Here is a 72,089-nt window from a genome sequence, read left to right as displayed (position 1 = left end):
CTCGCTCATCCGCTCATCCCCTCATCCGCTCATCCCCTCATCCGCTCATCCGCTCATCCCCTCATCCCCTCATCCCCTCATCCGCTCATCCCCTCATCCGCTCATCCCCTCATCCGCTCATCCGCTCATCCCCTCGACCTCTCATCTGCTCATCCGCTCATCCCCTCGACCTCTCATCTGCTCATCCGCTCATCCCCTCGACCTCTCATCTGCTCATCCGCTCATCCCCTCATCCCCTCATCCCCTCATCCGCTCATCCCCTCATCCCCTCATCCGCTCATCCCCTCATCCCCTCATCCGCTCATCCCCTCATCCCCCCTCATCCCCTCATCCCCTCTCATCCCCTCATCCCCCCTCATCCCCTCATCCCCTCATCCGCTCATCCGCTCATCCCCCCTCATCCCCTCATCCGCTCATCCCCTCATCCCCCCTCATCCCCTCATCCCCTCATCCCCTCATCCGCTCATCCCCTCATCCGCTCATCCGCTCATCCCCTCATCCTCTCATCTGCTCATCCCCTCATCCGCTCATCCCCTCATCCGCTCATCCCCTCATCCCCTCATCCGCTCATCCGCTCATCCCCTCGACCTCTCATCTGCTCATCCGCTCATCCCCTCATCCGCTCATCCCCTCATCCCCTCATCCCCCCTCATCCCCTCATCCCCTCATCCCCCCTCATCCGCTCATCCGCTCATCCCCTCATCCCCTCATCCGCTCATCCGCTCATCCCCTCATCCCCTCATCCCCCCTCATCCGCTCATCCGCTCATCCCCTCATCCCCTCATCCCCTCATCCGCTCATCCCCTCATCCCCTCATCCGCTCATCCCCTCATCCGCTCATCCCCTCGACCTCTCATCTGCTCATCCTCTCATCCACTCACCCTCTCACCCGCTCACTCATCCGCTCATGCCTTCATCCCCTCATCCCCTCATCCGCTCATCCCCTCATCCGCTCATCCCCTCATCCGCTCATCCGCTCATCCGCTCATCCCCCCATCCGCTCATCCCCTCATCCCCTCATCCACTCATCCCCTCATCCCCTCATCCGCTCATCCGCTCATTCCCTCATCCCCTCATCCGCTCATCCCCTCATCCGCTTATCCCCTCATCCGCTCATCCCCTCATCCGCTCATCCCCTCATCCGCTCATCCGCTCATCCGCTCATCCCCTCATCCCCTCATCCGCTCATCCCCTCATCCGCTCATCCCCTCATCCGCTCATCCGCTCATCCCCTCATCCTCTCACCCGCTCGCTCATCCCCTCATCCGCTCATCCCCCCATCCGCTCATCCCCTCATCCCCTCATCCACTCATCCCCTCATCCCCTCATCCGCTCATCCCCTCATCCGCTCATCCGCTCATCCCCTCATCCGCTCATCCCCTCATCCGCTCATCCCCTCATCCCCTCATCCGCTCATCCCCTCATCCGCTCATCCCCTCATCCGCTCATCCGCTCATCCCCTCATCCTCTCACCCGCTCGCTCATCCCCTCATCCGCTCATCCCCCCATCCGCTCATCCCCTCATCCCCTCATCCACTCATCCCCTCATCCCCTCATCCGCTCATCCCCTCATCCGCTCATCCGCTCATCCCCTCATCCGCTCATCCCCTCATCCGCTCATCCCCTCATCCGCTCATCCGCTCATCCCCTCATCCACTCATCCCCTCATCCGCTCATCCGCTCATCCCCTCGACCTCTCATCTGCTCATCCTGTCATCCACTCACCCTCTCACCCGCTCGCTCATCCGCTCATCCCCTCATTCGCTCATCCCCTCATTCGCTCATCCCCTCATCCTCTCATCCACTCACCCTCTCACCCGCTCGCTCATCCGCTCATCCCCTCATCCGCTCATCCCCTCATTCGCTCATCCCCTCATCCGCTCATCCCCTCATCCACTCATCCCCTCATCCGCTCATCCGCTCATCCCCTCGACCTCTCATCTGCTCATCCTGTCATCCACTCACCCTCTCACCCGCTCGCTCATCCGCTCATCCCCTCATTCGCTCATCCCCTCATCCGCTCATCCCCTCATCCTCTCATCCACTCACCCTCTCATCCGCTCATCCGCTCATCCCCTCATCCGCTCATCCTCTCATCCTCTCATCCACTCACCCTCTCATCCGCTCGCTCATCCGCTCATCCGCTCGCTCATCCCCTCATCTGCTCATCCGCTCATCCTCTCATCCGCTCGCTCATCCTCTCATCCCCTCATCCGCTCATCCCCTCATCCACTCATCCGCTCATCCACACATCCGCTCATCCCCTCATCCTCTCATCCCCTCATCCTCTCACCCGCTCGCTCATCCGATCATCCCCTCATCCTCTCATCCCCTCATCCTCTCACCCGCTCGCTCATCCACTCATCCCCTCATCCTCTCACCCGCTTGCTCATACCCTCATCCTCTCACCCGCTCGCTCATCCGCTCATACCCTCATCCTCTCATCCTCTCATCCCCTCATTCCCTCACCCGCTCGCTCATCCGCTCATCCTCTCACCCGCTCGCTCATCCGCTCATCCGCTCATCCACTCATCCCCTCATCCTCTCATCCTCTCACCCTCTCACCCGCTCGCTCATACCCTCATCCGCTCATCCTCTCACCCGCTCGCTCATCCGCTCATCCCCTCATCCTCTTATCCTCTCACCCTCTCACCCGCTTGCTCATACCCTCATCCCCTCATCCTCTCACCCGCTCGCTCATACCCTCATCCTCTCATCCTCTCACCCGCTCGCTCATCCACTCATCCCCTCATCCTCTCACCCTCTCACCCGCTCGCTCATACCCTAATCCTCTCATCCTCTCACCCTCTCACCCGCTCGCTCATACCCTAATCCTCTCATCCTCTCACCCTCTCACCCGCTCGCTCATACCCTAATCCTCTCATCCTCTCACCCGCTCACTTATACCCTCATCCTCTCATCCTCTCACCCGCTCGCTCATACCCTCATCCTCTCATCCTCTCACCCGCTCACTCATACCCTAATCCTCTCATCCTCTCACCCGCTCGCTCATACCCTCATCCTCTCATCCTCTCACCCTCTCACCCGCTCGCTCATACCCTCATCCTCTCACCCGCTCGCTCATACCCTCATACCCTCATCCTCTCACCCTCTCACCCGCTCGCTCATACCCTCATCCCCTCATCCTCTCACCCGCTCGCTCATAACCTCATCCTCTCACCCTCTCACCCTCTCACCCGCTCGCTCATCCATTCATCCCCTCATCCTCTCATCCTCTCACCCTCTCACCCGCTCGCTCATCCCTCATACACTCATCCGCTCATCCCCTCATCTGCTCATCCCCTCATCCGCTCATCCTCTCATCCCCTCATCCGCTCATCCCCTCATGCGCTCATCCCCTCATCCGCTCATCCTCTCATCCCCTCATCCGCTCATCCCCTCATCCCTTCATCCGCTCATCCGCTCATCCCCTCATCCGCTCATCCTCTCATCCCCTCATCCGCTCATCCCCTCATCCCCTCATCCCCTCATCCGCTCATCCCCTCATCCGGTCATCCCCTTATTCGCTCATCCGCTCATCCGCTCATCCCCTCATCCGCTCATCCCCTCATCCGCTCATCTGCTCATCCCCTTATCCGATCATCCCCTTATTCGCTCATCCGCTCATCCCCTCATCCGCTCATCCTCTCATCCGCTCATCCGCTCATCCCCTCATCCCCTCATTCCCCTCATTCCCCATTCGCTCATCCCCTCATCCGCTCATCCCCTCATCCCCCTCATCCTCATCCGCTCATCCTCATCCGCTCATCCGCTCATCCCCTCATTCCCCTCATCCTCATCCGCTCATCCTCATCCGCTCATCCGCTCATCCCCTCATCCCCTCATCCGCTCATCCCCTCATCCGCTCATACCCTCATCCGCTCATCCGCTCATCCGCTCATCCGCTCATCCTCATCCGCTCATCCGCTCATCCCCTCATCCCCTCATCCGCTCATCCCCTCATCCGCTCATACCCTCATCCGCTCATCCCCTCATCCGCTCATCCTCAAGCCGCTCATCCGCTCATCCGCTCATCCTCAAGCCGCTCATCCTCAAGCCGCTAATCCGCTCATCCCCTCATCCGCTCTTCCGCTCATCCGCTCATCCCTCATCCGCTCATCCGCTCATCCCCTCATTCCCCTCATCCTCATCCGCTCATCCTCATCCGCTCATCCGCTCATCCCCTCATCCCCTCATCCGCTCATCCCCTCATCCGCTCATCCCCTCATCCGCTCTTCCCCTCATCCGCTCTTCTGCTCATCCCCTCATCCGCTCATCCGCTCATCCGCTCATCCCCTCATCCGCTCATTCGCTCATCCACCCATCCCCTCATCCACTCATCCTCAAGCCGCTCATCCACTCCACTCATCCCCTTATCCGCTCATCCTCAAGCCGCTCATCCGCTCATCCCCTTATCTACTCATCCTCAAGCCGCTTAGGGTTAGGGTAACCTAACCCTAACCCTCACCCTAACCCTTCAGTCGCATAGACATTCTGAACATTTTAAAGCAGGTCTTTTCAATACAATGACTAAGAAAAACCAGCATACACTTTTTAAAATAAAGGTTTCAAAAGGGGGTTTCACAGCAATACCATAGAATAACTATTTTCAGTTCCCCAAAGAACCTTTCAGTGATCAGTTCTTAAAATAACAATTTTGTAGCATGAAGAACATTTTAATAATCTAAATAATCTTTTAGCACATTCTATGAAGTCCATGCTTATAATGAATTATAGCTCTATTTATACTTATTTATAAGTATAAATATATGTATAAAGACTCATTAAGACCTATACTACATTAAAAGAGCAGTTATAGTTACATTTATAATATTTTTATAATTACTTATGTCATGCATTTGCTTTTTCAATGTGAATGCTCATAGTCCATTATAAACTGATTCATAAGTATTAATTAGTCAGTTGTATGGTTCCATGAATGTAAAGATGAAACCTGCATTGCTATAATGTTATTATATTAAATACAATGACTTATTAGTAACTCTATTATTTATATCAAATGAGTGAGTATATTGTTATTAATAGCCATATTGTTTTCTCATTAATACGTATTGTGAGTGATAATAGTTACTAACCTCTATAAATGCATCTCTGATGGTTGTGAAATGATTGGATTCCTGTGCTAAAGTGTTTTGAAGCTTGTGCGAGGAACAGAAGAATATAAAAGTCTCTTTAGATGCATAACATCAGGTTTGAGGACTTGATCATCAGACACAAACGCCCTTGACATCTGATTACATCCAACCTGGCTTTCTTTATGCCCTATCTCCCAACTTGGCTTATTCAGTGACACTGTCAGGGATTCTGCACCACAGTTCTCGGTGTTAAAATGCTGACGGAGGCGATTAGGCTCATCCTGCCTCAACCCGGGTCTCTACACCCCTCTGCACCCCCAAGCCTGCTTGCCCCAGGTTTGGGGTTGAGCCTCCCTGGGTCTCTCTCACACATGGTTTGTTGCTATGATGGCCAGGCATCGAACCGGGTCAGACGAGACCTCCTCGTGTTCTAGTACACCAGGTCTGTCGTCAGGATCAGGCAGGTGTGGTGAGATACGATGAGCTCCAGCTTCCTCGCCCGTAACCGGCCTCTTCCACAGCAGACCTAAGGAACGAGGTAAGTGCAATGCACCCTTCACCATGCATTACAAAAGACACATGGTCTCCTGGCACAGAGAACCTTGATCCATAACGCCGCAGGAATCCCACCCCAGTACACCGGATGTGCTTCCATTGAGGCAGCTGCTACGAAGTCTGGGTGCATGGGGTTAATGCTTCCCAGCACGTCACGCTGACTTCTCAGAACAATTCGGATCGACTATGCGACCAAGTTCACCAGGCACACGCCCCTTACTTCACTGTTCTTCATTCACAGCCCTTACTTCATCATAGCCAAGAAGGGTGGGAGGCTCCGACCAATCCTGGATTTACAAGTACTGAATCAGGCCCTTCACAAGCTCCCGTTCAGGATGCTCACCCGGAAACACGTGATAACGTATCGGGTATAAGTATTGATTTGCAGCGATAGACCTGAAGGAGGAGTACTTTCATGTCTCAATCCTTCTTCGGCACAGATCATTTCTATGTTTCGTCTTCGAAGGGCAGGCATATCTGTACATAGGCATATAGGCATATCCTCCCTTTCGGGTTCTCCCTGTCTCCTCGCATCTTTACCAAAGTCACATAGGCTCCACTTGCCCCCTTGAGGGACGTGGAGCAAGCAAGCTCTCCCCCCTCTTTTCTCAGTGTGGAGTTGGACCCGGTCGCAATGACAGCACATCTCTCTGAAGACCGCACTCTTTCAGTGCTGAACTGTTTGAATATACGTGAATATGAATAAACTGTTGAGTATACAACAGCGGCCCCTCTCAAATACTTTCAGAGGGTCCTGGGCAGTGTTGGGGAAATTACTTTTAAAAAGTAGTGTAATACGTTACTCGTTACTTCTTTAAAAAAGTAATCCGTTACTTTACTTAGTTACCCCATATGGAAAGTAACTTTTTACGTTACTCGTTACTTTTACGTTACTTTTATGTTGCTTGACTTTGGGCAGAACCCAATATCTGTTCCTAAATGTGTAGGCCTACATAAAGTTATACTATGCATAATGCCATATATAATGCCATAAATGCATAATGCATTTATCAAAAAAATTAATATTTATGAAGAAATGCCGGTTAATGGATAGGCATATGCATGGGCGGCGCTAGGGAGGGGCTAGAAAGAAAGCCCCCAAGAAAGACCAAAGCACCCCGTTAGCAAACCAAAAATCATTTCTGGAAGTAATTATATTCAGGCTGTATTCTATGGAAGTCCTGAACCGCATGGTGAAGAAGAAAAAAAAGAACATTTATCTTGTTATTTAGACATAATAAGGGGACATTCTAACCTGCATTAAGCCAAATTAAACGTTCTTATAATGGTTTACTATGGGAGGAAAATGCTTAACGTGTAATTAAACACGTTGCGTTCATATTCTGGGCTCATCTGATTTTTTGTACATAGTATAGCCTACTTTATTATGATTTTAGTATCATAATGATTAATAAATGCACACACAATTATCCGTGAACTTGATAAATGTTGCAGATATGTTTTACTATGCACGTAAACAAATGCCTTTCAACTTATGTGTGCAAAATTCAGAATTAAATGAATGTGCTTGTGCAGCAATATACAAATAGAGAGTCTGTAGGCCTACTATAGCCTACGTGTTGTAGCCATTAAATAAGCGCATTTAGTTTCATATCTGTTAAAATATTATAATGTTATTTTTTTTCCATCTATGCTGATTATGAAAAGTTAACAGCGCGAGTAAGATGGATGCGCAATATATCGGGAGACATTGAGTCAATCAGACATGATTTTGACCACTTCATTAAGTTTTGTTTTGAAGAAAGCCTTTCTTTAAAGCGAATTTCGTTTTGTATAAATTGTATCTTAATTTTAATCATTTTTTAAATCAACCTAATGCCTGGATTTAATAAGCAAATAAAGGGGACAATATAATCATGGAAGCGCCGGCGTGGTCACTTGCATTGCACGTGAACTGGAGCATCTCATCATAAATTAACCGAAACTCAACGTATAGAATTTAAGCTTGAAATGTCTTTAAACGAAACAATTCAAAACGAAAAGAAATAGGCTAGCCTACTCTCTGATTATGTAATCCATTATGTGCATTTCTCTCTGGGGCGTTCACTATGGAGATGGCGATTGCGGTCAAATCTATGAAATGACGGAGATCGCTGTCAAATCCCAGGGACAGATAATCTGTCCCTGGGGAAAGTAACGTTGCGCCGAATTGAAAAAGGAACTACGTTTCGTTACCAAATTTTCAGTAGTAGCGCGTTACACTACTTTTTACCCGAAAAAGTAGTTGCGTTACTGTAACGCGTTACTTTGTAACGCGTTACACACAACACTGGTCCTGGGGCATATGGCATCCTTGGCCGTGGTAACGCTGCTTGGGTTGATACATATGAGACCGCTTCAGCACCCGAGATGGGCATGGCGCAGCTGCACACATCGCGTGGCCATCATGCTAGGGTGTTATCACACATTCAGTCCTTGGACAGACCGTGCTATTCTAAGGGTAGGAGTTCCTCTAGAACAAGTGTCCAGATACATTATTGTAACAACAGATGCTTCCAAAACAAGCTGGGGTGCTTGTATGCAACGGGCATGGGGCTTTGGGTTCCTGGGTTGTTGGCTGTGCTTCTAGACTCGAAGAGGTTTTCGACCCTTGATCCAAGTCAAGCATGTGCAGGTCCGGATGGACAACACAGCGACAATGGCTTATATCAACCACCAGGGTGGTATTTGCTCTTGTTGCATGTCAGAACTCGCCCACCATGTCCTACTTTTGGAGTCAGCAGCAACTGAAGTCTCTGCAAGCCACTCACATTACGGGCGACCTTAGTCGCACAGCGGATTAGCTCTCACAACAGGCTATGCTCAGAGGACTCATTCCACAGACAGTCCAGCTGATTTGGAGTCGATTCGGCGAAGCGCAGGTTGACCCGTTTGCCTCTCAAGAATCCTCCCACTGTCCCCTGTGGTACTCCCTGACTGAGGCCCCCCTTGACACTGGCACACTGCTGGCCCAGGGACCTACACAAATATGTGCTCCCCCAGTGAGCCTCTTTGTACACACGTTGTGCAAGATCAATGAGAATGAGGAACAGGTCCTTATGGTTGCGCCGTATTGACACTGCCAGACTTGGTTTTCTGGCTCACACTGATGTGTCAGTCCCTCTTTGGCGAATCCCTCGAGGAAGGGCCTTCTTTCTCAGGGTCAGGGCACAATCTGGCACCCGCACCCAGATCTCAGGAACCTCTATGTGTGGTCTCTGGACAGGATGCGAGGGCTCAGAGGGAATTCAGAGGGTTATCACCAGCAGTGATAGACACAATTACTCAGGCTAGATCCCTTTATATGCCCAGTGGCACTTGTCTTTTTGTTACTTGGTGCTCGTTCTAGGGGGAAGACCCTCGGAGATGTGGTATTGGATCAGCGCTTTCTTTCCTCCAAGAGGGCCTGGAAAGGCATCTATCTGCATCTACATTGAAAGTACAAGTGGTTGCAATAGCAGAAAATCATAACACTGTGGATGGTAGATCGGTGGCAAAACAAAGCACAATCTCATTTTTAGATTCTGTCATTATTAGAGGTGTCGCAGAGGTTAAATCCTCAAAGACAGCACCTTATCCCCTCTTTGGGTCTTCAGTGGTCCTACAGGCCCTACAGGGAGATCAGTTTGAGCCTTTACAGTCAGTTGAGCTTAGTGCCCTCTCCATTAAAGACGGCCCTCCTGACTGCACTCACCTCTGTCGAGAGGGTGGGGGATCTACAAGCCCTCTCCACTAATGAGACGTGCCTAGAGTTCGGACCGGCAGACTCATGTGGTCCAGAGACCCTGGCTCGGATATGTGCCTAAGGTTCCCACTACCCCTTTCAAGGATCAAGTGGTAACCTTGAAAGCGATCCCTCCTGATGAGGGAGACCCAGCCTGGTCTCTGTTGTGCCCAGTGCGTACTGTGGACATATGTCTTGATCGCACACAGAGTTTCAGGTTATTGGAACAGCTCTTTTTATTTTTTGGAGGACAGCAGAAGGGGAAAGCCATCTCCAAAAAGAGAATGTCCCACTGTATTGTGGATGCAATTCTCCTGGCATATCAAGCTCAGGGTTTACTGTGCCACTTGGGAGTGAGGGCGCACTCAACCAGGGGTGAACTCAACCTTTAGCGAACCGTGCCTCGCTAGCAGACATTTGCAGAGCTGCGGGCCAGGCTACACCCAATACCTTTGCCAGATTTTATAATCTGCGCATGGAACCAGTTTTATCTCGAGTTCTGGGTACCAAGAGATTAATTCAGATGACTGGTAGGGCGTAGAGCTTGCATTCTGCACATTTCCCCTTCCAGTTAGTTTCCCTTGAGTGGTAAACCCTGGACCACCATACTCCATCACTAAGCACATTACAGTAGAGGAACTCATTAACCCTCTGGGGTCGGCGGTCGCACCGGCGATACCAGCTTGTTTTTTTTCTTATCAATGCAAAAGAGACTCAAAATACTCTGTTGATTTTGATATTACAGTTACACATCATTCAAAACTGTTAAATGTCTTCTTTTATTTGTGTACACTCATAATAAAAACAAAATGTTGGGTTTCTCCTAAAATAGAGAAAATAAACATGATGCGCGTTCTGCCGTCTCTCTAAATGTGAAGTTCATTCTGAAACGCGACAGAAATGACCTGTAACTCAGCGAATGTTTGTCACACAGACTTGAAACGTATGTTTTTACAACGCTTGGAGACTTTTTTTTTTAATGATGTAAATTATATAAAAAACAAATATACACTGTTTAAGTAATCCATATGAAAGCAACGACATGTACAGTTTCTCAAACGCGTCCTAATTAACTCTATGACCACACCCACGCTCGCTCGAGCGATTCACATGCAAATGATCCATGTGGAGGAACGCGAAACTGTTAACACCATCTTCACCTCAAAACAAAGAATAAGAGACTTCAGTAACTTTTAAAAAAACCAAAACCCAAAAACCACGCATAAACGTCATTATCTTAAACCTACAAACTTTTACATACATGCTGCTGACATATTATTGTAGCAGAGTTTGTGCTGCATACAGTGTAATAAGACTTTATCAATGAAAATGTCACAATTATCAGAAAAAGCATAAATGTCAGAGCATGTCAGAACACCTCCAGGGCCCAGAAAACACCCCAGACCCCAGAGGGTTAAGAGCCAGAGAGTGCACAGTGAGTCCAGTTTTACTGTCTAGTCTTTCTAGGTGGCGACCCTCAGTTTTCATCATTCAAAAGTTCAGGAGTGAACCAGGGTGAGGCACGAGTAGATGGAACCAGTCTAGTTTTAACAGGAGCATGCCTCTCAAGTGTTTGAGACAGAGCATTATAGTAGATACAACAGATTTCTGATGGACAGTTAGATAGTAGACATTCTGACAAGGTAGAAGCCCTTATTAAAACAGAGAAAGAAGTTGGATTCACAGAATTGATTTTACGATAAGTCAGCATTTTCTTCAGAGGTGATATAGATATTGGAAAACTACAACTGAAGTTTATGAGTTTGTGATCTGAAAATGCAAAATCAGAGCCACTAACAAGAATATTGTTCAAGCCAGATGTCAACAAGTTTCCCATTCGGACTTTACATGTCAGATACAGCTTTTCACTCCTCAGATGTAATTCCCCCTCAAGCTCAAAAACATGACAACAAAAAGTACTATGGCTCTTTCTTGAACACCTGGAACAGATTTGCATCGTTTGCAAGGAATGGATTTGTTGTGATTGATGTGCAAAGTACTACCATGGAGGAGCTCTCAACAATTACTGTTGAAATACTAACAAAATGCTAAAAAGAAATACTGAAAGCTCTATACCTCGATATTCATTATTAATATTACAGAATAAGTTCTTGTAACACATGTGTGAAATTATGATATAGCAAATATATCCGTTAGGGAGTCACTACATATGGAGCTCTAACCCAATACGAGGGCTCACCTGAAAGGGCATCCCACAGGGAATGGGTCTGTTAAAGAACATTTGCTGCCAGGTCCTCTTATGTCTCCTCGACCATGAGGAACTCCACGTGCAGGCCCAAATCACTCTTCGATATGGTTAACAAACTCACTAATGCACCTCAACATGTTATGTCGAGCTCTGGGGTGCTTGTGAATAGTTGAAAAGGTTGTTGCTTTGCAATTGCGATCTTATTTGGATGTTAATAGTCTTTTTGACCCTTTTCAGTCAGGATTTGACCATCGCACAGCACTGAAATTGCTCTTCTGCGGGTGATTAACGACATCCTTTTGTACATCGATTCAGGGTTAATAAACATCTTTATTGTTGGTTGTCTACAAACCGGAAGGTTGGTGGTTCAATCCTCGGTTCCACCTGACCAAGTGTCGAGGTGTCCATGAGCAAGACACCTAACCCCAGCTGCTCCCGACGAGCTGGATGGCGCCTTGCATGGCTGCCGTCGCCCGTCGGTGTATGAATGAGTGAGTGAATGGGTGAATGTGAGGCAAATTGTAAAGCGCTTTGGTGGCCATTGGGTCTGTGAAAGCGCTATATAAATGCAGTCCATTTACCATTTACCATCTTGATGCTCCTCGATCTAAGCGCTGCTTTTGACACAGTCTGCCATGAAATACTGATCTCTCGGCTTTCTGATATCGGCATCACTGGTTCCGCTCTTTCCTGGCTCATTTCCTACATCAGCGACAGAAAGCACTATATCAGCATACAGGGGTATAGATCAGCATACAGGGGTATAGATCAGCATACAGGAGTAGTATAGATCAGCATACAGGGGTATAGATCTGCATACAGGGGTATAGATCTGCATACAGGGGTATAGATCAGCATACAGGAGTAGTATAGATCAGCATACAGGAGTAGTATAGATCAGCATACAGGGTTATAGATCAGCATACAGGGGTATAGATCAGCATACAGGGGTATAGATCTGCATACAGGGGTATAGATCAGCATACAGGGGTATAGATCAGCATACAGGAGTATAGATCAGCATACAGGGGTATAGATCAGCATACAGGGGTATAGATCTGCATACAGGGGTATAGATCAGCATACAGGAGTATAGATCAGCATACAGGAGTAGTATAGATCAGCATACAGGGGTATAGATCAGCATACAGGAGTAGTATAGATCAGCATACAGGGGTATAGATCAGCATACAGGGGTATAGATCAGCATACAGGGGTATAGATCAGCATACAGGGGTATAGATCAGCATACAGGAGTATAGATCAGCATACAGGAGTATAGATCAGCATACAGGGGTATAGATCAGCATACAGGGGTATAGATCTGCATACAGGAGTATAGATCAGCATACAGGAGTAGTATAGATCAGCATACAGGGGTATAGATCAGCATACAGGGGTATAGATCAGCATACAGGGGTATAGATCAGCATACAGGGGTATAGATCAGCATACAGGAGTATAGATCAGCATACAGGGGTATAGATCAGCATACAGGAGTATAGATCAGCATACAGGGGTATAGATCAGCATACAGGGGTATAGATCAGCATACAGGAGTATAGATCAGCATACAGGGGTATAGATCAGCATACAGGAGTATAGATCAGCATACAGGGGTATAGATCAGCATACAGGGGTATAGATTAGCATACAGGGGTATAGATCAGCATACAGGGGTATAGATCAGCATACAGGGGTATAGATCAGCATACAGGGGTATAGATCAGCATACAGGGGTATAGATCAGCATACAGGGGTATAGATCAGCATACAGGGGACAGGGGTATAGATCTGCATACAGGGGTATAGATCAGCATACAGGGGTATAGATCTGCATACAGGGGTATAGATCAGCATACAGGGGTATAGATCAGCATACAGGGGTATAGATCTGCATACAGGGGTATAGATCAGCATACAGGGGTATAGATCAGCATACAGGGGTATAGATCAGCATACAGGGGTATAGATCAGCATACAGGGGTATAGAACAGCATACAGGGGTATAGATCTGCCACTGCTCCGCTTAGACAGGGTGTTCCTCAAGGCTCGGTTCTTGGCCCACTGTTGTTCATCATCTACATCTATCCACTTGGTGACATCATTCGCAGGCATGGACTTCAGTTCCATTGCTATGCTGACGACATTCAAATTTATCTCACCACAGCTCTGATAGGCCATCCCTGCCCGACTCCCTCACTGCATCCGTCAGGGACATCAAGCACTGGATGTCCCTTAATTTCCTCAAATTAAATGATAAAAAAACTGAGATATTAGTGATCGGCTCTGCTGCCTCAGTCAAAAGGTCTTATTCGACTCATCTTTTGGCTCTCATATTTCTTCTCTTGTCAAAAACTCTTTTTTTCATCTTCGCAATATTGCCCGTCTACGATCTTCTCTCAGTTTAGCTGACGCTGAAACCTTAATTCATGCACTAATCACATCACGGCTAGATTATTGCAATGCTTTATTTCTTGGTCTGCCCAAAAAACTTAGTTTACTTTTTATAAAAGGAACTGTACAAAAACATAGATAATTTGCTATTGCGTGTTTTTGTTCTTGACAATTCTTTGACAATGTTCTTGACAATGTCGCAAAGCCTGGTTTCAAAACTGATGGTGGTATTTATAGCATTTTTTTTTTTTTTACCGAATATAGGCCATAAATGACCCGCAGACAATAGAAGCGTTAAATTATGATTTGCAAAAGTACTGGAAAAATACAGTGTAGTTTTCAGCTGGTCAACAGCAGATGTTGTCGTGCAGCGTGTCACGTGTGCAGGTCTGGGGATTTCCGTTTGACCAGTCTCAGAAGAGTCGACTTCCTCTTCTGCCGCTTTAAAGAGAACACATCCGGCAGAGTCCTAAAACTGAACTGAGAAGGCATCAATAATGAAATATTCAGTCATCACGAACGGCTCAGTTACTGGAGGTCACATGACGCACTGTCAAAGTTACTGCAAAAAAGAGGTGAAATTCCCTTTCATGGACTTCAAAAGAAATAGTGTTTTATTCCCGGTGAATAACAACTGACCCCACGGTTCTCATATATATATAGAATGAACAAGTCAACAGTTGTTTCAGTTATGTCATTTGCAAGGTTTCATTTCCTCACAGTCTTGTCTTTTGTCTGCTTTTCCAATACTTTTCATGCTGAAAATCAAAGGTTTTGAAAAATGATTGAAACTGGGATCTGCTTGGATCGGCTGCTTTCAGAGAATGAGCCCTAGAAGCATCTGAGGTTATTTCGCCAATGAATCCCAAACATTAGGATGTTGCACGATGGAGATGCACGTATAAACATCTAGAGAGCGTGAAAGTCTGACACAGATGACAACACAAACAACACACTGTTTTCATAAGGTATAAGGTGTGTGGTTTAAAGGGTCAGTTCACAGAAAACTGCTCATTCTGTCATTCTGCTCATTACTGAATAATTGCTTATATAGCGTGATTTCAGAGAGATTTGACACATCTTATTGAAGATAACGCGTTAGTGGTAAGAAATTAAACGTTAGTGGTAAGAAGTAAATGTAATGTTATCAGTTAGTCACATTATTGTTATTAATTTTTTAATGTCTGTGAATAAAATTAATGCCGCTTATATGGGATGCGGTAGAATATGTGAAATAAATATGATGAAAAGAGTTTAATATAACGTTAAGTGAACGCTCAGGGAATGTTAAGGAAAGGTTAAGGGGATCGTTCTGCAAACCTAAAAAACATTCAACAAACAAATCAAACGTTACAAACATTGTTTGTACATTTAAGGAAAATTGTTTGTACATTGTAATTTTAGGGAAGAAATAAAATAATACAGACATAGGCCTAATTGAAATGCAGGACACTGAGCAATTGAGCTGGTGGTCACCCTAATGTGCACCAATAAATAATTTATAATAATTGCTGCAATATTCCATAAAAGAAATAAAAGAAAAGAATGGTCCATTTTGATTTCATGGTGACTTTAAGGATGTTTGGTGTTTCTACGTGGCTTTTAAAACTGACTTTCCTCAGATAACGTCGGTCAGGTGTAGAACATCACTGAGTGGATCATGTCAAGAACGCTGTCAATCATCTGAGCTCGCACGTCAGGAGCGGGATCTGGAATGTGCGGCGGAGGGATCTGTGTTGCGCGCAGGCCGCGTCCGCTCTTCCGCCCAGTTTTCCTATGTGATTCGCCTGCGCTGAAAATGGAGTTCGCGTAAAGCAGATCCTCAAAGTTCCCATGAAGAATCGCAGTCATTCTGCACGTTCCGGTGACACTTTCTGTTCCGAGCCGAGACTGTCGTCCAGCTCCAGCCTCCCCCTGTGCGTCGAGGAAGCGTACATTACACAGGGGTTCGTTTCATTGCTGAAATACTGCCGTGTGAACTTGTCTATGATCGGGTCCTGTGGATTTTCCAAACTCGCTTTCGCTGGGATTTTAGGATTTTTGTCCGACCAGGATGAGGAAGACTCCGATGGTTTCGCCTCAGAATGTGATTTATAGTGCAGATGGATCGAAGTGTTGCTTTCATTGCTTTCACACACCATTCCCGATCTGAATCCGCTGTTTTGGCGTCTCGTGCAGCATATCGACTGCAGATCGGGTCGCTTTCTGTCAATAATGGCCTTTCGTGGCGGTTTCACGGAGAAAATGGAGATATTTGCACTTTATTTCCCCGCCTTGAGTGCGAACTCGATGATATTTCCAGGATTTGAATCCCCGTGAGAAAAAATGAGCGAAGAATCAAATCCAAACAACGAGTAAGTGTGTGTACACACACACACACACACACACACACACACACGTACATTACACTGAATATGGAGCTGAATATGTCTGTTATTGCTGAGTATGTCTCGTCTAAATAGACACATATTATAAAGACATCTGATTGTTTATTTCTAAACTCAAGATGTTTGATCATATATCGAGCACTACACAATCGTAACACATGTATTACCATTGGAACAATACACAGCTTTGATGTGGCTGTTTATGACCAACATGAGCTATTGGCAAGGTGTCAATCAGCGTTATTCAATCTCAAATGAAAACACTTGGGCCTATTTGGAAATAAATATGATGTGAAAGTTATATAATGGATTCGTAGATAAACTCAGCACAGGTTCCGGGGTCTTTGAGAGCTGCTCGTTTGAGCTGTGTTGATCTCGAACGCTTTATATGTTAGTGATGTGTTTAATGTTATTTACTGCAGTGTCAGGCCGCGTCTCAAACCCTAGTGAGTGCCCTATCTAGGCAGCAGGCTCGCGCATGACAGGCGCGTGGCGCGCGCGCACAGTGCAGGGCGCGCGAGCGGGATTGACACGCGGCCTCAGAGAGCAGGGCGCCATGTTTTCTCAATCATCGCAGACCTCATTCATAAAAATGTCCAAGACACGAGAGCTGTCAACGGACGCATTGCGACTAATTTGCTGTACATTGTTCGCCGTTTCCGCGTTCATGAGCAATGTTCGTGATGTTCCCTTCTGAAGCTCTGCGCGCGAGAGAGACTGAGCTGCCCTGGTCACGTGACCCGCCTCCATTCATAAAGAACCCGCGTGCCCATTCACACACACACACACACACACACACACACACACACACACACACACACACACACACATGTCTGATGGCAGTTTTTAGAACGTATTAAAAGTAATGCCACCAAACGCAAGTGGAAATATCAAATCTAGTTTTCTTACTTTTTTGATTGTAGACGCATTTTCTATTAATCATATTTAAGAAATTAATGTTTACGAAACACATTTTTTTTGTCATATCTTCAGTCCACTTTGTCAGTATTCACGCTGTCACATGACCTGTCACATGATTGTAGAGGAATGCTGGTTTCCTTTTGTGTATAATCTATTTTATACATATTTTTTCCCCCAATGTGACACATCGCACATGTTCTGCTTTTCGTCACTGCACTAATTTAGCCATTTCATCTTCCATGTTCATGATCAGCATATAATCAGCCCTGATCATTAGTCGGTTTGAAATAATTGGCGAAATGACTATTATTATCGGCCCACTCTGATTAACCAGTGTTGAACATATTTAGCCTAAAATTGTGTGATGCACATTCAGCGAACTTAATTTATTACATTACAACAATTGATCCGAGGTGAATCATAAACATCAACCAAAATATAAAAAGCATCTGTTAACATAGTTAATGCATTAGGTAATATGAGCTAACAATGAGCAACATATAGAAACTTTTATGTTAATAAAAATGTTCTTCATTGCTTGTTCATATTAGTGCAATAACTAATATTATACAACTTTAGATTTCAAATATTGTATTAGTAAATGTATTTACATTAAGATGAATAAATGCTGTAGAAGAGTTGTCTTGTTTGTTAGTTTAACTTAACTTTAAATACATATATAATAAGAATACAATGATAATTGGTTCAAACTTAGTTTTAAAAGCAAGTAATCGTGTGGTTTTATAGAACAACACTGTTACAATTAGTGAAGTCAATCGATTAAAAAAATAATCTTGATTAATCACACATTTGTTCTGTGATTAATCACGATTAATCCTAATTAAGACACACACGTCTTTATACGTTTAAAAAAAATATATATTTAATGTCATAATTTCACAATTAATTTCCAAATTAATGTAGAGACATTTATGAATAAAGGTCAGTATCACTGACAGCTATTGATGTCTGGATGAACAATATTCCTAATGAGACATAGAAAACTACAAATTTGACTTGCTTTACGTCAAGCATTACAATAGTCATTATTTTGTTTTTCTTCGTTTCTGATGTCGCAATACATCATACTTTCATGAAATCCTGCAACATACTCTAGCTTGTCTGTGGACATCGTTCATTCCAAAGCCGGCGAGTGTGCGACAGTAGGCTGCGCTAGGCTAACTTATTTACCACAGCGGTAATGGACAATTCCACTTCCAACCTGTAGGGCGACCGCAGAGGAAAAGTTACTTAGTGTTGCTTTAAGAGCATCCGCTGCTGAACACGACGCGCATCACAAGCATTATTGTGTGTGTTATTGTTTCTTCGAGCGAGAACTGTATTCCGGAGCGCTGTCTGTGCACACGAGACTGGCGTGTTTGTGTGTGTGTGTGTGTGTCACATAAACAGGACATTCACAGACAGCGCGTTCTCTTTTGTCTTGAATGGTTTAAAAGCATTCGCATGAATAAGAGCGGGATCATAATGTAAAGCTAGCCAAAGCATGACAGCAAAAACGGATAATGCGTTAATTCGTTAAACTTAAAGGGTAACTAAACCCTAAACCAACTTTTTTTAGTTAATGATCTGTAAGAATGGGGCTTTATTAGTGCTGATCATTGATTCGAGTAACTTTTTTGACATTTGGGTATAAAATGTTTTAATTCTACAATATATGGTGTAAAAACGCCTGAGTGCTGCCCTCTTCAGGTTGAACGGTGGCTACTGCAGTTGAATTTTCCGATTGGATGTTAGCGGTGGTACTTGACGGTGACGTAAGCAGATTCCAGCTCACCACGAGCTACCACACCATCTTGTTTGGTCAAAACCACTGTGAGTCAAGAGTTGGAATTACGAGTATTGAAAACGATCAGGATAAAGTATTTTAGCATCTATTTAGCATAGCATTTATATAGTTATTTAGATTATTTTGTGTAGCCTAGTTAGTTAGTTAGTTAGTTAGTAGCATAGTACAGTTAGGATAGCTTCAAGTTAGCGTAGATGTATCTGTATTTAGTACAGTGGTCAGGATGGTAACGTTAACGGAATAGAGGTGGACATGGGCTTCTCCACACAGCTGGCGCTGAAAAGCGACGCAGTGCCAAACGCTGCTCCTCCTGCACGGACTCCACCACCGCAGTCGCGTCTTGATGTGAGTGATCATGTATATTTTAATCACAATTTATGGATAGGCTAAAGTTAATCCTCTGGGGTCGACAAACGCGCCGGCGCATTATGCTGGATTTTTTCACATAGCGACAGAATATGAATATGCCTACAGAGAGCGCGCGCTATTGACATCAACTCGACAAAACTCATCAGATGCCGCTCGCGACGTGGGAGTTAAGACCGCAGTTTGAGCCAGCGGCTCGAATTGATATGGCCCTGTGTCCACAGACAATTCACCCTCCTCCACTTCAGGTGAAGCTGGGGGAGAAAAGTCCTCGACTTCAAATGACCGCTCTGTTGCAAAGCTACTTGCGTCACTCCAGTCACTCTCCATTTTAGAGTCTGACAGCAGCTGTCAATCAATCCGTCACTGCGGGTCTCAGGTGCACGCCCCCCGCTCAGCCCCGCCCTCAGATCGCCCCCTCCATCTCCGCTGGGGTCTGCCCACTTTTTCAGCATTTTTCAAATATTGCCAGTGGGTGGAGTCAGACTCTGAGCAGGGGTTTAGTTACCCTTTAAGCACTAAAGCCGCCTTTCCACTGCACACGACATTCGCATACGATTGTCGCATTGCGCCCCCTAGTGGCAGTCGCACGGAACTTTGAAATTGGTCATGAAGCAACCGTTACTCTCGGCTATTCACAATGGTAAAATGAATGATGAATGTAATGGATGCATGAATATATCCAAATGACCCTCAATACATCTACAATAAAAACAATAGATTTTACAGAGCTAATCAATATAAATATTGATTTAATAATTATAAAATATTTTTTTCTGCCATAATTATTAATAACCGACATTTTACAGAAATAGCGTTTACAGAATAACATTAAAGAGTTGAAATATTGGTAATTCTAGCCTCGCGCTCATAGTTTTGATTAGAATACATCACATCCGGTCGGCCGGTCGCATACGGCCTAGCCGCAAAAGTTCAGATATTTCAACTAGAGGTCGACCGATTCATCGGTTTTGCCGATTAATCGGCGCCGATAGTTGTTTGGTGGAACTATCGTTATCGGCAAAAATCCACACCGATAGTTTTTCCGGGTTGCGTCCGTTGCTGGAGCGGCTGAGAAGTGCGCGCGGTCATTACACAGCACGAGAGCGCTCAGAACAGAAGAGACTGCTGGCATTATACAGAGTGAGAGCGGCCTCTAGAGGACAAATAACAAACTATCACTGGCTGAGTTGTTTACGTTAACACGTGAGGCAGCGCGCAGCACAGAGAGAACACGCAGCACAGAGAGCGCTGACATTTAAAACACCGACAACGAAACGGTATGAATCCATAACACTAAAGTAGCTACACATTGCCATATCATTACAAATTAATTCATTTGTTGACTAGATGCTGCATCAGCAGAGAAAGAACAGTAGTTTGCCGTCGAGGCTGTGAGGACTCTAACATTACCTCAGTCAACCGTTAATGCAATGTGACAAAAACACACGCAGACCTGACCCAAATGTTTTATGGCGCAATTGTTACAATCTATTTGCATTATTTTTATCCGGCTGGTCACTTTTATGCGTTCATTAGCCGACGAAGTTGCATATTTAAAACTAGTGACGTGATTGCTTTCTCAACATTGATATGTTCATGCAGCCGACAGAAACGTAAACTAATCAGAAACGCGTTCGATTTAAGATCTTTTTAATCACTACAATAGATCTTGTTATTTTTGATTAGATAATCATCAAGTGTTCTAAAATATAGAAGCAAATAAAGTGAGAGACTATAGGCTATATTACGTATACATAATACAGGTCTTTATTACATTTTAATGGCCATCTTTAAGCACGACTCTTTGGAATCATATGAAAAGGTAACACTTTACAATAACATTCCATTTTTAGCATTAAATAAGGTTAATACAAGTTGTAGAAGAATTATTCATTGTTACGGTAGTTTGTTAATTTCAAAATTTACTAATGCATTTGAAATTGAGTTTTAATTCTTATTTTATCTTTTATTACCTTAGTTAATGTACTGTGAATGAACTAACATGAATGATAAAGGTACAATTGTATTGCTCATATTAATACATGCAGTAAAAAGGTATATTACATTATGCATATAGTTCATGAAAGCTAGTTAATACATCCTTGTTTACAAATGGGACTTGCAAAGTGTTACCTATGAAATGTACATATGTTTCTAGGTTATAGCTAACGAAACCTGTAATATTTTAATGTTTAAATTATTTTCTGTATAAAGTTAATATATTCATATTCATTTATTTATTTAATTGAGCACATTTCAGTTCAGCACTGTTTTATTGTGAGTATGATGTTTGTTTTTAATCCAGTATCCATTAAAAAAAATATCGGTTGAATTATCGGTTATCGGCATGTACGGTCAAACCTAGATATCGGTATCGGTAAAATCCACTATCGGTCGACCTCTAATTTCAACGGATCCAAAGCTCAAATCGGATACGAATTTTCCGCATACGCATATGATCGGAACTCCCCGCAGCACCCGTACGACTCTCCATTGGAAATGAATGACTTCCGGTCCAACGGCGGCTTTAAACTATATAGCCTAATATACACAGTATAAGCAGTCGTCTCCTGCAGATGATGTGTTCTGACCGGAGCCTGCAGGGGGCGCCAGCGGCTGGTGTCGCTACACTACAGCACATCAAGGCCTGGTTATGGACAAACATATCATTCAAATGTCTAATCTTTAATATTGGGCCATTAGAGATGCTGCAGCCACTGTCATTTCCTGAACATGTGCACATCAAAACATGAGCAAGGGTTTAAACTTTAATTTTGAAATCTCGATGAGCAATTTGTTCAAATGCAAAAATTCAAATGCATTTTGAGCGGCAAAATTTCAGGGCATCCCTAATTTTGGGGCAAGAAAGAGTTGGATAGTCTCTGAGCGAGAGTGTGTGTTGTAGGAGCGTGAGCAACACACGTGCGGCCTGAAGTGTGTGTGTGTGTGTGTGTGTGAGAGCTGACAAACTGGATGACAGCAGGAAGGGTCGAGGCGGTGTGTGTGTGTGTGTGTGTGTGTGTACTGTACGGAAGTCTCCGAGTCGGTTCAATGCTAGTTTGACTGCAGTTACTGTAAGCTAGCAGTCATTGGTGTTATGTAATCTAGGCTGAATAAAACATGAATAGTTCTGATCAGAGTGTTTTGCATGTTCTCCTCATTGCGGTTTATAATGCTGAGGATGACTAATGCACTTTTACAAGTTGATTGTACTGAAATGTGTGTTGGCAGTGCCTGTACACAACCATCATATAATGATAAAAATCCATCCAGTGTTTTTGTTTTAATCTCCTTATATGTTTTCCCCTGCCTCAAATCGAGCCGTTCGACCGTGTGACGTCACACGCTCGGAAGCCCCTCCCACGATTGTTGAATGACAGCCGCGTTTCAACACAGACCCGCCCTCGCTCGTGAGAGCTGTCAATCATAGTCTGCGCGGACCGGCGCGGTCATTGTTGATATGCTGGAGCACTGTCTATGAGCAGAATGGCGTCTAAGCGATTGTGGTGTTCTGTTCTTGGGTGTAATAACGAACACAGTCATTTTAATGTTCCTAAATCCGAACCGCTGAAGACGCAGTGGCTGAGTTTGTTTCCGAAGGGAATATTCCCCACGAGCAACGTCAATGCTCTCATGTTTGCGCGAATCATTTCTCACCAGACTGCTTTATAAACTAGGGTCAGTATAAAGCTGGATTTGCTAAGAAGCTGCTCCTGAATAAAGGATCGGTACCAGATATTCGTGTTCCTGCTGAACCTCTAGAACAACTGAAGTGAGTGTAACGTTTTATTAAACTTTATATTAATATCTAATCTTTGCAAATCGCTAGCTGCACGCTTCACGATGAATGCGTCTAAGGTTTACACTCAGGGTACATTACGGCATGTTTTCTATGTACGACGTTCTCAATATAATTCATAATCCCACGTCTATAATGAACAACGCGTTATGGTTATTGTGTTACAAACGGTGTATGCGCAGAACAGAGGGGCGGAGTGAGCAAAGCTCATTATCATTTAAAGTCATATGCACTGAAACGGCGTGCTGAAAACAGAGCTGTTTTTGACCAGATAAAATAAGTGTTTTCTTACAATACTAATGAGAATTTTTAATTAAAGTATATTACAAACTTTTAATTTAGACCCTAAAGAATCATATTAGCTTGTACAAAAATGGCATTATATGACCCCTTTAACATAATTAACTGTGTATTTGACCGTTTAAGCGCAGTAAGCTACTCGATTTAGTAGTTGTGACTCACAAGCTGTTTGACACAAGCCTTTCCACTATGTCTGACATTCGCATATGATTTTCGTATTTCAATCGTGAAGCAACCGTTACCCTCAGATTATTCACCATGGTAAAATGAATGATTTTAATCTAATTAAAATGTAATTTCACAAACCGGATGCTTCAGATGTTTGCCATTAGCGTTCGGCACGCATAAGATTCGCGGATTAACTGCAAACTTTAACCATCATAGAGTGAACGTGTTTTATAGTCCGTATTTTATTACGGACTGTTCACTTGTTGTTAATAATGTGTGAACTTTATCAGTTATGCTTGTAGTTTTTGATGTGGTATCGAAGAACTTCAAGTGAGCTTTAAGTAATAAATGAAAAGCAAATCTACCCCCCCCCCCCCCATATATACTGGTGAAACTCGAAAAATTAGAATATGGTGCTAAAGTTCATTTATTTCAGTAATTCAACTTAAAATGTGAAACTAATATATTATATAGACCCATTACATGCAAAGTGAGATATTTCAAGCCTTTATTTGTTATAATTTTGATGATTATGGCTCACAGCTTATGAAAACCTGACTTTGTGTGTGTGTGTGTGTGTGTGTGCGCTCTTGTGCCGCAGTGAGAGTTTTGCGCGTGTGAGAGCGGTGGTCATGACTCGAGATGACTCCAGTGGCGGATGGCTTCCTCAGGGCGCCGGCGGCCTCAGCCTCGTCTCCGTACTCAAGATCAGCCGAGCCGAGGCCGAAGACCAGTTCCTCATCCACGGGGAGCGGCTCAAGGACAAATCGGTAACGGTGACATCATCACACTCACAGGAAGTGCATGTTCGGCGCTGCTGATGTCATCAGTGAACAGCCTGACACGCCGCTTGTTTCCACTCCACCAAACTGCAATAGCAAACATTTTAAATGCAGTTATGTCGAGCATAAATAAATAAAATAAAAAGAACGCTCGAGCTGGACCGTCTAAAGCTCAGCGATTCCCTCGGCGTCACTCAGACATGCTGCAGTATTCCCTTTCAGGCCGACTGCAACTTCACAGTACTATATCATTTTTATTCATATTTTGAAGTAGTTTTATTTTCATGTTTTCTGTTTATTTTAGTAAAACTAAAAATATATATTTTAAATATTTATATTATATTTTATATTAAGATTATTTTAGTACATCAAGTTAAACAAAAACAAAAAACACATGTTGCCCTGGCAAAAAGATCTAATCTTTTCTTTTCTCTCCTTTAACGTTTATTTAATTGTCAATGTTTATTATAGGTTTAGTTTTAATTAAAATAATCCTGACTTAAGTGTTATTTAATATCGCCTTTATTAATATTTCGAAGTTGTTTTTTGTATATTTACTGTTTTACATTTTTTTTTATTTTAGTTGAAGTTTTAGTCGTTTTGTGTAAGAATTTTGACATTTTTTGTTTGTTTATATAGTTTTATATAGTTTGTACATCAAACTAAATGAGAAATGCTGGCTTGTATGGAAGCTTGTTTCCGCCACTGAATAAAAAAGAAAATTGTCTCTTTGAAACTTACAATTCAGACTTTTTTTTTTCTCAGAATTGGACTTAATAACAAAATTGCGACTTTAAATCATGCAATTCTGAGAAATAAATTGTCAGATAAAAAGTCGCAATTATCTCTTAAAATGTTTTATTCTGTGGCGGAAACAAGCTTCCATCGCCTTGGTCTTGTTTTTAAAAATATTTGACTTCAATATAGCTTATATATTTTAGTATAAGTTGTAGTTCTTCAGTGTTTGAGTGCCTCAGCGAGCTGCTGTCTGTGCAGACACGGGTCTGATCCCGTGTAATGGAGAGCTTCATCTGGTCCTCAGGTGCTGCTGGACTGCTGCATCCGGAGGGATCTGGTGTATAATAAAGTCAATCCCATCTTCCACCACTGGAGGATCGGCAACATGAAGTTTGGACTGACCTTCCAGAGCCCAGCGGACGCCAGGGCCTTCGACCGAGGGATACGGCGGGCCATGGAGGACATTAAACAAGGTGAGCGTTTAGTGCCGTTACTGTGTGCTAATAAAGCAAGAATCTTCTGTGTCAATCAGCAGTGTGACGTCTGTGTTCACTCTCATTGCTCAGAGGCCCCGCTCACCTTCTAAAAACATGAACGGAAATGTTTTACAACAATGTTAAATGTGTTTGATATAGTATCTCATTTCTGAAATGCGTTTTCATCATGGACTGTAAAAAAATATGGGCATAGTGTCCTTGACATCACCCGTAGTGTTTCTGAAGAGCATTTTTAAAGCCCTAAAGTGGGCGGAGCCGGCCGTTGCCATCTTGGCAGCGTCACTCTCAAATAAACGAAAATGGGCAAAGAGGCGGATTAGCTGAGGTGACGTGAAGCTAACAGACAGCAGACAAACGGCTAAAAATTAGCTATATAGACCAAAACCACTTTTTGTACCAGGCTGTAAACATGTTTTTTTCTGCTGTTAAGTTGTGCATTTTAAGGGTCTCTGGGATTGACTTTCTTCTGCAGCCTCTAGTGGCCAGTCGATGAATTGCAGTTTAAATCACTTCCGTGTTGCTCATGAAGTCAGAGGCTCGTTCCTGCGGGTGGAATTTTACCAGTGTGTGTTGTGTAACGCAGGTCTCCAGTGTTCCCCCCCGCTTGTGTAACGCAGGTCTTCAGTGTTCCTCCCGCTTGTGTAACGCAGGTCTCCAGTGTTCCTCCCGCTTGTGTAACGCAGGTCTCCAGTGTTCCTCCCGCTTGTGTAACGCAGGTCTCCAGTGTTCCTCCCGCTTGTGTAATGCAGGTCTCCAGTGTTCCTCCCGCTTGTGTAACGCAGGTCTCCAGTGTTCCTCCCGCTTGTGTAACGCAGGTCTTCAGTGTTACTCCCGCTTGTGTAACGCAGGTCTCCAGTGTTCCTCCCGCTTGTGTAACGCAGGTCTTCAGTGTTACTCCCGCTTGTGTAATGCAGGTCTCCAGTGTTCCTCCCGCTTGTGTAACGCAGGTCTCCAGTGTTCCCCCCGCTTGTGTAACGCAGGTCTCCAGTGTTCCTCCCGCTTGTGTAACGCAGGTCTCCAGTGTTCCCCCCGCTTGTGTAACGCAGGTCTCCAGTGTTCCCCCCGCTTGTGTAACGCAGGTCTCCAGTGTTCCTCCCGCTTGTGTAACGCAGGTCTCCAGTGTTCCCCCCGCTTGTGTAACGCAGGTCTCCAGTGTTCCTCCCGCTTGTGTAACGCAGGTCTCCAGTGTTCCCCCCCCGGTTGTGTAACGCAGGTCTCCAGTGTTCCTCCCGCTTGTGTAATGCAGGTCTCCAGTGTTCCCCCCGCTTGTGTAACGCAGGTCTCCAGTGTTCCCCCCCGGTTGTGTAACGCAGGTCTCCAGTGTTCCCCCCGCTTGTGTAACGCAGGTCTCCAGTGTTCCCCCCCCGCTTGTGTAACGCAGGTCTCCAGTGTTCCCCCCCGGTTGTGTAATGCAGGTCTCCAGTGTTCCTCCCGCTTGTATAACGCAGGTCTCCAGTGTTCCCCCCGCTTGTGTAACGCAGGTCTCCAGTGTTCCCCCCGCTTGTGTAACGCAGGTCTCCAGTGTTCCCCCCCGCTTGTGTAACGCAGGTCTCCAGTGTTCCCCCCCGGTTGTGTAACGCAGGTCTCCAGTGTTCCCCCCCGGTTGTGTAACGCAGGTCTCCAGTGTTCCCCCCGCTTGTGTAACGCAGGTCTCCAGTGTTCCCCCCGCTTGTGTAACGCAGGTCTCCAGTGTTCCTCCCGCTTGTGTAACGCAGGTCTCCAGTGTTCCTCCCGCTTGTGTAACGCAGGTCTCCAGTGTTCCTCCCGCTTGTGTAACGCAGGTCTCCAGTGTTCCCCCCCGCTTGTGTAATGCAGGTCTCCAGTGTTCCTCCCGCTTGTGTAACGCAGGTCTCCAGTGTTCCCCCCGCTTGTGTAACGCAGGTCTCCAGTGTTCCTCCCGCTTGTGTAACGCAGGTCTCCAGTGTTCCCCCCCGCTTGTGTAATGCAGGTCTCCAGTGTTCCTCCCGCTTGTGTAACGCAGGTCTCCAGTGTTCCCCCCCGCTTGTGTAACGCAGGTCTCCAGTGTTCCTCCCGCTTGTGTAACGCAGGTCTCCAGTGTTCCCCCCCGCTTGTGTAATGCAGGTCTCCAGTGTTCCTCCCGCTTGTGTAACGCAGGTCTCCAGTGTTCCCCCCGCTTGTGTAACGCAGGTCTCCAGTGTTCCCCCCCGCTTGTGTAACGCAGGTCTCCAGTGTTCCTCCCGCTTGTGTAACGCAGGTCTCCAGTGTTCCCCCCCGCTTGTGTAACGAAGGTCTCCAGTGTTCCTCCCGCTTGTGTAACGCAGGTCTCCAGTGTTCCCCCCCGCTTGTGTAACGAAGGTCTCCAGTGTTCCCCCCGCTTGTGTAACGCAGGTCTCCAGTGTTCCTCCCGCTTGTGTAACGCAGGTCTCCAGTGTTCCCCCCCGCTTGTGTAACGAAGGTCTCCAGTGTTCCCCCCGCTTGTGTAACGCAGGTCTCCAGTGTTCCTCCCGCTTGTGTAACGCAGGTCTCCAGTGTTCCCCCCCGCTTGTGTAACGAAGGTCTCCAGTGTTCCCCCCCGCTTGTGTAACGCAGGTCTCCAGTGTTCCCCCCCGGTTGTGTAACGCAGGTCTCCAGTGTTCCTCTCGCTTGTGTAACGCAGGTCTCCAGTGTTCCCCCCGCTTGTGTAACGCAGGTCTCCAGTGTTCCTCCCGCTTGTGTAACGCAGGTCTCCAGTGTTCCCCCCCGCTTGTGTAACGAAGGTCTCCAGTGTTCCCCCCCGCTTGTGTAACGCAGGTCTCCAGTGTTCCCCCCCCGGTTGTGTAACGCAGGTCTCCAGTGTTCCTCTCGCTTGTGTAACGCAGGTCTCCAGTGTTCCCCCCGCTTGTGTAACGCAGGTCTCCAGTGTTCCTCCCGCTTGTGTAACGCAGGTCTCCAGTGTTCCCCCCGCTTGTGTAACGCAGGTCTCCAGTGTTCCTCCCGCTTGTGTAACGCAGGTCTCCAGTGTTCCCCCCCGCTTGTGTAACGCAGGTCTCCAGTGTTCCCCCCCGCTTGTGTAACGCAGGTCTCCAGTGTTCCCCCCCGGTTGTGTAACGCAGGTCTCCAGTGTTCCTCTCGCTTGTGTAACGCAGGTCTCCAGTGTTCCTCTCGCTTGTGTAACGCAGGTCTCCAGTGTTCCTCTCGCTTGTGTAACGCAGGTCTCCAGTGTTCCCCCCCGGTTGTGTAACGCAGGTCTCCAGTGTTCTCCCCCGGTCGGTTGTGTAACGCAGGTCTCCAGTGTTCCCCCCCGGTTGTGTAACGCAGGTCTCCAGTGTTCCCCCCCGGTTGTGTAACGCAGGTCTCCAGTGTTCCTCTCGCTTGTGTAACGCAGGTCTCCAGTGTTCCCCCCCGGTTGTGTAACGCAGGTCTCCAGTGTTCCTCCCGCTTGTGTAACGCAGGTCTCCAGTGTTCCTCTCGCTTGTGTAACGCAGGTCTCCAGTGTTCCTCTCGCTTGTGTAACGCAGGTCTCCAGTGTTCCCCCCCGCTTGTGTAACGCAGGTCTTCAGTGTTACTCCCGCTTGTGTAACGCAGGTCTCCAGTGTTCCTCTCGCTTGTGTAACGCAGGTCTCCAGTGTTCCTCTCGCTTGTGTAACGCAGGTCTCCAGTGTTCCTCTCGCTTGTGTAACGCAGGTCTCCAGTGTTCCTCTCGCTTGTGTAACGCAGGTCTCCAGTGTTCCTCTCGCTTGTGTAACGCAGGTCTCCAGTGTTCCTCTCGCTTGTGTAACGCAGGTCTCCAGTGTTCCCCCCCGGTTGTGTAACACAGGTCTCCAGTGTTCCTCCCGCTTGTGTAACGCAGGTCTCCAGTGTTCCTCTCGCTTGTGTAACGCAGGTCTCCAGTGTTCCTCTCGCTTGTGTAACGCAGGTCTCCAGTGTTCCCCCCCGCTTGTGTAACGCAGGTCTCCAGTGTTCCTCCCGCTTGTGTAACGCAGGTCTCCAGTGTTCCCCCCGCTTGTGTAACGCAGGTCTCCAGTGTTCCCCCCCGGTTGTGTAACGCAGGTCTCCAGTGTTCCTCCCGCTTGTGTAACGCAGGTCTCCAGTGTTCCCCCCGCTTGTGTAACGCAGGTCTCCAGTGTTCCTCCCGCTTGTGTAACGAAGGTCTCCAGTGTTCCCCCCCGGTTGTGTAACGCAGGTCTCCAGTGTTCCTCTCGCTTGTGTAACGCAGGTCTCCAGTGTTCCTCTCGCTTGTGTAACGCAGGTCTCCAGTGTTCCCCCCCGGTTGTGTAACGCAGGTCTCCAGTGTTCCTCCCGCTTGTGTAACGCAGGTCTCCAGTGTTCCTCTCGCTTGTGTAACGAAGGTCTCCAGTGTTCCCCCCCGCTTGTGTAACGCAGGTCTCCAGTGTTCCTCCCGCTTGTGTAACGCAGGTCTCCAGTGTTCCTCTCGCTTGTGTAACGCAGGTCTCCAGTGTTCCTCTCGCTTGTGTAACGCAGGTCTCCAGTGTTCCTCCCGCTTGTGTAACGAAGGTCTCCAGTGTTCCCCCCCGGTTGTGTAACGCAGGTCTCCAGTGTTCCTCTCGCTTGTGTAACGCAGGTCTCCAGTGTTCCTCTCGCTTGTGTAACGCAGGTCTCCAGTGTTCCCCCCCGCTTGTGTAACGCAGGTCTCCAGTGTTCCTCCCGCTTGTGTAACGCAGGTCTCCAGTGTTCCCCCCGCTTGTGTAACGCAGGTCTCCAGTGTTCCCCCCCGGTTGTGTAACGCAGGTCTCCAGTGTTCCTCCCGCTTGTGTAACGCAGGTCTCCAGTGTTCCTCTCGCTTGTGTAACGCAGGTCTCCAGTGTTCCCCCCGCTTGTGTAACGCAGGTCTCCAGTGTTCCTCCCGCTTGTGTAACGAAGGTCTCCAGTGTTCCCCCCCGGTTGTGTAACGCAGGTCTCCAGTGTTCCTCTCGCTTGTGTAACGCAGGTCTCCAGTGTTCCCCCCCGCTTGTGTAACGCAGGTCTTCAGTGTTACTCCCGCTTGTGTAACGCAGGTCTCCAGTGTTCCTCTCGCTTGTGTAACGCAGGTCTCCAGTGTTCCTCTCGCTTGTGTAACGCAGGTCTCCAGTGTTCCTCTCGCTTGTGTAACGCAGGTCTCCAGTGTTCCTCTCGCTTGTGTAACGCAGGTCTCCAGTGTTCCTCTCGCTTGTGTAACGCAGGTCTCCAGTGTTCCTCTCGCTTGTGTAACGCAGGTCTCCAGTGTTCCCCCCCGGTTGTGTAACACAGGTCTCCAGTGTTCCTCCCGCTTGTGTAACGCAGGTCTCCAGTGTTCCTCTCGCTTGTGTAACGCAGGTCTCCAGTGTTCCTCTCGCTTGTGTAACGCAGGTCTCCAGTGTTCCCCCCCGCTTGTGTAACGCAGGTCTCCAGTGTTCCTCCCGCTTGTGTAACGCAGGTCTCCAGTGTTCCCCCCGCTTGTGTAACGCAGGTCTCCAGTGTTCCCCCCCGGTTGTGTAACGCAGGTCTCCAGTGTTCCTCCCGCTTGTGTAACGCAGGTCTCCAGTGTTCCTCTCGCTTGTGTAACGCAGGTCTCCAGTGTTCCCCCCGCTTGTGTAACGCAGGTCTCCAGTGTTCCTCCCGCTTGTGTAACGAAGGTCTCCAGTGTTCCCCCCCGGTTGTGTAACGCAGGTCTCCAGTGTTCCTCTCGCTTGTGTAACGCAGGTCTCCAGTGTTCCTCTCGCTTGTGTAACGCAGGTCTCCAGTGTTCCCCCCCGGTTGTGTAACGCAGGTCTCCAGTGTTCCTCCCGCTTGTGTAACGCAGGTCTCCAGTGTTCCTCTCGCTTGTGTAACGAAGGTCTCCAGTGTTCCCCCCCGCTTGTGTAACGCAGGTCTCCAGTGTTCCTCCCGCTTGTGTAACGCAGGTCTCCAGTGTTCCTCTCGCTTGTGTAACGCAGGTCTCCAGTGTTCCTCTCGCTTGTGTAACGCAGGTCTCCAGTGTTCCTCCCGCTTGTGTAACGAAGGTCTCCAGTGTTCCCCCCCGGTTGTGTAACGCAGGTCTCCAGTGTTCCTCTCGCTTGTGTAACGCAGGTCTCCAGTGTTCCTCTCGCTTGTGTAACGCAGGTCTCCAGTGTTCCCCCCCGCTTGTGTAACGCAGGTCTCCAGTGTTCCTCCCGCTTGTGTAACGCAGGTCTCCAGTGTTCCCCCCGCTTGTGTAACGCAGGTCTCCAGTGTTCCCCCCCGGTTGTGTAACGCAGGTCTCCAGTGTTCCTCCCGCTTGTGTAACGCAGGTCTCCAGTGTTCCTCTCGCTTGTGTAACGCAGGTCTCCAGTGTTCCCCCCGCTTGTGTAACGCAGGTCTCCAGTGTTCCTCCCGCTTGTGTAACGAAGGTCTCCAGTGTTCCCCCCCGGTTGTGTAACGCAGGTCTCCAGTGTTCCTCTCGCTTGTGTAACGCAGGTCTCCAGTGTTCCTCTCGCTTGTGTAACGCAGGTCTCCAGTGTTCCTCCCGCTTGTGTAACGCAGGTCTCCAGTGTTCCTCCCGCTTGTGTAACGAAGGTCTCCAGTGTTCCCCCCCGGTTGTGTAACGCAGGTCTCCAGTGTTCCTCTCGCTTGTGTAACGCAGGTCTCCAGTGTTCCCCCCCGGTTGTGTAACGCAGGTCTCCAGTGTTCCTCCCGCTTGTGTAACGCAGGTCTCCAGTGTTCCTCCCGCTTGTGTAACGCAGGTCTTCAGTTTTCCTCCCGCTTGTGTAACGCAGGTCTCCAGTGTTCCTCCCGCTTTTGTAACGCAGGTCTTCAGTGTTCCTCCCGCTTGTGTAACGCAGGTCTCCAGTGTTCCTCCCGCTTGTGTAACGCAGGTCTCCAGTGTTCCTCCCGCTTGTGTAACGCAGGTCTTCAGTGTTCCTCCCGCTTGTGTAACGCAGGTCTTCAGTGTTCCTCCCGCTTGTGTAACGCAGGTCTCCGGTGTTCCTCCCGCTTTTGTAACGCAGGTCTTCAGTGTTCCTCCCGCTTGTGTAACGCAGGTCTCCAGTGTTCCTCCCGCTTGTGTAACGCAGGTCTCCAGTGTTCCTCTCGCTTGTGTAACGCAGGTCTCCAGTGTTCCTCTCGCTTGTGTAACGCAGGTCTCCAGTGTTCCCCCCCGCTTGTGTAACGCAGGTCTCCAGTGTTCCTCCCGCTTGTGTAACGCAGGTCTCCAGTGTTCCCCCCGCTTGTGTAACGCAGGTCTCCAGTGTTCCCCCCCGGTTGTGTAACGCAGGTCTCCAGTGTTCCTCCCGCTTGTGTAACGCAGGTCTCCAGTGTTCCTCTCGCTTGTGTAACGCAGGTCTCCAGTGTTCCCCCCGCTTGTGTAACGCAGGTCTCCAGTGTTCCTCCCGCTTGTGTAACGAAGGTCTCCAGTGTTCCCCCCCGGTTGTGTAACGCAGGTCTCCAGTGTTCCTCTCGCTTGTGTAACGCAGGTCTCCAGTGTTCCTCTCGCTTGTGTAACGCAGGTCTCCAGTGTTCCCCCCCGGTTGTGTAACGCAGGTCTCCAGTGTTCCTCCCGCTTGTGTAACGCAGGTCTCCAGTGTTCCTCTCGCTTGTGTAACGAAGGTCTCCAGTGTTCCCCCCCGCTTGTGTAACGCAGGTCTCCAGTGTTCCTCCCGCTTGTGTAACGCAGGTCTCCAGTGTTCCTCTCGCTTGTGTAACGCAGGTCTCCAGTGTTCCTCTCGCTTGTGTAACGCAGGTCTCCAGTGTTCCTCCCGCTTGTGTAACGAAGGTCTCCAGTGTTCCCCCCCGGTTGTGTAACGCAGGTCTCCAGTGTTCCTCTCGCTTGTGTAACGCAGGTCTCCAGTGTTCCTCTCGCTTGTGTAACGCAGGTCTCCAGTGTTCCCCCCCGCTTGTGTAACGCAGGTCTCCAGTGTTCCTCCCGCTTGTGTAACGCAGGTCTCCAGTGTTCCCCCCGCTTGTGTAACGCAGGTCTCCAGTGTTCCCCCCCGGTTGTGTAACGCAGGTCTCCAGTGTTCCTCCCGCTTGTGTAACGCAGGTCTCCAGTGTTCCTCTCGCTTGTGTAACGCAGGTCTCCAGTGTTCCCCCCGCTTGTGTAACGCAGGTCTCCAGTGTTCCTCCCGCTTGTGTAACGAAGGTCTCCAGTGTTCCCCCCCGGTTGTGTAACGCAGGTCTCCAGTGTTCCTCTCGCTTGTGTAACGCAGGTCTCCAGTGTTCCTCTCGCTTGTGTAACGCAGGTCTCCAGTGTTCCTCCCGCTTGTGTAACGCAGGTCTCCAGTGTTCCTCCCGCTTGTGTAACGAAGGTCTCCAGTGTTCCCCCCCGGTTGTGTAACGCAGGTCTCCAGTGTTCCTCTCGCTTGTGTAACGCAGGTCTCCAGTGTTCCCCCCCGGTTGTGTAACGCAGGTCTCCAGTGTTCCTCCCGCTTGTGTAACGCAGGTCTCCAGTGTTCCTCCCGCTTGTGTAACGCAGGTCTTCAGTTTTCCTCCCGCTTGTGTAACGCAGGTCTCCAGTGTTCCTCCCGCTTTTGTAACGCAGGTCTTCAGTGTTCCTCCCGCTTGTGTAACGCAGGTCTCCAGTGTTCCTCCCGCTTGTGTAACGCAGGTCTCCAGTGTTCCTCCCGCTTGTGTAACGCAGGTCTTCAGTGTTCCTCCCGCTTGTGTAACGCAGGTCTTCAGTGTTCCTCCCGCTTGTGTAACGCAGGTCTCCGGTGTTCCTCCCGCTTTTGTAACGCAGGTCTTCAGTGTTCCTCCCGCTTGTGTAACGCAGGTCTCCAGTGTTCCTCCCGCTTGTGTAACGCGGGTCTCCAGTGTTCCTCCCGCTTGTGTAACGCATGTCTTCAGTGTTCCCCCCCGCTTGTGTAACGAAGGTCTCCAGTGTTCCCCCCCGGTTGTGTAACGCAAGTCTCCAGTGTTCCCCCCCGCTTGTGTAACGCAGGTCTCCAGTGTTCCTCCCGCTTGTGTAACGCGGGTCTCCAGTGTTCCTCCCGCTTGTGTAACGCATGTCTTCAGTGTTCCCCCCCGCTTGTGTAACGAAGGTCTCCAGTGTTCCCCCCCGGTTGTGTAACGCAAGTCTCCAGTGTTCCCCCCCGCTTGTGTAACGAAGGTCTCCAGTGTTCCTCCCGCTTGTGTAACGCAGGTCTCCAGTGTTCCCCCCCGCTTGTGTAACGAAGGTCTCCAGTGTTCCTCCCGCTTGTGTAATGCAGGTCTCCAGTGTTCCCCCCCGGTTGTGTAACGCAGGTCTCCAGTGTTACTCCCGCTTGTGTAACGCAGGTCTCCAGTGTTCCCCCCCGCTTGTGTAACGAAGGTCTCCAGTGTTCCTCCCGCTTGTGTAACGCAGGTCTCCAGTGTTCCCCCCGCTTGTGTAACGCAGGTCTCCAGTGTTCCTCCCGCTTGTGTAATGCAGGTCTCCAGTGTTCCCCCCCGGTTGTGTAACGCAGGTCTCCAGTGTTACTCCCGCTTGTGTAACGCAGGTCTCCAGTGTTCCCCCCCGCTTGTGTAACGAAGGTCTCCAGTGTTCCTCCCGCTTGTGTAACGCAGGTCTCCAGTGTTCCCCCCCGCTTGTGTAACGCAGGTCTCCAGTGTTCCTCCCGCTTGTGTAACGCAGGTCTCCAGTGTTCCCCCCGGTTGTGTAACGCAGGTCTCCAGTGTTCTCCCCCGGTTGTGTAACGCAAGTCTCCAGTGTTCCTCCCGCTTCTGTAACGCAGGTCTCCAGTGTTCCCCCCGCTTGTGTAACGCAGGTCTCCAGTGTTCCTCCCGCTTGTGTAACGCAGGTCTCCAGTGTTCCCCCCGCTTGTGTAACGCAGGTCTCCAGTGTTCCTCCCGCTTGTGTAACGCAGGTCTCCAGTGTTCCCCCCCGCTTGTGTAACGCAGGTCTCCAGTGTTCCCCCCCGGTTGTGTAACGCAGGTCTCCAGTGTTCTCCCCCGGTTGTGTAACGCAAGTCTCCAGTGTTCCTCTCGCTTGTGCAGATGCCCATAATTTAAAAATACCAAATATTGACAGTTAATATCTTCTTCGTGCTGAAGGGCCTTATGGAGCCGCTGTTGTGTGTGTGTGTCTCAGTGATGTTCAGTGCTAGAGATGCTTAGGTAACTAACGCTGGTCCTGTGTGATCTGATTGTGTGTGTTCACCTGCAGGCGGCCCGCAGAACAGCGACACGGACACACCCGAGGACGCTTCATCACTGGTGAGGCTCACACACACAGGGCATTATCATTCAACAAAGAGCACAAATAATAAACATTTGATGAAAGTGTGAGTGTGTGGGAAGTACTGACAGGAGACTGTATTCACAGGAAGTGTCTCTTAGCAACCACAGGATGTTCATTACTGGAGCAGATATAAACAGACCTGTACACACACTCCTCACTCATGTGACTCACACACACACACAGCATTATCAGTGTGACATTTCCTCTTTCTGTTTCTTCTGATGCGTCGGCCGTCTGAGCTGCTGCTTTCACACGCGTGGGTCACATGACCTCCGTGTTCTGATGCGTGACGCAGGAATGCTTCACCGGTGTGAATGTCAGACGTGTGTAATGAACATGTTTTTTAAAGATGATGTTTATGAAACGAAAGGATGTCACGCAAATGCGCATGTACAAAATGAAAGAACTCAATATTCCAGAGTCATTTAAAAGATTAATTAAAATGAACGAATCATTCATGATTGGCCCTCTTTACTTTAAAGTGAAGTTGAGAAAACATGACTCTGGGAATTTGCCTGTCAAAGTGTTTTAAAAAGTGTTCATTATTCTAAGGTAACAATCATTATAAATCTGTGTTAAATAGGGTACATCTGGATGGGCCATGTGGCATTAAAGTTGTATAATATTTCATGTAAAATATGCAGTATTCATTCATGGGGACATAAAATCCACCAAACTGTAGGAATGACCCAGATATTCCATGTGTCTGTCAATTAACATGAGCTCATCAAAGCTGCAGGTGTAAGAGCTTCTGTAGTCTGTGACGTCACGCTGAGTTTTACTGAGTGTGTTGAAGTGTGTGTGTGCTGTGATTGACAGGAGAGTGTGTGTGTGGAGACGCCCGTGAGAGACGTCTTCTGTCCTCGAGCCGTCGGATCCACTGAACACTTCCGCGGCTCTTATGTGCGAGTGCAGCCCTTCGACCAGACGCTCACTGCTAACCAGCGGTTCCTGCCTCCACAGGTACACACACACACACAACAATCTCACATACACACACACACACACACACACACTCTCTCACACACACTCACACACACAACACTCCCGCGGCTCTTATGTGCGACTGCAGCCCTTCGACCAGACGCTCGCTGCTAACCAGTGGTTCCTGCCTCCACAGGTACACACACACACACACACACACACACACACACACACTCACACACACTCACACACACACACTCACTCACAAAAACACATCAGAAGTGTAGAAATACGAACTGTGTGTGTGTGTGTCTCTCTCAGGTCTCCTTCAACCCCAGACGTCACGTGAGCTTCCACATGGACGAGGAGGAGATTGTGCGCATCAACCCGCGCAAGGACGTGCTGATCCGCGGCTACGAGGACTACCGGCACCCGGATCTGTGGAAGCGTGACCCTGAGCGCGAGGCCCCCGACGAGAAGAGCCCGTACGCCGATGCCCCGGAGCGGCTCAAGCTCACGGTGAAGACACAGCAGCCCGCGGCTAAAGCGTCCCAGCGGCGGCGCGAGGACGGAGAGCGCTCGCGCTGCATCTACTGCCGCGAGGTGTTCAACCGCGAGGACAACCGGCGCGGGCAGTGCCAGGACGCGCCGGACCCCATACGCCAGTGCATACACAGGGTGAGCTGCATGCTGTGTGCCGAGAGCATGCTGTACCACTGCATGTCCGACGCCGAGGGCGACTTCTCCGACCCCTGCTCCTGCGACGCCAGCGACCCGCACTTCTGCCTGCGCTGGCTAGCGCTGCTGGGGCTGGCGGTGCTAGCGCCCTGCATGTGCTGCTACCCGCCGCTGCTAGCCTGCCACCGCTGCGGAGAAGCCTGTCGATGCTGCGGCGGGAAGCACAAGGCTGCCGGCTGAGCGGGACGAGCCCGCGGATTTACACCGGCCCTCGACGGGCGTAGCGCGACTCAGTCCTGTGGAGAGCGTCGACCGCAGGCGTTAGCGGCGGCAGGAGCGTCCTCGCCGCACGGACACGGAGAACACGCTAACACATCGCGTGCAACTATGAAGAAATGATATTGTGTACTTGTACAGTGGTTCTAACACTTGGCTTTTCCGTGAGTTATTAACCGTGCGCTAATGCGCAGATGCGCTAAACATGTTGTTAGCATTAACGACAGCGGTCGCTAAGACTCTTGTTTCACGCGGCTGTAGAATATATTCCAGATGTTTTCTTTTGATTCTGTCAATCATTAATCCAACAGGCACTTATAATCCTGCTCTTGTCCGAGACTTTTAACCGCTGACGGTTTAAAACCCTGGAGAGCCACAGAAAATGGACGTTTATTCTTACTGTGGAATACAAGTGTTTATATTTTACATGCATGTTTAAAAAGTGTTTTCTGTTTTTAAAATCGACCTTGTTTTGACTAATAACCAGATGTTTTTTTGTGCAAAGATGATGTGTTAGTTGACACATGTATTTGAAACGTGTTGTGGGTAAAATCCCGTCACGGTTAACTTTCTATGCAAGTATTTCCATGAGACTCTCTGACCTCCGCACACACAGTCCCGTTCCTCACGTTAGCCGTCGTTCAGGGAAACTTCGCGCGGAAGAACTGTCTATTGTCACTAGCGTATGAAGCACCGCTCACACAGAAGTCACTTTAAAATCAGCTTTCTGTTGGTCTGACAACTTTTGGTGCGTTCAAGTCCTCTTGGGAAGTTCGTATTTACGAGGTGGGAAGTCGTGTTTATGACAGCGTTCAAGTCATTTTCGTCGGAGTCAGATGGCGGTGTACCTTCTCTTGATTAATTACACAAAAATACAGCAAGGTTCTAGTTCTAGAAAATGAAGAACAAAGAAATGTGCATCAGATGTGCTTTGCTTTTTTATATATTTAATTTATGAAGCCACTGCAAATTTTATCATTACATATTATATTGTTATTGTAATGCCATCATAATCTGTGCAGGGAGTTAGCTTACTTCGCTGTAAATAGAAAAGCCTGACAATATGACTGCTAAATACCTTTATTGTGGTATTCGCCATGTTTTCGCTAACTGACACGCCCACACCTCGTAAAGATCGGGTCTTAAAGAAAAGCCCACAGGTGTTCACGAGTCACGACATTGTGGTGGCGTTCATAAATAAATACGATCTTTATGACATGACTTGAACGCACATTTGTTGTCCCTCACGCCGCACGCGGGATTCTGATTGGACTGACAGGATTTCGCCCGCGAAGTTTCCCCTAGCAACGGTAACGCGAGCGCGCGTTTCCATGACGACCCGCTGTAAATACCGAACACTATTCCTGCATTCGTGATCGCTGCTGACGGTACGTGTCGTGGTTTGATTTGACAGCATTATGTACATAGATCACCTGTTAATACTGTTTCACATTGAAAAGTAGTGGAGATGATGATAAATGACGTCCGAGATTTTAATCGAGATTCTCTCTAGTTTTGTATCGCCGAAAGATGGAAGGTTTGTGAAGCTCGTCTTATGAAGCTGCTAGAAACAATCACTAACTGCGTCGCGAGAGTCTCGTTCCTCTGCGGATGACTGTTAAACACGATCTAGTTGTAGTATTTACCCTGAGGCGTCGGGCGGTCTCCACGATCCCGCGGATATGCAACGCTTTCCTCGTGTGACGTCGCGCAACCGTCGCGTTTATGTGACTACCAGTTTAATCACGTGCTGCTATTGTTTTTATTCGTGTTGTTGTTCTCTCTTCATGGAAATATAACTCTGGAATGCATAACCCGCCGTAGGCTCCTGGCGAGATGGTGTCGTTCTCTTGAACTCTTCAGTGTTTCAGTGGTTTATTCTGTGAACTGTAGTTTTCTTCCCCTCCGCAGAAGTGCCTCATCCCCCTCTCCTAACGCTCGGTTCGGTTCGGCTAGCTCCACCTATTGCTATTTCTATTATGGTTTGAAAATACTAAATATATTATGTAATATTTATAGTTCAGTAACTCATGTCATAGTTGTATTTTCTGTATACAGGTGTAGCTTGTTACTTTCATAAATATACTATGTAAATATGCATACAAATGTTTGTAACTGTTTTTATGTTACACCGTACACTTATTACATCAGTTAACATTACTATACACAAATAAAAGGTGAATATAAATAGAACTTTGCGTGTGTGTAGTGTGTGTGTGTGTGTGTGTGTGTAGTGTCTCTTTGTGTGTGTGTGTGTGTTAGAGAGAGAGAGAGAGTCTGACTCTGTGTGAGTGTGTCTGTGTGAATGTTCGAGAGTGTGTGTGTATGTGTGTGTGTGTGTGTGTAGTGTCTCTTTGTGTGTGTGTGTGAGAGAGAGAGAGAGAGAGAGAGAGAGTCTGACTCTGTGTGAGTGTGTCTGTCTGTGTGAATGTTCGAGAGTGTGTGTGTATGTGTGTGTGTAGTGTCTCTTTTTGTGTGTGTGTGTGTGTGTGAGAGAGAGAGTCTGACTCTGTGTGAGTGTGTCTGTCTGTGTGAAATGTTCGAGAGTGTGTGTGTGTATAGTGTCTCTTTGTGTGTGTGTGTGAGAGAGAGTCTGACTCTGTGAGTGTGTCTGTCTGTGATAGTGTGTGTCTGTGTGAATGTTCGAGTGTGTGTGTGTTGAGCTAAAGGATGTCTTCATGTGAGAATGATGTTTAAGTAAAGGAACTGTTTACTGTGTTTCATCATTTCTTCAAACACGTGTTCTGGTGGTTAGCTCACGCCACAGCCGCTTTCGCTTCTTTTAGACACTGCTCTACATTTAGGGCCGTTTAATGTCACGATCCCTTTACAACTGACACGGAAAACTTTCATTTATACGACAACAGCATTGAAGACTCGAACTTTTGAACGAGGCTGACTCCAGCTCCTTTTTCGCCAGCTCCTTATTCGTCGAACTATTCGTTCCACCTTAAAAATGTTGGACGGTTGTTAACCCCTCCCTCTCGGTGCTTTTTGCACAAACAGTTGTATGTGAATTACAAGCCTGTGTGGATCGGGCAGCATTTTTCATTTAACAGTGATTTTCATTTAACAGTGAAAATAAATAGCCTATTCCTGAAAAGATCATCTTGTCTGCCTCTATAAATGGTGTAAGCTATGTGGTAAATTATTATTTTGTAATTACTAAATGTTTTTTTTTAAGTATGGAGAAACGTGACAGTATGTTTCCAACTGAGATTTAATGTAATGTAATTTCTGTTCTTTATTAGAAGTTATCCATTACTCCAGTCTAATATATTGTATGTATGTATGTATATATATGTATGTATAGGCCTATATATATATATATATATATACATACATACCAGAGTTTCCGCTAGAAAAAAATGGTGCCGGTCAAAGTGACCGGCAGAGTTTTCGTTTAACGGACATTTTGATGATATGCCGGTCAAATATCGCCTCTTAATTAGTCAAGTTGAGGAAAACTGGAGGCAGGCTATGTAACTTGAAAAAATGACATAATCAGGCCGTATAGAATGCAATATGTTATTATTAGCCTAACTTTCAAATAGACGGAAAAAACATGAACGTCCGATTGGCGTCAATCAACACCAATTGTTTTTTACACACACATTCACTTTTTGAAACATTGAGGCACGGATGTACCTAATACAAATAAATAACTAGCTAACTAGTTAACATCTCCATTTAACTAGCAGATCATTCATTTAGTTCGCTATGAAATAAAAGATCTAGCGCTAAAATCAGTTGTTTTTTAAATCAAGCTGAGCGCTCGTGTCCGCTGCTATCAGTTGCATGGACGACGCGCTGCGCGAGTTGCGCAATCTTCACTCGGACGCGCGTTTCAATCTATCGCCGTTGCGGAGACTCTACACAGGCGAAGCACTGCTACTTGGGCGCAGAGATATCACGCAACACCTGAAATAAAACTTGCCACAAAGAACCGGCGAAAGTAATGATTATGCATGAAACATTTAAATTGTTGTTAAATTGATAAAGTTGACGATGCATGCTCGCCATCTTCGCAGTAGTGAACGCGCCAGAAATGCACACTTCATATGAATAAATTCTTATTTTATAATCCAGGCAAATTTGTTGATGAAACATTGATTAAAATGAAGATACAATTTATACAAAACGAAATAAACTTAAAAGAAAGGCTTTCTACAAAACAAAACTAAATAAGTGGTCAAAATCATGTCTGACCAATTCCAAATGTTTTCCGATATATAGGCCTATTGGTCATCTTATGATCCTATCTTACTGATCTCATGCGGTTCCCTTTTCATATAGCCTAATCAACAGATGAAATAAAAAAATAATAACATTATATTATTTATAAAAATGAAACGTATATTTAAGTTTTTTAACTTATAATAAGCGTCACACCGCTCCGCTCACATGCTCTGGTGTGTAGTCTAAGGGCCCGTTCACATATCGCGTCTTTTGCGCGCTCAAGTTCATTATTTCAAATGGAGGCGCGCGGTTTGCGTGTGTGCGCATGTGTGCGTGCATGTGGTGGAGGGGTGCGATTTTCAAATAATAATCAACCCAGCGATCTTCGAATATTATTTTTGCTTGAAATTTCGTTTTGTATAAATTGTTTATTAATTTTAATCAATGTTTCATCAACAAATTTGCCTGGATTATTAAATAAGAAGCAAATATAGTGGACAATATAGGCTAATCAGGACACGGAGGCGTCGGCGCGCGCACACTTCTCTCTATAGGCGCGCGCGTTCACTACTGCGAAGATGGCGAGTCTGCATGGTCAACTTTATCAATAATATCAATGGACCTGGCCATATTTGAAACGTCTCACTCAATCGTTCGTTGTTTAGGTCTATATTACAGCCGTTCTAGGCGTGCGCTTTATTTGAAATGCAGCATGCGATGTTGTTTAATAACTTTCAAACGAACGGTAGAGCCTGTTCCTTTAAGCCAAAGGTCGGTGTATTTTTGCTTTATACATTTTAGGCTTATTCTCAAATTCATATTGTGTTAGGGGGGCGGGATTATTACGAAATTTTAATCGGACAATTTGACCGGAGAGATTTAATTTTGTCGGACATTTCATTTTTTTCCCGGCCAATGTCCGGTAATTACCGGACAACGGAAACCCTGATACATACATACATACATACATACATACATACATATATATATATATGTATGTATATAGGTATGTATGTATGTATCTATATATATATCTATATCTATATATATATATATATATATATATATATATATATATATATATATATATATATATATATATACGTGTGTGTGTTTGTGTGTGTGTGTGTGTGTGTGTGTGTGTGTGTGTGTGTGTGTGTGTGTGTGTGTGTGTGTGTGTGTATACTGGACAAAGCATACTGGAGGTGTCATTACTTTATTATTTCACAAGTTCTCAAAAAAACGGGAACGCAGAGGCCTAGATTAATTCATTCTTAACTGAAATCTTGCGTTACAACATTTTCTGATGTGTTGTTATTGAAATATGGTTCCCAGTATATGCCACTCAATGCAGCTTTGTGTGCCGACAAAGCATACTGGAGGTGTCATTACTTTATTATTTCACAAGTTCTCAAAAAAACGGAAACGTAGAGGCATAGATTAATTCATTTTTAAAAGAAATCTTGCATTACAACATTTTCTGATGTTTTATTGTTGAAATATGGTACCCAGAATATGCCCCACCATTGCAACTTTATGTGCCGACATAGCATACTGGAGGTGTCATTACTTTATTATTTCACAGGTTCTCAAAAAAAAAAAACGGAACGTAGAGGTATAGATTAATTCGTTTTTAAATGAAATCTTGCATTACAACGTTTTCTGATGTGTTATTATTGAAATATGGTTCCCAGAATATGCCACTCAATGCAGCGTTGAGTGCCGACAGCATACTGTAGGTGTCATTACTTTATTATTTCACAAGTTCTCAAGAAAACGAGCACGTAGAGGCATAGATTAATTCACTCTTAAACGATATCCTGCATTACAACATTTTCTGATGTGTTATTGTTGAAATATGGTACCCAGAACATGCCCCACCATTGCAACTTTATGTGCCGACATAGCATACTAGAGGTGTCATTACATTATTATTTCACAAGTTCTCAAAAAAACAGGAACGTAGAGGCATAGATTAATTCATTCTTAACTGAAATCTTGCATTACAACATTTTCTGATGTGTTGTTATTGAAATATGGTTCCCAGTGTATGCCACTCAATGCAGCTTTGTGTGCCGACAAAGCATACTGGAGGTGTCATTACTTTATTATTTCACAAGTTCTCAAGAAAACAGGAACGTAGAGGCATAGATTAATTCATTCTTAAACGATATCCTGCATTACAATATTTTCTGATGTGTTATTGTTGAAATATGGTACCCAGAACATGCAAGATAATGTGAAATAATCTGCCGACGAAGCATACTGGAGGTGTCATTACTTTATTATTTCACAAATTCTCAAGACAACGAGCACGTAGAGGTATAGATAAATTAATTCTTAAAGGATATCCTGCATTACAACATTTTCTGATGTGTTATTGTTGTAATATGATACCCGGAAGATGCAACTGTGCGTGCCGACGAAGCAAACTGGAGGTGTCATTACTTTATTTCAAAAGTTCTCAAAAAACCGAGCACGTAGAGGTATAGATGTATCCATTCTTAAACGAAATCTCACATTACAACATTTTCTGATGTTATTGTTGAAATATGGTACCCAGAACATGCAACTGTGTGTGCCGACGAAGCATACTGGAGGTGTCATTACAAATAACACATCAGAAAATGTAATGCAGGATTTCATTTAGGAGTGAATTTATCTATACATCTACGTGCTCGTTTTTATGAGAACTTATGAAATAATAAAGTAATGACACCTCCAGTATGCTTCGTCGGCACATACAGCTGCATGTTCTGGGTACCATATTTCAAACATAACACATCAGAAAATGTTGTAATGCAAGATTTCATTTAGGAATGAATTAATCTATGCCTCTACGTTCCTGTTTTTTTTGAGACCTTGTGAAATAATAAAGTAATGACACCTCTAGTATGCTTTGTCCAGTATACACACACACACACACACACACACACACACACACACACACACACTGTAGTGGCTTTCCTATAAGCCCAGGACAGGTGGTAAGGTGTTCTTCACACATGAAACACTGAACACAGCGATATCCGTTTGAACAGTTGTTTTTGTCCATTTAATGAGATCTTCGAGATATTACATTGCACTGGTTCTATGGTAAGAACCATATCATCATCATTCTTTATTCAGGACATACATATAAAATGGTCCATAGCACTATACAAGATAAAGTACACACAAAAAAATAATTTGTAAACAATGACTACACAGTCAAAATTCCACAATACACACAAAAAAGTGTTCAAATATTGGCATATAGACTAAAGCGCCAGTGATTCCACAAACCCGAAGCGAACCTACCTAACTAACTCGATGCAGGGTTCACTAGTGTTGCGATGATGCTGTTCTGGGACTCTGCTAGTCTACACACACACACACACACACACACACACATCTGTGCATGAGATTCCTGAGTACAGCAGGACACGTAAATACATTAACACTTACACACATATATTCCCGCCACCTGTGGATCATGTGTGTGGATTTCACCTGCACCACTGATGCACACCGCCATCTGGTGGTGGAAAATTACATTTGGCTCCTACACACACACACACACACACACACACACTGGCCCGGCCGCAGAACACCGCTTTTACAGTCGTTTTCGGGGATCCGTGTCGGGATCATTTTGATAACGTAAACCCAAAGGCATCTTTTGCGTTTTTAGCACATCAGTGTCGTGTAAACGTGCCTTACACTGATGTCATCAATCATCATCATCATCATCATCACATTGACCGTCTCCAGACCAGCTCAAAGCCGAAGATCATCTCTGGTCAAACCAGGCATCCAGCGATCACGAGCCCGATTGCAGAAACTTGTGTTTTATTACGAATATTTCACGCCAATTTCACAGGAAGAGACGGTTGTGTTATCTTGAGCATTTACACCAGTTTACATTACTATAGCTAGACATCACATGTTGGCATAAAATAGCCAACACACTAAATGCGAATTTTATGTATCCCCCCAAAATACATTAATCATTTTTTATGCATTTTAATAATTTGATTTAAATAAAACATAAACCTCACTTGTTTCTTTTTCTTTTTTTGCACATTACTTCTATTTCAACTCATTGTAGTTTGAACAGCACAATGCATTTGAACAGTAGCAAAAAGAAACATGTTTTAAATGTTTGGGGGCAATAATGACGAAGATGCTGTGCGTATTGCCACCTAGTGGACACCTCTGCCTCGACATCTGCGCATGCGCTGTTGTGCGCGGAACTTCCTGGTGACGGAGATTAGGCGCGTCCACGGACAGTGCACGCGCAGGCGCCTGAAGTACTTCTTTACAGAACCCACTTTACACTCTAGTTTAGGGTTAAAGTTAGTGAAAGCGAACACACACTCACACACGTGCCTCACATGACTCCTCTTTTGTTTTCCACTGAAAAAATAACATCAAGAGCTCTTGGATGTCTTAAATAATGGCTACATTTCCGTTTTAGCTGAATTATTTCTTATTTAAGGGCTTATCAGTTATGACGTTCAATAATGCCGTTATATTCACTCTTCTGTCTGTGTGATTATATGCTCGAAAACTGAATGCTGGATGTTTATGACAGATTCTGATGAACTGGATTACAACCACGATTACACGGCAGTGGAAACTATAGCCTAGTAACTACGGTATTGTTAGGGATCTCTCAAGCGAGCAAAGTCCAAAGATTACATCCACAAGCCCGTGTGCCGACAGGAACTGTAGTTCTGCTGTGGTTTCTGCCCGGTCCCGGTTCAGTGCCGCACTGCTGCAGGCGCGCGCGTGGGGGATTTAAATGAAACACTAATGCACATTATTGTGATTTATGGTTTTCGTTTAATCAAATGTGAATGTATTTAAGATGGAAAGCGATATTCTCGACATCCTGGATCAGCTCGGGTAAGCAGGAGAGCAATCACACGAGAAATGGGGTTTGTTTTTATGACAATGATCAGAAACTATGATCAAATGATGATGTTTAATGGTCGGATGTATTTATTTGTTGCACGCTGATGAGCAGTTAACGTGTTTTCCTCTGGTATCGTCATAAGTGGTTATAAGTGTTGTGTTTATTGCGAAAAGCAAATTAAAATAAGTAATTAAAGTATAGTTTAAATGTTGCTAATCAATAGAAATAGGGTAGAAATACAAAAAAAGTAGCAATTACCTTTTAATTTGTTTATTAACCCAAAACCATTAGTAATTATCTATGGAAGTATGCATAAACCTGTGATGATTGGCAGGTACGAGGGGCCGCTGTCGGAGGAGGCGGGGCTTCTGGCGGCGTGTGGGCGGGGCTTCAGCTCATCTGAATATGTCAGTCTGGTGACGTGGCTCTCCTGCAGACTCTCACGCGTCACTGATTCACACACACAGGAGTCGCTCATCACAGGTGACACACACACACACACACACACACAGGAGTCGCTCATCACAGGTGACACACACACACACACACACACACAGGAGGCGCTTATCACAGGTGACACACACACACACACACACAGGAGTCGCTCATCACAGGTGACACACACACACACACACACACAGGAGTCGCTTATCACAGGTGACACACACACACACACACAGGAGTCGCTTATCACAGGTGACACACACACACACACACAGGAGTCGCTTATCACAGGTGACACACACACACACACACACAGGAGTCGCTTATCACAGGTGACACACACACACACACACAGGAGTCGCTCATCACAGGTGACACACACACACACACACACAGGAGTCGCTTATCACAGGTGACACACACACACACACACAGGAGTCGCTCATCACAGGTGACACACACACACACACACACAGGAGTCGCTTATCACAGGTGACACACACACACACACACACAGGAGTCGCTTATCACAGGTGACACACACACACACACACAGGAGTCGCTCATCACAGGTGACACACACACACACACACACAGGAGTCGCTCATCACAGGTGACACACACACACACACACAGGAGTCGCTTATCACAGGTGACACACACACACACAGGAGTCGCTCATCACAGGTGACACACACACACACAGGAGTCGCTTATCACAGGTGACACACACACACACACACAGGAGTCGCTTATCACAGGTGACACACACACACACACACACACACACACACACAGGAGTCGCTTATCACAGGTGACACTAGGGTTGCCAACTTTCTGAAATGGAAATAAGGAACGGGGGTGGGGGGGGGGGGGTATGTGGTAGTGACATGCCCCCTGAAATTCATACATTTTATATCATATTATAATGCAACTTATTAGGCCTATATATTTATAGAATAGCACAGTAGGCTTAATCAATATACAAGACTTAACCACACAGATATATAAAGGCTATCATGATCATTTTGCCAAAAATGAACCATGTATTTGTTTAGATTATAATACGTTTTATTTTTAACTTAAACAAATACAACATATAACATTCAAAACTCATCGGCTTAGACTGCATTTGAAGAAAAAGAAACACAACAGTTTTCTGTAGCCTTGTGCGAACTTATTCAATAGAAATAGACTTCTAGAATGTTCTTTCCGGTGCAAATTTTTTATTTATTTTTTTTATAAAAAAAAAAAAAAATGTAGTTGTTTTTCTTATCATAGCCTACAAATGTCTTCGGAAACACATTTTACTCGATTTACTGAAGCCTGTAAAATGCATTTGCAGCTGCACAGCTTGCACATTGAGCGTCTGGCTCGCTCAGGCTGCGGCAACTGCACGTATCCAATGGCGCGGGCGCCTCTGACGTGCGACCAATGCGCCAACTCTACGTCATTACACCGTAGTACGGAGCCCGGGAAGTCACCTGTTGGAAGAAAAAAACAATTTGTGGCGACGGTTTTGCAATCCGTCCGCTCAGTTTATAAACCGTACTCACGAATTCTCAATCTGTTCCCTCGGTTTAACAAATCGTGCTCACGGATTAATAAACCGTACCCACGAGTTCCTAATCCGTGCTCTCAGATTTGTAAACCGTGCCTTCAGTTTCTGCAATCTGTACCCACAAATTCATAAACCGTGCCCACGCTTTCGCAATCCGTTCCCACGGGTTTGTAAACTGTATTCACGGATTTGTGGCCTCTCCCCCAGTCTGTGCCAACCAGGCCTTCTGCGGGATGCATTTATTATGTTTAAACTTAATTCTTTTAATGGATGATTTCTTGAATTTTCTAAAAAACGACATTTACTTGTATCTTTAAAGTCCATTTGTTTAGGAGGAAAAAGCTCAGTATAATAGAATAAGCAAAAAAAGACTTCATATATAAAAATAAATATAACACAAGGTTAGGTTACATAAAAATAAAACATTCATAAATTTTTTTATGATTAAAATATTACTGTCTTCAGTGAACTCATTTATAAACGCAAATGATAATAATATTATTAGCCTGCATAGGCCTACATATTTAGAAGGCGCTTTTATCCAAAAAGGAACACAGCAATTAATCAAATGTCAGTCATAATACAGGTTTGACAATAATAATACAGGGCTAAGATTATCACAAATAAACACAAGATTTTGAGCATGTCCAAGTGTGTGTGGGAGTGTGAGCGCGCACTGCATGGCACGGGGGCGCCAGCGCGAACACTTGCATTTTCTTATCAACAGTGGAAACAACTTTTACTCTATCATTTCTGGTCATACAGAAAAGAATAATACATAATTCGCAACTACTTTTATTTGTCCAAACTCACATTACAAGAAAATGTAATACCCCTTTATTAAACATTTAAAATATTCACAAATTAATATGGGGGAAAAAAATCGATTTTACTGGTTTTCTAAGGCCAAATTAGAACCTGGAAATAAAAATTTTCCCGCAGTGCTGAATGAGAAGAGCCATGTCTCTGGAACCATACAGAGAGATGGTTTATAGGCTAATGCTAATAAATGTGTCTGAAAAAATAACAAGGCATTTTAATTGTTCGTTTAAAAGTGAACATTTCAAGCTTTATATAGGTAGGCTATGCCATATTTTGTTTCAGTTCATTTAGTTCATTCTTATGAGACGCGCTCCAGTTCACGGAGATCATGAAAGCGCGCCTGATTGTTTTATTTTACAAAAGCACAACGTTTTCTTGTGAGTTTGGACAAATAAAAGTAGTTGCAAATGATGTATTATTCTTTTCTGTATGACCAGAAATGATAGATTTCCACTGTTGATAGGAAAATGCAAGTGTTCGCGCTGGCGCCTCCGTGCATATAGTGCGCGCTCCACACTCCCACACACACTTGGATATGCGTCAAAATCTTGTGTTTATTTTTGATAATCTTAGCCCTGTATTATTATTATTGTCAAACCTGTATTTTGACTGACATTTGACGAATTGCTTTGTTCCTTTTTTGGTAAAGCGCCTTCTAAATATGTAGCCTAAATGTAATAGTAATAATATTATTATCATTTGCGTTTATAACTATAAATGAGTTCACTGAAGACAGTAAAATTTTAATCATAAAATAATTTATGAATGTTTTATTTTTATATAACCTAACCTTGTGTTATATTTCTTTTTTATATGTGAAGTATTTGTTTGCTTATTCTATTATACTGAGCTTTTTCCTCCTAAACAAATGGACTTAAAAGATACAAGTAGGCTAACCTAAATTCAAGAAATCATCCATTAAAAGAATTAAGTTTAAACATAATAAATGCATCCCGCAGAAGGCCTGGTTGGCACAGACTGGGGGAGAGGACACAAATCCGTGAATACAGTTTACAAACCCGTGGGAACGGATTGCGAAAGCGTGGGCACGGTTTTTGAATTTGTGGGTACAGATTGCAGAAACTGAAGGCACGGTTTACAAATCTGAGAGCACGGATTAGGAACTCGTGGGTACGGTTTATTAATCCGTGAGCACGATTTGTTAAACCGAGGGAACAGATTGAGAATTGGTGAGTACGGTTTATAAACTGAGCGGACGGATTGCAAAACCGTCGCCACGGATTGTTTTTTTTTTCCAACAGGTGACTTCCCGGGCTCCGTACGTCAGAGCCCGTCAAGGGGGCGCCAAGTCCCCGAATTTGCCATTATAGCAGCGGGTCTTCGTTCATTCATCATAGTCTGTCTGACATATATATTAGAAGCTATGCGTCTGTCATGGATTTGCACTGAATTGATTCTCAAAAATACGGAACAAAGTGCGTTCCGTATCAGTTCAATACGGAACAAGTCTTTTATGTGTCAAATACGGAACGATTCCGTATTATACGGAACGGTTGGCAACCCTAGGTGACACACACACACGAGTCGCTCATCACAGGTGACACACACACACACGAGTCACTCATCACAGGTGACACACACACACACGAGTCACTCATCACAGGTGACACACACACACACGAGTCACTCATCACAGGTGACACACACACACACGAGTCGCTCATCACAGGTGACACACACACACACGAGTCGCTCATCACAGGTGACACACACACACACGAGTCGCTCATCACAGGTGACACACACACACACGAGTCGCTCATCACAGGTGACACACACACACACGGCATAACCCTGTATTACTGAACTGATAAACTGAATCGCAGAATAAATGAGCAGTGTGTGTGTGTGTGTGTGTGTAGAGGACCCCCACAGGTGTGTGAGTGCTCTGCTGAAGGACTGCTGTTGTCCGTATGAGGGACTGGCGTCACGGATCGCGAACGGAGACATCAGAGAGACGAGCGATTACCTGAAGATCCTCTGTGAGTGTTTCACGAGTGTTTCTGTGTGAGAGTGTTTCACGAGTGTGTGTGTGTGAGTGTTTCACAAGTGTGTGTGTGTGGTCTCAGTGTTCGTGGCGTCGGAGCTGCAGGCGGCTGAGATGGAGGCCTGTAAACACTCGAGTGTGTGTGTGGAGAAGGACTCGTCGCTGCAGGAGCTCAGAGTCGTGTGTGAGACGCTTCAGCTGCCGGATCCAGCCGGACCCCACGCCCTCAGTGCCGTCCAGCAGCAGGTGTGTGTGCGCCTCACACACACACACTGATCTCTCACACGCACACACTGACCTCACACACACACACACAAACACACACACACACACACACGGACGGGGATATTCAGCTGAGCGTCTCAGTCGTGTGTGTGTGATGGACGGGGAGCGTCTCAGTCGTGTGTGTGTGATGGACGGGGAGCGTCTCAGTCGTGTGTGTGAGGGGAGATGGTGAACTGTGTGCGGGCGAGAGGACGTGTGCAGCATCATCACTGACACACCACTGATCCTGCGTGACTGACTCTCTTCATGTGTTCATCTGTGGAGTATTAAGAGTTGTGTGTGTGTGCAGGTGACGGCTCTGCTGACGCAGCTTCCACACACACACCTCGGGGATCCTGCGTTCAAGAGCTCGCTTCGTCCCGACCAGTGGGTGAGTCCCTTAATCCACAGTTTTTACGCTCGCTTGAGGTCATTTTTGTGTGAAGAGTGGATGTGAATAATGGGAGATGAGCTGCGTTTGCTGAGTGAGTTCTGCTGTAGCGAGGAGCATTAGCATTAGCGAGGAGCATTAGCATTAGCGAGGAGCATTAGCGAGGAGCATTAGCGAGGAGCATTAGCGCCTCGTGCCGGATCGGCTGTGTACTGCTATAACACGTCACCCGCTCAAACCACTGAAACGCATCTAATTCACATTTGTTTGGTTTTTCTTTTTTGCAAACTTTGAAAATATTGGGTTCAGGCTTGTATGGAGAACACAGACTGTAAATGAATATGGACGTAGTGTCCGTGACGTCACCCGTAGTGTTTCTGAAGACCGTTTCTGAAGCCTAAAGTGGGCGGGGCCGGCCGTCGCCATCTTGGCAGTGCGTCACCTCTCGTCATACTGGATAACATAAAATGGGCAAAGAGGCGGGCCGTGGGTGGAGCTGAGGTGCTAATGCTAATGCTATATGCTACTGGCCTCGCTCTAAAGTGACAGCTGATTGAAGAAGTAAAGCCAATAGTTAGTTCATGTTTTTGCCCTTCGAAATACTATAATAGTTAAAGATGTAAGTAAAAGTGAGACTGTGTATCGTGATGCATTATTATTCTACTATAAAAATGTATTATCATGCAGTAACTTACAATATTGCTCTGAGCTTGTGCGTGTGACAGTGATTCATGCGCACACATGTCAGTCAGCATGGCATCGCTCGTCAAGTCCGTAAAGATCTTTATTCAGTCCATTTTAAAATCAGATTTTGGCCGCCTCTCAATTTCTCAAAAGGGTTAAACCATAGACTGTAAAAAAAGATGGACGACGCCCCTTCGCGCTCTTCCATTGGTCAGAAGTGAAGCCGCCAGTATCCCAATATGGCGCTGACATCTTGGAACTTGAGTGATTTCGGGACCAGACCCGCGCAGTAGCGATTTCGGGGCCAGACCCGCGCAGTAGCGATCTCGGGACCAGACCCGGCAAGTAGCGATCTCGGGGCCAGACCCGCGCAGTAGCGATCTCGGGACCAGACCCGCGCAGTAGCGATCTCGGGGCCAGACCCGCGCAGTAGCGATCTCGGGACCAGACCCGCGCGGTAGCGATCTCGGGACCAGACCCCACAGTAGCGATCTCGGGGCCAGACCCGCGCAGTAGCGATCTCGGGGCCAGAGCCGCGCAGTAGCGATCTCGGGACCAGACCCCACAGTAGCGATCTCGGGGCCAGACCCGTGCAGTAGCGATCTCGGGGCCAGACCCGCGCAGTAGCGATCTCGGGGCCAGACCCGCGCAGTAGCGATCTCGGGGCCAGACCCGCGCAGTAGCGATCTCGGGGCCAGACCCGCGCAGTAGCGATCTCGGGGCCAGACCCGCGCAGTAGCGATCTCGGGACCAGACCCGCGCAGTAGCGATCTCGGGGCCAGACCCGCGCAGTAGCGATCTCGGGACCAGACCCGCGCAGTAGCGATCTCGGGACCAGACCCGCTCAGTAGCGATCTCGGGACCAGACCCCACAGTAGCGATCTCGGGGCCAGACCCGCGCAGTAGCGATCTCGGGGCCAGACCCGCGCAGTAGCGATCTCGGGACCAGACCCGCGTAGTAGCGATCTCGGGGCCAGACCCGCGCAGTAGCGATCTCGGGACCAGACCCGCGCAGTAGCGATCTCGGGGCCAGACCCGCGCAGTAGCGATCTCGGGGCCAGACCCGCGCAGTAGCGATCTCGGGCCCAGACCCGCGCAGTAGCGATCTCGGGGCCAGACCCGCGCAGTAGCGATCTCGGGACCAGACCCGCGCAGTAGCGATCTCGGGACCAGACCCGCGCAGTAGCGATCTGAGAAGCAGATCTGACTCACTTTTGCAACCCGGTCCCGAGATCTGGCCCGAGATCTGACTCACTTTTGCAACCAGCCTCTAGTGGCCAGTCGATGAACTGCAGTTTAATTCACTTCCGTGTTGGTTTCAAGAGAGAGACAGGGAGGTTGCTGCTTGGTGGAGACCCAGCTGCTGTGAGGTCTGGTGTGTGTGTGTGTGTGTGTGTGTGTGTGTGTGTGTGTGTGTGTGTGTGTGTTTAGGGCACGCTGGAGAAGATCAATGGCGCGCTGGCGGCGGAGTACGAGTGTGTGTGTGTGATCAGTGTGTGTGTGTGTGTTCAGGGCGCGCTGGAGAAGATCAACGGCGCGCTGGCGGTGGAGTACGAGTGCCGGCGGCGGATGCTGATCAAGCGGCTGGACGTGACGGTGCAGTCCTTCAGCTGGAGCGACAGAGCCAAGGCACGGGGAACGCTCACACAACACTACACACAACACGGCCTACACACTTCACACAACACTACACACAACATGGCCTACACACTTCACACAACACTACACACAACACGGCCTACACACTTCACACAACACGGCCTACACACTTCACACAACACTGCCTAGCTTTTAAACACATTCATACATTTTATCAAAGAAAAAAGTTAGAAATTGAGAAACTCGTTACTAGGAAGAAAAAAGTCCGAATTTGAGGTAAAAACATTTAATTTACTATTCAACAATATTATTGATCTCCTGCATTGACACCATTATATGAGAACTGAACTGAGCTGGACGATGACATCACGGCTTTCTCCAGAGCGGCTATATATACTGCAATTGTGACCAACTCCCATTGGTCGGTGGTGATGATGTCACAGGTGGGTGTGCCTTTGGTCAGTGTTGATGATGTCACAGGTGGGTGTGGCTCTGGTCAGTGTTGATGTCACAGGTGGGTGTGGCTGTTGTCAGTGTTGATGATGTAATATGTGGGTGTGGCTCTAAGGTGTAAATCTCCGGTTCATTTCTCCTGTTCAGACGCGAGTAAAAACACGAACACACTGAGAGCCGCTGTATAGCAGAAACTGAAGCTGAAAGAGACACTGACACTGCAGCGTGTGTTCTGTGCATCTGTTCCCTGACAGACAGGTGCATCTGCTGTTGAGTGTTAGCTCAGCTGTGAGTTTCTGTGTTTGTTCTCCAGGTCCGGGTTGACAGGATGGCGCGGGCGTATCAGCAGAAGCGCTTCTGTCTGCCGCTGCAGCCGGCGGTGTGTGTGGCGCATCTGCTCGCCGCTCGAGAGGACGTCTGCTACGTGAGGAAGACCAGCAGCGGCTCGAGCCGAGAGAACACCGCCTGCGCCGTCAACAGGGTACGCCAGCTCACACCAGCTCACGATAGCTCACACCAGCTCACACCAGCTCACGATAGCTCACTCCAGCTAACACCAGCTCACTCCAGCTCACACCAGCTCACACCAGCTCACGATAGCTCACTCCAGCTAACTCCAGCTCACGATAGCTCACTCCAGCTAACTCCAGCTCACGATAGCTCACTCCAGCTCACTCCAGCTCACTCCAGCTCACTCCAGCTAACACCAGCTCACTCCAGCTAACACCAGCTCACTCCAGCTAACACCAGCTCACTCCAGCTAACACCAGCTCACTCCAGCTAACACCAGCTCACTCCAGCTCACACCAGCTCACACCAGCTCACACCAGCTCACGATAGCTCACACCAGCTAACACCAGCTCACTCCAGCTCACACCAGCTCACACCAGCTCACGATAGCTCACTCCAGCTAACTCCAGCTCACGATAGCTCACTCCAGCTAACTCCAGCTCACGATAGCTCACTCCAGCTCACTCCAGCTCACGATAGCTCACTCCAGCTAACACCAGCTCACGATAGCTCACTCCAGCTAACTCCAGCTCACGATAGCTCACTCCAGCTAACACCAGCTCACACCAGCTCACGATAGCTCACTCCAGCTAACACCAGCTCACGATAGCTCACTCCAGCTAACACCAGCTCACACCAGCTCACGATAGCTCACTCCAGCTCACTCCAGCTAACACCAGCTCACACCAGCTCACGATAGCTCACTCCAGCTAACACCAGCTCACGATAGCTCACTCCAGCTAACACCAGCTCACACCAGCTCACGATAGCTCACTCCAGCTAACACCAGCTCACGATAGCTCACTCCAGCTAACACCAGCTAACGCCAGCTAACGCCAGCTCACTCCAGCTAACACCAGCTCACTCCAGCTCACTCCAGCTCACTCCAGCTCACTCCAGCTCACTCCAGCTCACTCCAGCTAACACCAGCTAACACCAGCTCACTCCAGCTCACTCCAGCTCACACCAGCTCACGATAGCTCACTCCAGCTCACGATAGCTCATACCAGCTCACTCCAGCTAACACCAGCTCACGATAGCTCACTCCAGCTCACTCCAGCTAACACCAGCTCACACCAGCTCACGATAGCTCACTCCAGCTCACTCCAGCTCACTCCAGCTAACACCAGCTCACGATAGCTCACTCCAGCTCACTCCAGCTCACACCAGCTCACTCCAGCTCACACCAGCTCACACCAGCTCACGATAGCTCACTCCAGCTAACACCAGCTCACACCAGCTCACGATAGCTCACACCAGCTAACACCAGCTCACGCCAGCTCACGATAGCTCACTCCAGCTAACACCAGCTCACGCCAGCTCACGATAGCTCACACCAGCTCACGATAGCTCACTCCAGCTAACACCAGCTCACACCAGCTCACGATAGCTCACACCAGCTCACGATAGCTCACTCCAGCTAACACCAGCTCACGCCAGCTCACGATAGCTCACACCAGCTCACGATAGCTCACTCCAGCTAACACCAGCTCACACCAGCTCACGATAGCTCACACCAGCTCACGATAGCTCACGCCAGCTCACGATAGCTCACTCCAGCTAACACCAGCTCACACCAGCTCACGATAGCTCACTCCAGCTCACTCCAGCTCACGCCAGCTAACACCAGCTCACACTAGCTCACGATAGCTCACACCAGCTAACGCCAGCTCACGATAGCTCACTCCAGCTAACACCAGCTAACACCAGCTCACACCAGCTCACGATAGCTCACTCCAGCTCACGATAGCTCACTCCAGCTAACACCAGCTCACTCCAGCTCACGATAGCTCACTCCAGCTCACTCCAGCTCACACCAGCTCACGATAGCTCACTCCAGCTAACACCAGCTCACACCAGCTCACGATAGCTCACGCCAGCTCACACCAGCTCACGATAGCTCACTCCAGCTAACACCAGCTCACACCAGCTCACGATAGCTCACACCAGCTCACTCCAGCTAACACCAGCTCACGCCAGCTCACTCCAGCTAACACCAGCTCACACCAGCTCACGATAGCTCACTCCAGCTAACACCAGCTCACGCCAGCTCACGATAGCTCACACCAGCTCACGCCAGCTCACTCCAGCTAACACCAGCTCACGCCAGCTCACGCCAGCTCACTCCAGCTAACACCAGCTCACACCAGCTCACGATAGCTCACTCCAGCTCACGCCAGCTCACGATAGCTCACTCCAGCTAACACCAGCTCACACCAGCTCACGATAGCTCACTCCAGCTAACACCAGCTCACACCAGCTCACGATAGCTCACACCAGCTCACACCAGCTCACGATAGCTCACTCCAGCTCACACCAGCTCACTCCAGCTCACACCAGCTCACTCCAGCTCACAATAGCTCACTCCAGCTCACGCCAGCTCACGATAGCTCACTCCAGCTCACTCCAGCTCACACCAGCTCACGATAGCTCACACCAGCTCACGATAGCTCACTCCAGCTCACTCCAGCTAACACCAGCTCACGCCAGCTCACTCCAGCTCACGCCAGCTCACTCCAGCTCACACCAGCTCACTCCAGCTCACGATTGCTCACGCCAGCTCACGATAGCTCACTCCAGCTCACACCAGCTCATGATAGCTCACTCCAGCTCACTCCAGCTAACACCAGCTCACACCAGCTCACTCCAGCTCACGCCAGCTCACGATAGCTCACACCAGCTCACACCAGCTAACTCCAGCTCACTCCAGCTCACTCCAGCTAACACCAGCTCACTCCAGCTCACTCCAGCTCACTCCAGCTCACTCCAGCTCACTCCAGCTCACACCAGCTCACACCAGCTAACACCAGCTCACTCCAGCTAACACCAGCTCACGCCAGCTCACGATAGCTCACACCAGCTCACGATAGCTCAATCCAGCTAACGCCAGCTAACGCCAGCTCACACCAGCTAACGCCAGCTCACGCCAGCTCACTCCAGCTCACGATAGCTCACTCCAGCTCACTCCAGCTCACACCAGCTAACGCCAGCTCACTCCAGCTCACACCAGCTCACGATAGCTCAATCCAGCTAACGCCAGCTAACGCCAGCTAACGCCAGCTCACACCAGCTAACGCCAGCTCACTCCAGCTCACACCAGCTCACTCCAGCTCACTCCAGCTCACACCAGCTCACTCCAGCTCACTCCAGCTCACACCAGCTCACTCCAGCTCACTCCAGCTCACTCCAGCTCACACCAGCTCACACCAGCTCACTCCAGCTCACACCAGCTCACGATAGCTCACTCCAGCTAACGCCAGCTAACGCCAGCTCACACCAGCTAACTCCAGCTCACGATAGCTCACTCCAGCTAACTAACACCAGCTCACGATAGCTCACTCCAGCTCACACCAGCTCACGATAGCTCACTCCAGCTCACACCAGCTCACACCAGCTCACGATAGCTCACTCCAGCTAACACCAGTTCACTCCAGCTCACTCCAGCTAACACCAGCTCACTCCAGCTCACGCCAGCTCACGATAGCTCACTCCAGCTAACACCAGCTCACGATAGCTCACTCCAGCTAACACCAGCTCACTCCAGCTCACTCTAGCTAACACCAGCTCACTCCAGCTCACGATAGCTCACTCCAGCTAACACCAGCTCACTCCAGCTCACACCAGCTAACACCAGCTCACTCCAGCTCACTCTAGCTAACACCAGCTCACTCCAGCTCACGATAGCTCACACCAGCTAACACCAGCTCACGATAGCTCACTCCAGCTAACACTAGCTCACGCCAGTTCACGATAGCTCACTCCAGCTCACTCCAGCTAACACCAGCTCACTCCAGCTCACTCCAGCTCACACCAGCTCACTCCAGCTAACACTAGCTCACGATAGCTCACTCCAGCTCACACCAGCTCACGATAGCTCACACCAGCTCACGATAGCTCACTCCAGCTCACACCAGCTCACGATAGCTCACACCAGCTAACACCAGCTCACGATAGCTCACTCCAGCTAACACCAGCTCACGATAGCTCACTCCAGCTCACTCCAGCTCACTCCAGCTCACACCAGCTCACTCCAGCTCACGATAGCTCACACCAGCTCACACCAGCTCACGATAGCTCACACCAGCTAACACCAGCTCACGATAGCTCACTCCAGCTAACACCAGCTCACGATAGCTCACTCCAGCTAACACCAGCTCACGATAGCTCACTCCAGCTAACACCAGCTCACGATAGCTCACACCAGCTCACGCCAGCTCACGATAGCTCACACCAGCTAACACCAGCTCACGATAGCTCACTCCAGCTAACACCAGCTCACGATAGCTCACTCCAGCTCACTCCAGCTCACACCAGCTCACGATAGCTCACACCAGCTCACGATAGCTCACTCCAGCTAACACTAGCTCACGCCAGCTCACGATAGCTCACTCCAGCTCACTCCAGCTAACACCAGCTCACTCCAGCTCACTCCAGCTCACACCAGCTCACGATAGCTCACTCCAGCTCACTCCAGCTAACACCAGCTCACGATAGCTCACACCAGCTCACGATAGCTCACTCCAGCTAACACTAGCTCACGCCAGCTCACGATAGCTCACTCCAGCTCACTCCAGCTAACACCAGCTCACTCCAGCTCACTCCAGCTCACACCAGCTCACGATAGCTCACTCCAGCTCACTCCAGCTAACACCAGCTCACTCCAGCTCACTCCAGCTCACGATAGCTCACTCCAGCTCACACCAGCTCACGATAGCTCACGCCAGCTCACTCCAGCTAACACCAGCTCACGATAGCTCACACCAGCTAACACCAGCTCACTCCAGCTAACACCAGCTCACGATAGCTCACTCCAGCTCACTCCAGCTCACACCAGCTCACGATAGCTCACACCAGCTCACGATAGCTCACTCCAGCTAACACTAGCTCACGCCAGCTCACGATAGCTCACTCCAGCTCACTCCAGCTAACACCAGCTCACTCCAGCTCACTCCAGCTCACACCAGCTCACGATAGCTCACTCCAGCTCACTCCAGCTAACACCAGCTCACGATAGCTCACACCAGCTAACACCAGCTCACGATAGCTCACTCCAGCTCACACCAGCTCACGATAGCTCACGCCAGCTCACTCCAGCTCACACCAGCTCACGATAGCTCACTCCAGCTAACACCAGCTCACTCCAGCTAACACCAGCTCACGATAGCTCACACCAGCTAACACCAGCTCACGATAGCTCACTCCAGCTAACACCAGCTCACGATAGCTCACACCAGCTAACACCAGCTCACGATAGCTCACTCCAGCTCACTCCAGCTCACACCAGCTCACGATAGCTCACTCCAGCTCACTCCAGCTCACACCAGCTCACGATAGCTCACTCCAGCTAACACTAGCTCACGCCAGCTCACGATAGCTCACTCCAGCTCACACCAGCTCACGATAGCTCACTCCAGCTCACACCAGCTCACACCAGCTAACACTAGCTCACGCCAGCTCACGATAGCTCACGCCAGCTCACGATAGCTCACTCCAGCTCACACCAGCTCACTCCAGCTAACACTAGCTCACGCCAGCTCACGATAGCTCACTCCAGCTCACTCCAGCTCACTCCAGCTCACAATAGCTCACTCCAGCTCACACCAGCTCACGATAGCTCACTCCAGCTCACTCCAGCTCACGCCAGCTCACGATAGCTCACGCCAGCTCACGATAGCTCACGCCAGCTCACGATAGCTCACGCCAGCTCACGATAGCTCACGATAGCTCACGCCAGCTCACACCAGCTCACGATAGCTTACGCCAGCTCACGATAGCTCACGCCAGCTCACGATAGCTCACGATAGCTCACGCCAGCTCACGATAGCTCACGATAGCTGATGCCAGCTCACACCAGCTCGCGATAGCTTACGCCAGCTCACGATAGCTCACGCCAGCTCACACCAGCTCGCGATAGCTCACACCAGCTCACTCCAGCTCACGCTTCTGACCATTGATGAGCTAGTGTCTCTGGGAGGGCCTTCCCTTCTCTGTACAGATAAACACTGTCAAAATCATTCCAGTTCGCATGGCTAGGCAGAAGCAACAAATAATTCTGTATTATGTTTTTAAGATAATGATTATGATAAAGATTATGACTATCAAAGATTATGGTAAATGAAGGTGAGTTGACTTGATGATTTGAGTGTGGTGGAATCGGCAGATCCTGATGGGAAGAGTTCCTGATCGCGGAGGACGGCCGTCGGAGATCCAGGCGCCTCTGCCGGAGATGCCCGTGTGGAGGAAGAGAACTGATGGAGGAGGAGGAGGAGGGTGGAGAGGAGGAGGAGGAGGAGGAGGAGGAGGGTGGAGAGGAGGAGGAGGAGGAGGAGGCCGATGGAGGACAGGAGGCCGAGGGGGGCAGTACCATCACTGACGGTGTTATAGTGGACGAATGACTGAAGGTTTGCCTGACAGTGAAGCACATCCACGTGCGTCTGAGAGGAGACGTCATTTCCTCTCTTTTAAACTAGTGTTTTCTTAAAGGGATCGTTCACCCAAAAATTTAAATTAGCCCATGATTTACTCACCCTAAAGCCATCCTAGGTGTATATGACTCTTCTTTCAGACAAATACAATCAGAGTTATATTAAAAAAATGTCCTGGCTCTTCCAAGCTTATAATGAGAGTGAACGGCTGGTGAAAATTTGAAGTCCATAAAAGTGCATCTGTCCATCATAAAAGTGCATCTATATATAATTAAAGTGCTCCACAGGCTCCGGGGGGTTGTTAAAGGCCTTCTGAAGCGAAGCTATGGGTTTTTGTAAGAAAAATACCCATATTTATAACTTTATAATCTAAAATGACTAGCTTCTGCCAGACGGCCGTACACATACTACACACGGGTAACCCGTGACGCATGTGTAATGTGGGATGTAGGAGTAACTTTAGAAGCCTCTCGCGGTCTAAACAAACAGGACTGGGCTACAAACTCAAGCTCCTCTATTATATAGAAATCCTCCCTCATTTCTCTTTGAAAATGGCTAATTCGCGACCGGTGTGTTTCGCTCTGTCCTCTGCGTAAAGCGATGCGTATGGCCGTCTGTCGGAAGCCAGTGATTATAGTTTATAATATGTGTATTTTCCTTACACGGACGCATGGCTTCGCTTCAGAAAGCCGTTCTTAACCCCGCAGAGCCTGTGGAGCACTTTATCATGGAGGTGCCCAGCGCTCACTGCCATCAAGCTGGAAGAGCCAGGACAGGTGTAAATATAACTCAGATTCTGAAAGAAGAACGTCATGTACAGCTAGGAGGACTTCAGGGTGAGTGAATCATGGGATAGTTTTCATTTTGGGGTGAACTATCATATTAAGCTACATGATCAGCCTGTGCAAAAACCTGAGATTACGAAGCATGCATTGCTTCAAAAGCCTGTTTAAAACAATGACAAATAAAGCCGTGAAAAACCCTTATGAAATACACATGACATTTGATCTTTGTTTTTTGTTGTCTTTTTTTCTTGTTCTGTATAAATGCAATAATGTTTCAAAAGGGGGGTTCTGTGTTAGCCTTCAGGACAATGCCCAAATCCTGTGTGGGAATTACCCAAGCAAAATCTACAGGCCCCTTTCAGAAACCGCTTCAAAATAGGTTGGACAACCGTGTTTCCTCCATAGCCTGTATGGCGATTCAGTGGAGCTAGAGATCCCCTAAAGCAGGGGTGCCCAACCCTGCACAGCTCATCTCCAACCCTAATCAAACACACCTGCCTTTACTTTTCAAGTGATCCTGAAGACCTTAATTGGTTGCTTCAGGTGTGTTTGATTAGGGTTGGAGATGAGCTGTGCAGGACAGTCGGCACCCCTGCCGTAAAGGTTGACTCTGTTAGACCAGTCTCCGAAAAGAACTGGAGAAATGATAAGACTGACTCCAACTCGCATGGAACTGGGTCCATTTCCCTGGACTGAAACATCGAGAACGTTTCCCACGAGCAGCATACAGCCGGCTTGTAGATGGGGCTTCGGCTGCCCAAAGGTGCTCGAACTGCTTCTCCAAGAGCTCTGGAAGACTCCTGTCCAGTGGCCAGACGTGTAGACGTACCTCCCTGCATCTGGGTGCCAGAGTTGGCCCTGAGCCTGAGACTGCATATTCTTCAGTCCGCAATGCAACCACATCCGGCAATTGTGACTGCTGCGTTTCCCGAAAGCATCGTTATCCAACTATGATCGCAATTTCCATTGAACTCTATTGGTATCGACGGAACTTGCGACCATAGTTGGCTTTGAGAAACGCACCCCTGGCTAGGACCAGTGGAAAAGGAGGTAATGCATACAGGAGCACTGGAGGCCCTTTGCTAGCCAGATCATCTCCCCCTAGGGACCCCCTGGGGCCCACTATTGAATACCACAGGGAACAAGGTGTGGTTTCCCGTTATGCAAAGAGATCCACCTGAGCCATCCCAAACCGAGCCCAGATTGCCCACACCACTACTCGACCACCTTTGTGTTGTTCCTGGCCTGCTGTTCTGTAGAGGAACAAATTAACTAATCATCCAGGTAATTGGCTATACGTATGCCCTGGCGATGAAAGGGGGATGAGCACTGCATTCATACATTTTGTAAAGGTGCGGGGAGTCAATGACAGACCGAAGGGGAGAACATTGTACTTGTATGCGTTGCCCTGAACTTAGAACCTGAGGTACTTCCCGTGACTGGTGTAAACTGGGATGTGAAAATAAGCATCCTGGAGATACACTGTTGTGAACCAGTCCCCTTGTCTGATAAAGGTTAAATGGTTGATAAGCTGAGCATGTGGACAGACAGATTTTGTTTTTAAATGATGGTTGAATTGCTTGAGATTGCGGATGGGACGAAGACTTCCAACCTTTTTCAGAATTAGGAAACAGCTAAAGCCCTTCCCCATTGGTTCTCCCAGGGGCACTCGTGTTATTGCTCCTTTTCCTAAAAGGACTAAGACCTCGATTGTGAGAGACTTGTGCTCTTTCTTGTCTTCTAAAACAGTAGGGAGAATCAGGTACTTAATTACAGTAACGTGAGTATTTGTAATTTGTTTCTTCACAGCCCTGATCCTGAGTTGACAGAAAAGTTTGTATTGTGTGACGTGGTACTGAGTAAACCAGTTTAGATTCCCATTCATAGATCACATTCAAAACAGAAAGCACACTGAGCAAACAAGAAATCACTGTGAATCATCAGAGAGGACACTATTGCGATGAAGAACACAGAACAATGCTTCCGCAAATAAACTTTCATTGAACAGTTCTTACTACTTTTTTTTTTTATGTGAAGAATATTAAAAAAATCTAAAGAACCTTTTCCACTCTCATAATTTTGTGAAATGGAAAGATTCCATTAATTCTTCTCTGAAAGTTCTTCATGGAAACATTGATGCCAAGAAGGAGCTTTACTGTACTTCAGTGTGTACTTCAGAAATAAATGCTTGTGTAATGGAAATAGCATTTATTAAAACAGCTTGAAACAAGAAGCTTAATAAAACGCTGTTTATTTATATCTAGTGTGATGAGAAGTCACAGGTTTAAATAGGGTTTGTATAAAATTCTACAACAATCATAAAAAGTGTCAATCATGAGCTAAAACACGAAATATGATCCTAGGAGTCATGACACGAACAATAACTATATCTACAAGCTGGTATCAGTCCGAGTCGAGTGAGAAGCGCCTGAAGCCCAGCGCTCGCCTCACGTCCATTAGCAGAGATCACTAGACCATCCGTAACAGAACTACGCTCATGTGTGAGTCAGGATTAACACAGAGGTTTAAAATCATCCATGTTCAGCAGAGTAATGCACAATGCAGAATCAAACAATATCAATGGTTGGTTTTTCTTCTGTTGAACAAAAATAAACATAAAAATAAACTATGCTTTTTCCATACCTAATATGTAACACAGCACAGTTAATAGTAAACATGAAAAATTACATTATAAAAAGCATTAGTAAATATAGATATTGTAATGTTGTGTTATAAATGTTTTATCTTCAACATGTCAATATAAAATATCAAAATCCTGCAGAAAGCTTCATGTGAACGCCAGCAGAGACTGCAGCTTGACTGGGAAACTTGATTTATGATTGAATTATGAGATCGTCTTTGTTACAGAATCTCCTGGTTTGTGTGAAGAGCTGCTGCTGTACATTTACACTGATCATCTCCACTTGTCTTTTTAATAAAACTGTTCTGAACATTCAGATATGTTTTCATAACTTAATGGGAATGTTAGCAAAAATGTTCTTAGAACAGATTTTTGTAGCTTCATAAAGGCTCCTAAATACTTAAAGCGAACTCGAAGAATGAACTGGTGTGACGTCATTTCGAACAAAACCAGGTCAAAACGAATTTGTTTGGAGTTCGTTTCAGGAGTTAAAAAAACAAATTGTCAAAGTGAACTATCTGGGAATGTTCGTTCCGGCTGGTAAACACCTCTGAACTCCTATTGGTCGGTGATGATGATGTAATATGTGGGTGTGGCTCTGGTCTGTGGTGATGATGTCATATGTGGGTGTGGCTCTGGTCTGTGGTGATGATGTAATAGGTGGGTGTGGCTCTGGCCAGTGGTGATGATGTAATATGTGGGTGTGGCTCTGCTCTGTGGTGATGATGTAATATGTGGGTGTGGCTCTGGCCAGTGGTGATGATGTCATATGTGGGTGTGGCTCTGGCCAGTGGTGATGATGTAATATGTGGGTGTGGCTCTGGTCAGTGGTGATGATGTAATATGTGGGTGTGGCTCTGGTCTGTGATGATGATGTAATATGTGGGTGTGGCTCTGGCCAGTGGTGATGATGTAATATGTGGGTGTGGCTCTGGTCAGTGGTGATGATGTAATATGTGGGTGTGGCTCTGGTCTGTGATGATGATGTAATATGTGGGTGTGGCTCTGGTCAGTGATGATGATGTAATATGTGGGTGTGGCTCTGGTCGGTGGTGATGATGTCATATGTGGGTGTGGCTCTGGCCAGTGGTGATGCTGTAATATGTGGGTGTGGCTCTGATCTGTGGTGATGATGTAATATGTGGGTGTGGCTCTGATCTGTGATTATGATGTCATATGTGGGTGTGGCTCTGAGGCTCCGCCTTCTCTGAGGTGTAAATCTCCAGTTCATTTCTTCAGTTCAGACGCGAGTAAAAACACGAACACACCGAGAGCCGCTTTATAGCAGAAACTGAAGCTGAAAGAGACACTGACACTGTTTTCATGTTTAACACTGTAAAGCTGCTGATTTAAAGCAATCTACTGTATAAAGTGCTGTATAAACAAACGTGAATCTCAGATGCTTCAAACATCCACATCTCTATGATCAGATGCTTTCTGAACTGCTGCTTTCTCTGTTTATTCTGTTATTGAGAGGAAAGAGCAGCACATATTTACATATTCATCTAATTGCCGAGTATATCAGGGTTTTTCCCAGATCTGTTCTCTGATTCCTAGACATTTCCTCCTTTTTATTTGTGAGGAATAACAGATTATTCAAACAAATATATCCTCAAAAAGTTGCTGTCATTAACAAAAACATACAACACAAACAGAAAAAAGCGTTGGAGACACTGGATCATGAAGGCGGAGAGACCCAGTGTCCAGTCGTTCAGCGTTCTCTGAGCCGCTGGGCTGGACGGGTCCAGTTAGGAGTAGATGGACCAGTAGATGATGTTAAAGAGGGTGTACGCGCCGGGAAAGACCACTCGTGAGTACTTGTCTATGGCATGAGTGTCTATCCAGATGTTGACGTAGCCCCGTGAGGTTCTGACCCGACTCGTACTCTGACCGTCGGCGAGGGTAAGCTGGGCCAAGATCCTCTCCTGCCTCCCGCCGTTCTCCGGCATCCCGTAGGTCCCGGTTGTGTTGGGATCCACGCCGCTGTAGCATGTGGTCATCATCATGTCCTCGTCTGGGTTTGCTATTCCACATGTGCAAGGCAACTGCAATGTGAAGCCATAAACACAGGAGAGACGGACATGTTAGGGGCCGGTTCATCCAGAACGTAAGAGACGAAGGTCAGTGAAACGGGGGGAAAAACACAAGGTCTAGAGGTGCATATTTTTAAAACTTGAACTTCTTTTAACTTGAGCGCCCATTTTTAGAACGCTGTGTCGTACGCGCGACAATGCAAAAGACACGGTTGCAATGCTTAAAGACTGTTGCATTTACATTCAAAAACAATGGAAAAGTAGTGCCGTGGGGCGGACAGTGGTGGACGAAGTACACAAATCAAGGACTTGAGGAAAAGTGCAGATACCCTGATAAAATATTACTCCAGTATAAGTATTCAAGCACTAATTTTCAATTTATTTAATATATTTTTTATTCATTTTTTATGTACTTAAAGGGATACTCCACTTTTTTGGAAATAGGCTCATTTTATAACTCCCCCAGAGTTAAACTGTTGAGTTTTACCGGTTTCGAATCCATTCAGACGATCTCCCGTTCTGGCGGTACCACTTTTAGCATAGCTTAGCATACATCACTGAAGTGGACAAGACCATTAGCATTTCTAAAAAAAAAAATGACCAAAGAGTTTCGATATTTTTCCTATTTAAAACTTGACTCTTCTGTAGTTACATCGTGCACTAAGACCGACATATTACACTAGAGTTTAACTCTCGGCGAGTTGTAAAATGAGCCTATTTCCAAAAAAAGTGGAGTATCCCTTTAAGTATTAATAAAGTGCTGATCAATGAACCATGTATATTATTTATCCTAGTCAGTTTAAGTTTTTACTTGTTATACATTATACTTATATACTTTTATAGCAGATTTAATTCACAAATAACTGACTTTCATGACCTAAATAAGATTCATTAATACTAAAATTTGGCATTAGCAACTTACTTTCGTGCCATTCAAGCTCTGACAAAATCCCGGTTGATTCTGTCTGGATCTTGAATGGGTGAGTTGACTCGAGAGCAGCTGCGCTCGGATCAGTCTGATTCAGGAATGAATCCTTCAGTGCGATTTGTGAACTAATTCAACGTATTCCTTGGAAAGAATCGGCTCATTCACAAATGCAACATGGCTATCTAGCTCGGCTTGGGTATCAGTCGGTAATTTCTTCATTTCGAAATGACAAGGAACAATATGTTTTTAATGAAATGGAGTAAAAAGAATGACATTATGCTTTGGAATGTAGTGAAGTAAATGTTTCCTAACAGACGGATACTCTGACACAGCACAGATACTTGAACATGTATTTAAGTACAGTAACTGAGGAAAACTAACTCCTGACTGTCCTCCACTGGTGTGCAAGCCCCTACACTGGCTCTAAACGGGGAATATTCTTCATTATTTCTCCGTATCACTCTTTTCCTCTCGTCATCTTGGTCTACCAGCATTAGATAGTCATTATTTTGGCAAAGGGGAAAGTGGCGTCTTACTTGATTCCTGAGTTTCCTCTCTCGCCGCTCCTGTACGGTGGTCAGGTAGTTGACGGCAGCGTACTCGATGACAGAGAGGAAGACGAAGACGAAGCTGACCCACAGGTAAATGTCCACTGCTTTGATGTAGGAGACTCTGGGCATGGAGGCATTGACTCCGGTGATGATGGTGGACATCGTAAGAACTGTCGTGATGCCTGTGTGAAAGCATTGGTTGGATATCATTTTCACTGCAAAATATTACTTTCTTCCTCAGTATTTAGTCTTGTTAGGACTGTAGGTTGAAAGCACTTAGTAAGTAGTCTTGTTTTCCAGCACAAATATCTAATATATAAACATTCTAAACATGTACCTCCATTGAAAGTCTATTCATCTAAAAACCCAGACACTTCAAAGCGGTCATAAAGATATCCTCAAAAGTTTAACTCAAGTCTTCTGAAGATACATGATCGCTTTAAATCGTCAACAGATTAAACTAATAGCTTATATTCACATATAAAGTGTATCCATATTCAGAAGCTGCCGAATCGTAGGCCGGATCACAGCGGCGCGACGAAGCCTGTCCCAGTTCGAAGGCTCTTTCGAATGCGCCCTACAAATTTAAAAACGCTCGCTTCGATGTTCGCAGACTTCGCTATTAACATATGTTGTGTCCCAAATGACCACTACACACTATGAATTTTATAACATTATTTTGTTTCAGAGCATACATGAATGACATGACAACCATGACTACAACAGTAGCCTGCACTAATCGGTTATTGGGGAAGTTAACCGATAATATTGAATGGGCAAGAATGCAATTTAAGCCCTCTAAATCAAGGAGCATCTCGATAGTTAAAGGAAAGGTAGTAGATAAAACATTCTTCATTAATGGTGAGGCAATACCAAGAGTTTCTGAGAAGCCAGTGAAGAGTCTTGGGAGATGGTACGATGGGGATCTAAAGGACACAGTTCGGGTGGGAGAACTTAGACGACAAGCAGTGGAAGGGTTGAAGAGCATAAACAGCTGTGCTCTACCAGGCAAACTAAAACTCTGGTGCTTTCAGTTTGGTCTACTGCCGAGGTTGCTGTGGCCACTGACCGTGTACGAGGTTTCTTTGACAACAGTGGATAAGCTGGAAGCGTTGATAAGTTCATACATCAGTAAATGGTTGGGAGTTCCACGCTGCCTCAGCAGAGTAGGACTTTATAGTAAAGGAATATTGCAGCTGCCAGTCTCTGCTTTAACCGAGGAGTTCAAGTGTGCCAAGGTCAGACTGGAAATGACCTTAGTAGAGTCACGCGACAAATGTGTAAGGGAGGCAGCCCCTGTGTTAAAAACTGGTAGAAAGTGGTCAGCAAAGAAATCTGTAGTAGAGGCAAAGGCTGCCCTTCAAATTGGGGATATCGTGGGACAGGTACAGCATGGAAGAGGGGGTTTGGGGCTCAGATTAGCGTAAAAGAAGCGTAAATGGATGGAGAAGCATAGGTTACTGTAAAGCTAAGTCTTAGTTTGTGCTTATCTTGGCGAAAGCCGAGTACAAATCAGAATGAGGTTTTAACATCTACTCTCGTGTAATGGAAATCATGTTAGTTACCCCCCCTCCCCCGCTACAAAATAATAGCTGAGACAGTCGAGTGCATGAAGTGTCCAAACGTGCTGCGTAACACGAGAAAAGAGCTTTAAATCTTATTTACTGCAAAATGTATATAAATTTAGTGAGTTTAGGGTTAAACAGGAAACAAATCTGCCAATGGGGTCATAAACATCAACTTAATTCAAAGGGAAAATAAGTTTATTTGCTGACACCACTGGCAGATATTTGTTTTTGTTTTAAGCATAAACTCAATTTGAATTAATTTTTCTGAAAGCAAGGCTTAATATCTGGTCATTTTGCTTGATTTAAGAATGTTTAGATATTTGTACTGGAAAATAAGACAAAAATACAAAGAAATTCATTTTTTGCAGTGTTGAGGACTCATCACGGTTGCAACCTGATTTTTAAGATCTCCATACAACTGAATAATCTCTTACGTACACTACAATAGTTACTGAGAGATTAAGGAATGTCATCACAAGAGTTTGAGGAGTGTGTCGTACCGAGAGGAACTCTTGCAGGCACAGCTCTGCGGTCGATCCAGAACGACACCCAGGACAGCATGACCATCAGCGTCGCTGGGAAGTACGTCTGCAGCAGGAAGAAGAAGATGTGCCGCCGGAGAGTGAAGTGTATGTAGAGCCGATTATACCAGCCTGGAAAACACAAATCTGGATGAAAGTGCTGTGATGATACGGCAGTGTTCGCAGGCCAGTTATGCTGTTGGTGCATTTTTACTAGTTTTTCTGGCTGTAGAAGTTGTTTAGCCAGACATTTAGACATGGTGTTCCACCAACATAACGGGGGAAACGTTAAAACATGTGGAAAGAGGGCTTAGATGTAAAGTGCAGCTACAACATACAATTGTTTTGTAGACTTCATTTAATTTACTAGTGTCTGTTTATAATCGAAAACACCACATTAGAACTACAGCTTGGACCGTTTCTGAGATGTTGCTGGACATATTTCAATTAACTTTTGGTTAAAGTGCTTATGTTATGTTATGTTATGTTAAAAGTTCCTAATTTTGTTTTAAATTTCTCCTACAACAGGTTTTCATGCATTCAAGTCTAAAAACACTTTGCTATGATTGGTCACATGGCCCAGTCTGTTGTGATTGGTCTGCTATGATTGGTCACATGGCCCAGTCTGTTGTGATTGGTCTGCTATGATTGGTCACATGGCCCAGTCTGTTGTGATTGGTCTGCTATGATTGGTCACATGGCCCAGTCTGTTGTGATTGGTCTGCTCTGATTGGTCACATGGCCCAGTCTGTTGTGATTGGTCAGCTCTGATTGGTCAATAACCCAGGCTGCGTTCAGCCCCGACAAAACCTTGCACAGCGTGTTTTAAACAGAAACGGTGATGCGTTGAACACACTGTTCTGATGACGCAAGAGTTGCAACTATGGCAGCTGAGAAGGCCATTCTTTGTGTTCTTTGTGAAGAATTGTCGGAGCCTGATGAAGTCGATATAAATATGTGTTTAATACTACAAAATATGCCCAATTTTACAGTTACTGCACTTGCCGCCCAGAACACAAGAGAGCATCCCAGTCGAGTGAAGGGGTTTGTGGAAACTGAAATGGAAGCACATTTTACCTAATTCAGACTAAAGCACATCTATTCAGCCTCA

At 46.8% G+C, this 72,089-nt stretch overlaps 3 protein-coding genes across 4 annotated transcripts in view; 2 read left to right on the top strand and 1 right to left on the bottom strand.

Annotated features, from left to right (window-relative positions):
- The first annotated feature begins 15,686 nt into the window (after positions 1–15,686).
- On the top strand, positions 15,687–38,756 carry spred1 (sprouty related EVH1 domain containing 1). The gene is made up of 6 exons (XM_056247574.1): positions 15,687–16,335; positions 24,334–24,502; positions 25,557–25,725; positions 35,759–35,808; positions 36,653–36,796; positions 37,079–38,756. Exons 1-6 carry the CDS (start codon positions 16,307–16,309, stop codon positions 37,673–37,675), a joined length of 1,158 nt encoding a protein of 385 aa, XP_056103549.1. The 5' UTR covers positions 15,687–16,306; the 3' UTR covers positions 37,676–38,756.
- A 7,825-nt stretch (positions 38,757–46,581) lies between these two features.
- On the top strand, positions 46,582–62,246 carry fam98b (family with sequence similarity 98 member B). Of its 2 annotated transcripts, none has more exons than XM_056247556.1 (8): positions 46,582–46,780; positions 47,125–47,273; positions 51,501–51,620; positions 51,708–51,871; positions 52,200–52,280; positions 54,396–54,593; positions 55,330–55,497; positions 61,687–62,246. In XM_056247556.1, exons 1-8 carry the CDS (start codon positions 46,743–46,745, stop codon positions 61,897–61,899), a joined length of 1,131 nt encoding a protein of 376 aa, XP_056103531.1. In that variant the 5' UTR covers positions 46,582–46,742; the 3' UTR covers positions 61,900–62,246. The 2 variants fall into 2 exon arrangements, with proteins under 2 accessions (XP_056103531.1, XP_056103532.1); XM_056247557.1 differs by having other exon boundaries at positions 54,477–54,593; positions 61,687–62,245.
- Positions 62,247–67,038: 4,792 nt separating this feature from the next.
- LOC130082717 (gamma-aminobutyric acid receptor subunit rho-1) overlaps positions 67,039–72,089 on the bottom strand; it is a 132,178-nt gene continuing 127,127 nt past the window's right edge. The window contains exons 8-10 of the mRNA XM_056247573.1: positions 70,958–71,110; positions 68,875–69,071; positions 67,039–67,422 (exon numbers count right to left, since the gene is read on the bottom strand). Coding sequence (XP_056103548.1) covers positions 67,126–67,422; positions 68,875–69,071; positions 70,958–71,110 — 647 coding nt within the window. The 3' untranslated portion in view covers positions 67,039–67,125. The remainder of the gene's footprint in view (positions 67,423–68,874; positions 69,072–70,957; positions 71,111–72,089) is intronic.

Source organism: Rhinichthys klamathensis, unplaced genomic scaffold, assembly GCF_029890125.1.
Source record: "Rhinichthys klamathensis goyatoka isolate OS25496 unplaced genomic scaffold, OSU_Roscu_1.1 h1tg000049l_1, whole genome shotgun sequence".
Taxonomy (NCBI): domain Eukaryota; kingdom Metazoa; phylum Chordata; class Actinopteri; order Cypriniformes; family Leuciscidae; genus Rhinichthys; species Rhinichthys klamathensis.
Note: the sequence above shows the minus strand (reverse complement) of the source record. Positions and strands in the feature narration are given on the sequence as shown.

Bases quoted from the DNA above. Each gene is read 5' to 3' on its own strand.
- spred1 (XM_056247574.1), top strand. From the start codon at position 16,307: ATGAGCGAAGAATCAAATCCAAACAACGA. The intron at 24,503-25,556 runs GTAACGGTGACA...TCTGGTCCTCAG, and splicing joins AGCGGCTCAAGGACAAATCG to GTGCTGCTGGACTGCTGCAT. The intron at 35,809-36,652 runs GTGAGGCTCACA...TGTGATTGACAG, and splicing joins CCGAGGACGCTTCATCACTG to GAGAGTGTGTGTGTGGAGAC.
- fam98b (XM_056247556.1), top strand. From the start codon at position 46,743: ATGGAAAGCGATATTCTCGACATCCTGGATCAGCTCGG. The intron at 47,274-51,500 runs GTGACACACACA...GTGTGTGTGTAG, and splicing joins ACAGGAGTCGCTCATCACAG to AGGACCCCCACAGGTGTGTG. The intron at 54,594-55,329 runs GCACGGGGAACG...TTTGTTCTCCAG, and splicing joins GCTGGAGCGACAGAGCCAAG to GTCCGGGTTGACAGGATGGC.